At 40.6% G+C, this 72,089-nt stretch overlaps 1 protein-coding gene across 4 annotated transcripts; it reads left to right on the top strand.

The window, feature by feature from the left end:
* Window positions 1–18,584: 18,584 nt before the first annotated feature.
* Window positions 18,585–58,361, top strand: LOC144052543 (aldehyde dehydrogenase, dimeric NADP-preferring-like). Of its 4 annotated transcripts, XM_077566705.1 has the most exons (14): window positions 23,211–23,850; window positions 23,924–24,026; window positions 24,276–24,419; window positions 25,681–25,725; window positions 25,997–26,024; window positions 37,325–37,483; window positions 37,573–37,804; window positions 38,297–38,382; window positions 47,798–48,006; window positions 49,494–49,611; window positions 49,703–49,844; window positions 49,914–50,080; window positions 50,250–50,349; window positions 57,486–58,360. In XM_077566705.1, exons 6-14 carry the CDS (start codon window positions 37,328–37,330, stop codon window positions 57,797–57,799), a joined length of 1,524 nt encoding a protein of 507 aa, XP_077422831.1. In that variant the 5' UTR covers window positions 23,211–23,850; window positions 23,924–24,026; window positions 24,276–24,419; window positions 25,681–25,725; window positions 25,997–26,024; window positions 37,325–37,327; the 3' UTR covers window positions 57,800–58,360. The 4 variants fall into 4 exon arrangements, with proteins under 4 accessions (XP_077422830.1, XP_077422831.1, XP_077422829.1 ...); XM_077566704.1 differs by lacking the exons at window positions 23,211–23,850; window positions 23,924–24,026; window positions 24,276–24,419; window positions 25,681–25,725; window positions 25,997–26,024 and adding an exon at window positions 18,585–18,692 and having other exon boundaries at window positions 57,486–58,359; XM_077566703.1 differs by lacking the exons at window positions 23,211–23,850; window positions 23,924–24,026; window positions 24,276–24,419; window positions 25,681–25,725; window positions 25,997–26,024 and having other exon boundaries at window positions 37,313–37,483; window positions 57,486–58,361.
* Window positions 58,362–72,089: the final 13,728 nt, after the last annotated feature.

The raw sequence follows: 72,089 nt of genomic DNA, 5'->3' as shown, positions 1-72,089 counted from the left end.
TTGATGAATCCTCAGTTAATATGTTTTTTTGATGAAAAGAGAATGTTAAATCATGCTTTATGTGGTATTGATATTGTTGACAGATGACTATGATTTGTTATATATATATATATATATGTTATGCTTTATGATAGGAATATTTTATTTGTATGTTTAACAAATATACATGGTATTGGTATGTTTTGAATAATTGTGGAGGTGATTCTCAGAATTCAAATATGTTGTATAATGTTTTCATTAGCAATAATAATAATTGACAACATGGGTCTGATAGCTGGATATATGTATATTTAAAACAAAAATGATGAAAATTATTACAAATTAACAGAACAATATGATGAGGATGTGGATGACACCAATGTTTTAAGTGAAAGGAACAAATTGATTACACGTTATGATTTTTATCAAGAAATTATTTTGAAGTTTGACAATATGATGTTTAAATGTGCTATTCATTTGATATTTAGGGGGAATGTTGGAAAAATTGTATAATAAGTTATCACATGAAGGAGCCTTTTACTATTTGCTGCAGTTGAAATGTTGCACACACACACACACGAGATGCATGTTTATTTGTTTTTTTTTATCATTGTGAGATTAGTACCGCCTTTTGTTCCGCCTTCTAAACTTGTGAATAAATGCGCAGAGCAGTGAGGTGGAGGCAGGAAGTCGTTTGGTGCTGAGAGCATCCATTTCCTCATTTCTGCAGAAAGACTAACTTGGGTGTGGTCCTTGATTCCTGTCTCACGGAGTTGCATCATTTGAGGTAGATTTAATAATAACCCTGAAAGCCGGCATCATTTCCGAGGACACGACAACGAGACTGACTCTGACAATGAGACGGCGTGTTTAATGGAGAACTTGCCCAGTTGTTTGTTTCTGATACAGAAGATCATGAGGACTATGACTGATTTGTGGATTAGGATTGCTTAATAACATGAGTACATTGTTATAATAATAATAATAATAATAATAATGCATTAGATTTATATAGCGCTTTTCTATCTAATCAGATACTCAAAGACGCTCCACAGTGGTTGCATTATTCGTGCGCTCACACATTCACTGATTCTGATGCTCTGAATTCTTACTTTGACTCCACCTGCTCAAAAGTCCTTGTTACTGTCGCCCCCTTAAAATCAGACCTTGCAAACCCATCACTGAGGCCTGGCTAAATTATACTTCATGCAAGGCCAGAATAGAATGCAGAAGAGCTGAGTTTCGGTAGAAAAAAGGACAAGTTCCAAGTGTCCTATGAAATTTGGAAAAACAATTTGGCGTAGCTATCAGCAAATTGTGAAAACTGTGAAGACAAAATATTTGTCAGAGATCACCCATATGAAAAAAGCCTATGTGATTTATATGTGGAAAGCAACATACATTCCTATGATGTGAGTAGAACTATTCTTATAAGGACTGTATATGTTATATATAATATGTGTGCAATTATGGCCCCTTTCATACCAAAATCAACCATAAATTATATAGGGGATTTTCAAACTCTTATGGGAATATTACAAGTTCTACTTATATTTTATATATGCAATTTAAAATGTTTCATATATGATCCAAATAACTATTTAATACAATTTATTTATGAACCTTATAAGAACATATTCAAGTTTGTATAGAAAATCACTTCCATTTAATATCTAATTCTAATAAATTATTTATAAGTATATTAGGCAATTTTAATAAGTTTTTAATAAGTTAGTAGTAATAAATGCCTCCAAATTCTTTATAAGGAATTAATACTATTACTATATGTATGTTATAGGATTAATGTATTTTACCTTATATGCATAGCATGTGCATTATACAAAGAACATATGCAATTTGAATATGTGCACAATTGTCTCAAAATTTGTATTCAAGGCATTTAATAGTCCACAAGGATAAGACAAAAAAACAACTTTAAGAAATGAAATTACATACTATAAATACTTAATAACTTTCAGACAGACAGATATTGTTTAATCTTGGCATTTGTATGGAAACAATTACCATACTACATACTACAATTACAACAAATTGGGAGAGTTTAAACACATAAACTCGGCTGTAGAATTATAAAATTCTAACACTAGCAGCATTAGCAAACGTTCAGAAATACAGACTTACTCAAATGTAACTTAAAACTCCAAGGAACGATTTGTTACAAGTTTGAAAATGTAACTACCTTGGTGGCAATAATTCAGAGGAGACTTTGGTGTCCATGTTTTCGCTGACTCGCTGGTCAACAACTCTTTTCAGATGGAAAAAGCAGCAAGCAACGCCATCTCTCTTCTGGTCTCCTCTCTCGGAGCTTGGACTCACTTCTGGCTTGTGAAGAAGGTATATTAAAAATCCATACTTTTGCGTGTCCAATAAATCAAATTATGGGATAAGAAATGAACAGAGTTCCTGCGCAGGATGATTTATTCTGGAGATCTCCGTTACATCATTGAATAAAACTCCAACAGTTTCAGATCAATAATGCCACTCCTCTCTCGAAGAGCCCACACTTTATTACAATCAAATTGCAAGAACAGTGTCTCCACTCCGCCCCTCATGAATAAGTAAATGTGTTACATAATGGAAAAATACAGGTTGAAAAACAGAATTCTCAGCACACAGATACAGCTGTATTCGTCTCTAGTCAAAATATACTTTCAAGGCACTTCTCAGTACTTTCTCCCATAACAAAATCTCACAAACAAGTTGAACTCAACAGCTCCTAATGTAACATAGTTATATGAGTGTGCGCTCTCTCTCACAAACAGAAATGTGTTTTCGCACAGAGAAGGAACTTCTAGACCAAACAATGTGTCCCAGCTTAAGGTCAAATTATACTGAGTTCAAAACTACTTTACCTACTTCACGTCTATAAAACATTTCAACATTGTTAATATAAAGAATTAAAATGTTAATAATGTATAACAATGGTTAATATATGAAATAAAGTATTAAAAATGTTAATAATGTATAACAGTCCGCCCTTTGGGCTTTTAAACAAAGCCCAATAACTAAACATTTAAACATTTTTACACAAAGATTCCAGCAGGATCTGCATTGATATTGCAGCAGGCAGGACTGAGGAAGCAACAGACTCCATCATCATATAAGAAGACTTATTTTGTACGTCCTGTTTTTCAATCGCGGCCGAAATAATCGCAAAGTGAACGTATACAGGGTATACAACAACATCCGCATATTGTTAATAGAGCCGTAAATACAGCAACAGATATCAAAATTGTGGAAATTAAGGTTTTGTAGCGGCCAAATACAGTCATCCAATTATCCCATATTGAAGTATCTATACCAGAGTGTTCATTCATCTTTCTATTGAGTGTCCGGAGTCCTTCAATTGCAATAGTTAAACTTCCATCCGGTGCAGTATTATTAGGAATGAAGGTACAACATTGATCTGCAAACATTGAGCAAACTCCTCCCTTTTCTGCCAATAACATATCTAGTGCAATTCGGTTTTGAAAAGCCATCAAAGATGTGGCAGCCAATTGGCCATGTACAGCCTCGAAACCAGATTGAGTCCAATTTCCTAGTCTTTGTACATTGTAATGTACATAATTAATTCTGTCTACGTGTTTGTTAATGGTGCACCACCAACAAATTAGGGATTCAAATCCCGAAGTTATTTGATTAGTCAATTTGTACTCATTTGGCACACCTCTTGGTACTCCAATTGCATCAATGTAGGTGGGGACATTTTGCTGTTGCCAAGAAGATCGTTTGATTCTCTGAAAAGGAGGAGAAGTTTGTGGTTCCCAAGTGTCAATCATTTGTAAAAGGTTATCAACCGAGGTGGGGAAAAGTTGTACTGGCAGAAGGAGGGTAATGAGAGCGCAATATCCTTTCACATCCAACTTTCCAAGGCAACTTGTCAAATATTTGATTATTTCCACACCACCACCAAATGTCAGCTCTTGATTGAGGCTTGAACTTTTGACCCACATTTATTATTGTAGTGCACTGTGAAATGTGATTTAGTTCTCCCAATTGTTCTCCGGTACCTGTCATTTTAATACATGAAAAATTACCATCTGCAATTTCATTTGAAAATATTGGTTTGGTTGTCTGCCAATTCACGAGTGGAAACACCTTGTCCCATTGAGAGCATTTGGTATTTGGGACAGTTTTATTCATAATTTCCATTATACATTGTTTCTCGATTTTAGCAGGGATTACTCACAATAAAGGTCGTGGTCCCACACATACCACACAATCCTTAGCAGAGGCGTGTCCTGCCTCGTTCGCCAGCAGTAGCCAGTTGTTGCTGCTTTTGGACACTCCTGTTGTAACACAAAACCATTCAATTACACCATCAATCGGTACACTTACAGCTTTTACCCCATTCTCTCTCGAGTATTTAGTCATTTTTGGTTGATCTAGCTTACTCATAGTCTTATTTACACAGATTAGAATGGGAAAACGTGGGTCAGCTCCACAGGACCACGCCCATAACAGTAATCTAAAACAGGAGGTGTTATATAGAGTTACATTAGCCGGTCGTATATTCCCGTCGGGAATGGAAAAGGTCAATTCAAGTTGACCTCCCATTTTACGCAGTGTTATCCTTTTAGAAAAGAAGATAGCCTCCTTGCTCTTTCCCGGTGGCCAATATGGTCCGCTCTGGGTGGTTATAAAAGTACTCCAATCTAGTTGCGCAACATTTCCTGTCAAATACCACCAATATTTCACCCATATTCCTCCCGTTGTCTCTCTCCCTCCTCTATATCCCTTCAATGATTTAATGGGAATTTTGACAGAGGTGTTTGTGTTTGGGGCAACTGTCACAGTAACTGAGTCATTATACGTTTTGGATATGACCCAGGGAATGTGTGGAAAGTTAATGTCTCGCTTAACACGAATTCTTGTGGTTACATTCACAGTTGTGGATAGGGGATCCCAAAAACACAAAATTGGCATAACAGTTAGTATAAGAAAGAGTGTCATGATGCAGACGCAATTGAAGACGCATTGTCTCTTCGAAGCAGCCATCTCGTGATGAAGGTCTTTGTTGAATGATCCGTGCAGGTTTTTTATTTTTTATTTATTTTTATTATTTTTTTTAAACAGTTGTCACTTTCTTTATTTTCTTGTGTAAATGGTACGTTCAGGTACCATGAGCAGCATCTAGCAGGCCCCTCTAGCAGGTCGAACAGAGCCCCTTTTTTTTGTGAAGAGGGTCTTTCAGCCTCTCTCCAACTGCCAGAGATGCAAAGATTGATCACCGGGATTTATCTTCCCAAGCTGTGACTCATTCTTTGTGGAATGCACCGGAAAAGGGACACATGCCTCCTATCTCCAATGAGGGATGTCCTCAACGAAACTCAATCTCCATTGAGTGATGTCCTCAGGTCGTCAACTGGACACTGGAAGCAGTCGACTGGTTTCTCTGTTGATTCATCAGGTGGCTCCTGGAAGCAGTTGACTGGTTTTTCAGTTGGCTCGTCAGGTCACTGGTGGGGGTTTTGGCCCAGATCCAGCAGGCCTTGTGGATGAGAGGTGAAACCAGGTGTCTCCCTTGTTATGCAAGCGCACGGCACAAGTTGTTCTCTCTGTCACCTTGTGGGGTCCGGTCCATCTGGGGGCACACCATTTCCGTTCAATGACTTTTAACCACACATATTCACAATTATTCCTTTTTAAAGGAACATCTGGTTGTTCATTTGTTAACTTAAAGAACGTAGATACTATCTCTTTGAGTACTGGAGGTCCTGCAATGTGCGACTCTCCCAGCGGCACATTAGGAGCCGGAAATGGTCTGTTTTTGTGACCTTCAAATGGAGTCCAGCCTTTAGCTGAATTTAATGACATGCGCACATTCATTAATGCAACAGGAAGTGCTTGTAGCCAGTTCAATTTTGATGAGGCGAGTGCTTTAGCCAATTTTTCTTTAATATTTCTAATCATTCGTTCAACTTGTCCTTGCGATTGAGGATGGTATACAGAACCAAATGCATGTTTTAGCCCCAATGCTTTTTCTACTTCCTGCAAATGTACGTTTTTGAAGTGAGATCCGTTATCAGAACGGATTTTCCTGGGAAACCCATGTGATGGTATGTAATGATTAATCAAATGTTTTACCACCTCCTTTGCTGTTTCAGATTTACAGTGATATGCCTCCGGCCAGCAGGAAAAGGAATCCACTATCACCAACAAGTATCGGTATCCTTGCACTGGCTTTATCATGTCGGTGAAGTCCATTGAAATCACTTGTCCCGGACCAGTCACTTCAAGATCGTGAGTGCCGGGAAAAGGTTTCGAAGTAGGCATACTGTTGAATTTATTACAAACAGTGCAGTTTCGCAGTTCATATTTAACCACTTGTCTCATATAAGGATGGTACCAGTTGCACAATCGTCTCATTACTTCTTCTACACCAACATGGCACATTCCATGGGCTTCGGAAATTAGAATTTTTAATTGTTTCTGGGATGGGATATATTTACCTTCTTTTCGCCAAATACCTGCTTCATCTTTTTTTCCCCCTTTCTTCAGCCACACACTCTTTTCTTCTGGACTCGCCTTCTCCTGCTACCGTTTTATTGTTTTTGAAGTTATTTTTGGTCCGTCCTCCAATTCACCTTCACTCACCACCAGTTGTAGTGTTGAGCTGTAGCCTGCAGCTTGTTTTGCGGCCTTGTCGGCATGATCATTTCCTACTGACACAAAATCATCATTTTTCGAATGTCCTTTACATTTAATCACCGCTACGGCCTTAGGTAGTAGTATTGCGTCTTTTAACTCAAGGATGTCTTGATAGTGTTTAATAGGTGTCCCTGAAGCAGTCATGTAGTCATTTCTCTTCCATTCGTTAATAGCCGTGTATATCACTACTATCACATAAGCCGAGTCAGTGTATATGTTCACAGTCTCATCTTTTGCTAATTTCAAGGCGGTTATCACAGCTACCAATTCCGCTCTTTGAGCGGACTGAGGCCCTGTGAGTCTATCTGCCAATTTCAGGTCAAAAGTTGTTCCAGTCATTTGTATTACAGCAAAACCTGATTGGAGTCCTTTATCTCCCTTAAAACAACATCCGTCCGTAAATAACGTCAAGTCTGGGTTATCTAGTGGGATATCGTAAAGGTCATTTCTCAATGTGTTCTCTTCCACAATTCGCTGAGTACAGCAGTGGGATTGGCCCTCCAACATGCCTTCTGCCATGTTAATTCCCTCATGTATAAACAAAATGTGAGGTTGTGTCAGGACTGATTCAATTTTTCTCTGTCGCCCACCAGTCATCGTAAATGCTTGGCTAGTTACGTACTGCACAGTGCTGTGTGACGTGCGAATTGTCAGCGGGTGATGTAATACAATATGAGATGTTTTTTGAATCAAGCGAGCTAGTGCGGAAGCAAAAGCTGCACAAAGAGGGTGTCGCTGTTCATATTTTTCAAGAGGTGTTGAGGCATACAGGCAAACATGCCTATCACTATTCTCCCCCTTTTGAAAAAGAACAGCTGACACACTCGTAGGCTTCTCCGACACATCAAGAAAAAACATCTTTTTATAATCCGGGACAACCTGAGCCGTAGCTGATGACAAAAATTGTTTCAGCAGAACAAAAGAGTTGTCTGCAGCTTGAGTCCAATTAAGAACATGTGACAGGTTTTTCATTCCTTTTTCCCTCACTAATTGTCTAAGAGAATGAGTCAGTTCAGCAAAGTCTGGAACATGGTGCCTGTTCCATGTTTTGATATAAGTCGTCCCAAGAAAGAAACCTGAGTTCGAGTTCAATTTGGAGTTTGTCCTTGGAGCATTTTAGGCCCACCGAAGCCAGGTGGCTCAAAATGAGCTGTATCGGTTGCAAGCAGGTCTCCTCGGACGGTGCAGCTAAAAGTAGATCATCCACATATTGCACCAAAAGGACATCAGTAGGAAGTTGGAGAGGTGACAGCAGCTGTCGAAGGGAAGCATTGAAAACACCAGGAGACAACACAAACCCTTGTGGCAGTCGAGTATAGGAATAACACTCATTATTCCACATAAATGCAAAATACTTTTGCATAGATGTGTGAAGAGGGATGCAAAAAAATGCATTTGCAAGGTCAATGCAAGTAAAATGCGTATGTAATGGAGTAATTTGTGACAGAGCAGAATGGGGATTTGGCACCGGCAATGCAGGTGTCAAAACTTTAGCATTAATAGCTCTGAGATCATGCACCATACGAAATTTACCAGTATTTTTCTTTTCTACTGGGAGAATGGGAGTATTGTAATTTGACCTCTCAATTTTACAGAGAACTCCTGCTTTTAGCAAACCATCAATTGTTGTTGAGATGCCAAGTCGGCCTTCATCTTTCATTCGGTATTGTGGCACCCAAACTGAGTCAGGTTTCATTTCAAAAGTTACTGGAGCAACAGTACACAAACCCACATCAGTCGGGCCGTCAGACCACAGTGCAGCGGGCAGGGTTTTTAATATGTTATCCGCAAAATCGCTGTCAGATGATTCTCTCCCATGGTGTCGGTCCAAAAGTTGATGTTCTAAATTTGACATGGAAGCAAACATATCAGATTTAATCCAATAAGCATCAAGAGTTTTGGAATAAAGTAAATCTGCGTGTATAGTGCTTTGCCAATCAGTAGCTGTTGTGCAAGCCAGAACAAATGGACCCAAGTCTTTCGCTGCCGGGATGACACCATCAGTGATACATGAGGATAACATGCCAGCACGGATTTATCAGCTGGCTCCGCCATTTTGTACCATCGGGATTGCTCTTCAGTCAAATTCACAGAAAAAGCCACACCGGGCCCACCTGCGAACAGATGACCTATACGCAACTCCCAGACGTTATCCACAATTGTACGGAACTCCTCACTGTATACCTCATCACCACATCTGTCATAAAAAAAGAGTACAATGGATGCAGTCAGATACCATATTGTATGAGTGCAGGTTACTAACCCAAGTAGTCCATTTTGTCCAGAACTTTTCAGGTGCCACAGGAAACTGGGTGAAGGCGGAGTTACCCGTGCAGTGATAAGTATGTCCATCTGGGAATTGAAGCGTAAATCCTTTCGACCCACACTGGATTAATGGAGCAGTTTTTACGAGAAGATCCCTTCCCATAAGATTCACGGGACAGTTCGGTGCGTACACAAATGCATGTAGGAATGTTTGAGTGAAACATTGTGTATGTGCTGGAGCTGTTAGATTGAGAGTAGCTTGTTCTCCTTTAAATCCAATCAGCGAAATGCCATCAGTGGTGAGGGATATTCCAGGTGGCAGTGTCATAATGGGAGAGTAACGAGCTCCAGTATCTACCATAAATGATAAGGAAGTCCCACATACTGAAATGTCAATCAATTGGTTCATCCAGACCTGTACATGTGATTTGAGGATCCAGTCATTGCGGAAACTGTCCACCAGGTGGCGCCAGGAACCCATGTTGTTCATCAGATTGGGGTGGGTATTGCTGCTCGACAGGAGGCGGCAGGAACTGTTCTTGTCCGGCAGGTGGCGGCAGATAATGCTGATTAGGGGGAAAAGGCAGATATTGTTGTGACAATGCTCGCGCACGTGAGCCACGCCCCCTCTGACGGTAGTAATTGCCGCGGCCACGGCGTTGATAGAAGTCATGACCATATTGTTGATAGAAGCGGCGACCATCTTGATCTTGATAGGAGCTCCCCCGGCTTCTTTGCTGACCACGGCCTCTGCTCCAATCGTCATGTGGCTGCTTTCGGCAGTCATTTGACCAGTGGCCACATTCACCACATCTGTAGCATTGATCTCGACTCACAAAAGGACCTGACCGAAACACAGCGCACTCTCTCACATAATTAGGCGATGAGACAACAGTGGAGGCCGGAGCAATAAGTGGCTCCTCTTTTTTCTTTAAAGTTTGCAATTGCATAATTGCTAATTGAAATTCAGTACTCTTACGTTTTTCAGTTTTTGAGTCGATATCTTTTGCATACCTTCTCAAATGATGTTTAAGATGAGCCAACCACCTGGCATGGTCTGCCCCGGGCAAGTCTGGATTTGAGTCCAAAGCCTGCACAACAGACTTAGGAATTCCTTTCAGCACAGCTGCTCTGAAAACTTGTGAATGTAATGCAGAGTCAGTTGGCAGGTGTCCAGTTTTTAATGAATATTCAACAAGGGCACGGTCAATGAAGGTAGCAGCTTCCTCATCAGCTTTTGGCGCGAACATCAAATCAGATATGACAATATCCGGGATTGGGAATAATTCGCCTAATGTCTTAAATAGTGTCTCATAATTTTTACGTGTTAATGCTTCATCATCCATCAAAGGTGACATTTCTGAAGCACTCATCAGCGCGTGTAGCTGAGATAAGGGACATGCATTTGTTAAAAGTGCACGCATGTCTCCCGCTGTCAAAATTTGACCTATGACTTGTCTCTGCACAGATCTAAGCCAATTGTCTCCTCCAGACGGCATTGGAGGAAGTTTTTGCAAAAGCACACTTAAATCGGACGGAAGATAGGGTTTGTACACTGTAGCTGAAGACCCTGAAGCAGGATCTACCTTTCTCAACATTGGAGCTTGTATATTACTTTTATTTTTTTTTTATTTGAGCGAGTTGCTTTAGCAATAGCCTCTTGGGGAGTTTCAGTATCATCTGTTTCCCCCGTAGCTTTAACAGCAACCGTCAGCGCAGCCAACTTCCTCTGAAGGTCCCCAATTTGATAGTTATGAGTCCTTATAGCAGTACATTGTTGTTCATGGTATTCCTCTTTGTCAGTCTGTTGTTTACGGTTTAGTTCTGCCAATTCTTCGTTCGCCGCCCTCTCTAAGCAATGATTTACGCACCTTTTGTGGTATTTACGCATGTCTAGTCAGTTCTAATCCAAAAGCTGCCGCTCTATCCACTTTTTCTTGTGCATCCTCTCTCATATTCAATAGTACACTTAATTTTTCACCTAATTGTTTAACGGACGCCATTACGCCTGCCCCCAACGCATTAGCAGCTTGCGAGACTGAGTGACGTTCGGCAGTCGTATCACGATTTTCACCGGTCCAATCCACATCCAAATTACCACTGTTTACCGTCAATATTGGTGCTTGTACATCGTGTAGCATTTGTATAGCAGCAGCATATAGCGAGTTTGTAAACGGGTTTACCGGCGCACCATATGGCGGTGGAGTTAGTAGCTTCGCATTCGTTTCAGCCTCTTTGTTATTAGTCGTTTGCGACACGGCTATACGAGATGTTTTTACAGAACTTCCTAAAGCTAGCATTCTAGCATTACTCATCATCTTGTCAACAAGTTTTCGATCATTTCTGGCCTTTCTCCCACTCGAAGAAATTACAGACGTGTCTCGTACCAGTTCATCTAGCTCATGACGTTTTTTCACACACGCAAGTTCAACGTTCTTCATCAAAGAGATTAGACATATTTCAGATTGTAACGGCGGAAAATAACCTTTTCCACAGCATTTGTGCATCCAGTCGTGCAATTCTTTTTTTATTTCACGTCTTTGTTTTGTAGGTAAAACTCCAATAGCGACTGCGCATGCGTTACCAACTTGTTTGACTAGCGTAATCCCGTCCAAGTTCACTTACCTCAATTAATATGGCGCCAGGAATTCAAACCGTCCGCGAACGCCACAACCGTCAAACGTCTTTGTCGTCAGGTCATCACCATCTGAAGTATAACACTTGTCATTGGCTAACTACACAGCACTTTAAATCAATGTCAATTAATCACGCTCCTCCTAGCTTAATTGTCTCTGAGGTTGTGTCATCTGACTGTGCACAAAAAAAAGTAAATTATATTCGCGTAGCCTATGATGTCATCAAAGCTAAGCTATATTATGCTAACTGTAGCCTGTACACGACGCTGCTATGCTATGCTATGCTATGCTATGCTATGCTATGCTATGCTATGCTATGCTATGCTATGAGTGTGTGCATGAAGTTAATAATACTACTCAGATGTAAAGTCTATGCTACACATAGGCTGTATGCACACATCTATACCGTCCAATATTTTAACATTTGTATCAATAAAACTGTTTTAGGAAAATAAAGAACGCTCAATTGAAACTTAAGCTTGATTTTTTTATCGTGAATTTTCTTCTTTTCTTTTTTGTTTTTTTGTACTTATTTCTACTCCCTTTCGAAATGTAAGCTGTGCTTAATGATGAACATGTATGCACAAAAAAAAATACTTTTCTTTTAAATGTTTTTATTTTTGTTTCAATATTTCTGTTGCTGGTTTATATGTTCAATAAACAAACTGAAATAGAAAATTTAAACCTTCCCGTATTTTAACATCTGTATCATTAAAACTATTTTAGGAAAATGAAGGATGTTCAATTTAATGAGAGTTCTTCACAAAGAACAACTGACAGTGTAAATAGAATACACTTGAAAATTAATGTAATTGGTTATGCAGTGTTAACTAAAGTCATTTTTTCTTTTTCCCCTTTTCCACCAGAGGGGACAAGGCCATCCACATCCACCAATGAGCAGGTATGTCTGTCAATAATAATATAAGTATAATGAAATTTGTGTATCTTTATCTTTTATTTTGCATTTATTTTTTTAGGATTCAAAACTTTTGACATGTCCTCCAGAGCCAGAAGAAATGATTTTATCAGAAACACAGGTATATAAAACATGTGCTTTAATATACAACATGTTTGAACAAATTTCACAATAGAAAAATGCATTGCTTTCATATTTAGGATGTCAACATTTTGTTTTGTACTCCAGAGCCAAAGGAACATTCTTCATAAACAGTACAGGTATAGATGAGGTGTATTACTGTTTAGATCTATTTCTCATCTATTTCAAAATGGAATAGTGACATTTAATTATTTTTAGGAATTTGGGCTTTTGCCACACCTTCCACACCCCTATGAGATGCCCTCATCAGAGGTACTGGTATTAAAATAGTTCAGATGACATATCCTTTTTTTAAACCTGCATCTCATAATGGGATAATGACCATGTATTTTATTTATTCATTTATTTATTTATTTAAAGGATTTAACCCTTGCACATGTTCCAGATACACAAGGGGTGCCTTAAAAAGCAGTACAGGTAAATTAGTATAGTGGTACAGACCTATAGTTCTATTTTAGACTAGGCAGTTCTGTATTGCAACAAATCCAGGCAAAGTTTGGATCTGCTATGTTTCTAATTTAATTATGATGGTATCATGGTACAAAAAAAATATTTTGTGTCAAAGTTTCATAAAGATCAGTTTACCTTGTTGCATGTGAAATGTCACTAACATGACTGCAAACAAAACAGAGATGTTTTTACTGATGTCTATGATGGGAAGTTGTACAAATGTCTGAAATCTGTTAGTGATTTTTTTGTGTCACTGTCCTTCACTTGTGATGGTGTGCCTGTATTTCAGTCATCTAAATTTAATATCTGACCATTACTGTTCTGTATTAATTAATTACCTCCAGAGGAAAGTGATAAAAATATGTTCTATTATGTGCTTTGTGGTTTGGCTCATCTAAGATTGGACTTTCTTGGCATGTTCCAGCAGATAAATCAGCTAAAACTGTAAAGGCATATGCATTGTGCGCCATTTGTGATGCAGTAGCACGACCTTTGTTTGCCACATTTTGACCTCATCAATGGTGTGGAAATGGAAGTTGCACCAGTGATATGTCAAATTGGCTTTGAGACGTGCAACTTACTGGAGAGAGTTGAATCGAGTTAGCCGAGGGAAGATCGATTGGGAAAAAACTGCTCCCAAAAAAGGCAGGGCAAAAAAAAAAAAAAAAAGTTCCACAGTTGGATGAGGTGCGACGTAGCTCGGCTCAAGGTGGATTGCCCTTTTTCAGACGAGGTCGGGGGCTTCAGTCGGAGTTGTACTCTCGGCGCGCGAGAAGATCCGCGTATCAGCTGGCCAAATCACGCTACTGCGGCCGAGATCCGCTGCGTATCTGCGTCCCGAGGGAGACCAGCCGTTCAACCAGCTCTTGCTGCGACGGGACACTCGGAGGATGGAGTAGGTGCTGGTTGATGCACGGGGATTGCGCACTGCCAGTCCAAACTGTGGTTGCTAGGTGACACGGAAAAGTTCGTCGGCGACTTTGTGCCACCGAGGTGGGACAAAACACACAAAAAAAGGGAAAAATTAAAAAGCAAAAAAAAGTCCGTCTGGCATGAGGGCGCGCGCTGGGGTTTGGTGCACGGCGGCGGTTCGGTGCGATCGCCAAGTCCGAGACACTTGGTAGTTCAGGGAACAGAGGTGCTGCGTGGCACGGCACCGGGGAGTCCTTTTGTCTGTTCTGGGCCAGATGGAAGAAGATGGAATAAGCAGGAACAGCAGGCCCCAACTCCAAGACTTTTAAACTCCAAATTATTTCAAGAATTAAGAATTAAGAATTAAATTTGATCAGGCTGGCAAGTCACGTTCTTCCAAGCAAAACATGTCATTGTTACACATACCAACTAATAACACATCATGAGATCATTTCGTTCTTTCCAGAGTAACTAAGTAATCTCTTGATTTACCATCAGCATTCTTGTTAAACTACATATAACATTCTTTTTCAAAAACATACATGATGTGAAACATTCAGTTGTGCGTAAATGCACTTGTATGTGATGAATTTCTTATGTGAAATGTGTAATATTGCTTTGTGGGTTATAGGTGTTTCATGTGAGGGCAATTCCGATCATCACCACTTGAAGGCACTCTGGTCACATGTAACCTCCAAGAAGGCTGGAATGTACTGACCAGGATTCCAACGGACCGTTTGGCCCATGTTGTTTACATACGCATTGACAGTATGCATGTTTCTGGAGTAAACCAACTCCCCACAGATCACAGTGAGATTAAAAATGGACCTTGGACTTGTTTTTGAAATTTTCTTTTAAATAAAATGCACACCATATAAAATATATTAACAGACATTAACTTAATACAGAATGTTTGTTTTTTTACTACTACGTTATAACAACTATATACATTAACATATACTTTAACAAAGAAATGCGCTTAAATCTACAATAAAATAATAATAATAATAATAATAATAATAATAATGCAGCCATTCCCACACCATGTTAATACTTGGGCCCGAGTAAGCTGGCTGCTGCTTAAGAAGTTTTCTAGAAAATTTACCGTGTTTTCAAGACTATAAGGCACACTTAAAAGTCTTAAAATATTCTTATGTGTGCACCGAGTTCTGGAGAGGTTTTCCTTCAAGACCATCCTCGGGGCAAATTTTGCTGTGCCAACGCGCATTTCTGATTGGTGGGCTGGTTCACGCTTGTTGCTAGTTGGCTGCTGGCTTGTATTAAGGTAGAGCGGCGGACGCAGGGGAGAAGGCAGAAGAGAGTTGCAGCTGTATGTACTCGAGTGTGGAGATGGAATGAGAAAGTGAATAAAAAGAGAAAATAAAACACCAAATTGCAGTGTGACCACCTGTCTCCTGTACTTCATTTCGTCCACCGCGTTTGGACCCCACCTTTTTGGCGCCGTGCAGCTGCCGGACGCTATCCGCGGAGACAATTCGAACACCGGCCAAAACAGAGCAGGAACGGATAACAAAATACTGCCGGTATTTGCATTGTGCAAAACAACATCAGTTTGGCTAAGAAATTCCGGAAAATGGCATCAGCTAAGAGACATGCTTAGGCAGCGCCGGCTGGACAAGGTACGCCACGGTATGTGAACGGAGTGTGGACGTCTGGGTTAAAGTGTCTGATGTTTTTCATTGTTTTGCTTTCTTCTCTGTAAGGTAAGCAAAATTAATTTCGGCCAGAATTATCCCATAATATTTTCTTTTTAACCACCGCAAAGCACTTTGTGCACTTTATCCTCGCAGTTTGTGCTTTGGGATTGTGTATTCACGCCCGATCCCTCCTGATCCAGTTTTTTTCACTTATAATCCGATATGACAGCCTTATTTTATTTGTATTATTATTTTAATATAAAATAAGTGCAAAAAATATGGATTCACTGAGTAATGTTACAACAACATTTTTACTCTGAAAATTCACTAGAATGCACGATAGAGCTTTTGTTTGCTGAAAAACAATCTTATGTCCATCATTAGGCTACTTTTTTCTGTGCAAATGCACGCACACACGCCAAACACGTCAGTAAGATACCCAATAGCAGCACAATAGAGACATTATTATTGATATGTCTAATGTGACAATTGGGACTGTGTATGTGACATTCCGGGCTCAGGCCCAAGAAAGCTAGTGTATCATTGTGCTGTGCTTCTCAATGAAGGTTTGTTTAATGTGTATACTGTGTGAATTTTTTGTATAACATGGAATACATTAATGTATTTGCCCCCCCCAAAAATTGAAAATAAAATTTTATAATTGAATAGGATCAAAATGTTCAACTTGCTACAACAGTTGAAAGTTTAACAGTGACATGAATATGAGCTCCCATACTTTCACAGGCCCGAACAATTAAACAACAGCATTTTTGTTTTCAAAGACAATACCCACTTTTATTCTGGAAATCTCATCACGCTCTTGCCTGTGATGGCCTCCTCGCTCCAGCATTATTCTCTCTCTTGCTCTAAATGGCGTCTTTGTTTTTTGCCAACCTACATTATTTTTACATAAACACTTAACTATTTGTATAAAAACAGGCATGCTCAAATGCACTTTGGATGCGGGATTAGCACTTATGATAAACTGCTTTTGTTTTGCTACTGTATTGAATGTTTAGTAACAGGACCACACGATGTAACACCACCCTGTCATACTGGTTACAGGGTGGCATTAAAGGTATATGTACATGGATTGTTTACTTTGGTGATGGTTCTAATGTAGAGGTGGGCATCGAGGGCTGGAGTCCTGCAGGTTTTGCATGTTGCCCTTCTCCAACACAGCTGACATCAGCAAGCTCTGCATAAGCCTGATAACGATCCTGTTGATTGGAATAAGCTTGTGTTGGAAGTGAGAAAACTCCAAAACCTGCAGGACTCCAGTCCTCGAGGACAGAGATTGCCCACCTCTGTTCTAATAAAATAAGGAAAAAAAGCAGAATAAGCAAATTATATATATATATATATATATATATATATATATATATATATATATATATATATATAATGTGCGCTCAACCCCCAGTTTTCTTTCTTTCTTTGAGTAACATAGCAAGTTAAAACAAAATAGTTACAACAAACATACTTAAAGGTGGTACTCAAAAGGAGCAGGTAGAAGTGCAAACCTTTTATTTTCCACTATTTAGTTATGCATATTTCTCATAAGACAGGACCTCAATCTGAGGGCAAAACAAAACGGAACATCAAGACATACACACTCAGTTCAGAACTGCGACGTTCGCAGTATCACACGTATAACGTATGCCAATTTACAGAAAACCAGTCACAATGTCTATTTTAATTATATCAAATTAAAAATGCACTTGTAATCCAAATAGAAGTAGCACAAGAAAACAAGCATCAAGTATATAGTATAAGGATAACGAAAAACAATTGCCACACTGGTGCACTGGTCGTAGAGTATGGACTGTATGCACGGAGGGCTGTGACGTATTTCTGGGGAAAATCTCATAAGGCACCACTTTTTCATTTTGGTTTGAAGCGGTTTTCCTTCAGAAAACCTATATCGATTGTCAACGTTTTGGGGTATCTTTTTTTCAGTGTTTGAGTATGCGCAGTCGCGTGTATATGTCATGATATTAAAAAAAAAAGAGAGAGAACTGTACATCGAGCTATCACTGCTGTGTGCCCAGATACAGGTTCTAACTCTGTTTTGTTTTTTCTCTTACGCTGCGCAGCGGAGACGGTGGGTTGTTAACATTCGCAGGGATACATTTGTAGTTAGAGACAGGCAGCATGTAACTGCCACACCCTTTTTTTGTTGCCAATAATATTTAAATTGCTCTGTGCAATTTATTTATTTATTTATATATATATATATATATATATATATATACACACACACACACAAGAGAGAGAGTTATGCAGTATATGTACTGTAGCAGTTCTGTTAAATTAAGGCATTTACACATATCTTTGTAACTCTGTAAATGAATGGTTGCTGATTAATGATTGAAGTATATTGACCTCATTTCGATAAGTAGTGATAAATGATTAATACATGTAAGGTTCATGATCAGAACAACTATGTAGTGGATATACTTGACTCAAAATAAAATGTGTGCTCTGAACTGAGTATCATGGACACATCTGAGTCAGTATCGGTAAAACAGACAAAGCCAGAGCATTTGCATGTTGTGTTACAAACATCAGTAAGTTTATACTTGAATGGTCATACTACTCTACTGCCTAAGGGACGTTACATTTCACACTTACAACCTAATATATTAATAATTCAGTAGTGAAAGTAGTAATGAGTAATCAGCTTTTATTGTTTTTTAACTCTTTTTAAAAATATATTTTGCCCCTTTAAATATTACCATTGAAAATAATTATATTACCTTTGAATTATTTGAGATACATAAAGTATATTTGACATATTTATTTGGAATGTTGACATTAATTTGGACATTATGACTCCGTCCATACAGAGTTATACGCTACATGGAGAGGTTGTCCTCTGAATAGAGTTTTTTTTTTTACTTGGGGTGTATCTTAAACAGAGGGACGGACCGTAAACAAGCTCAGTCTGTTGCTCAACCAAGCTGCAGCCCATTGGAAATCTGATCTTCTTTCTGATAAGATCTCTTCCACCTGACCCTTTCCACAGTCCATGGAAAGACAATTGATTAGACTTACATTAAGGTAAGTTTAACTTGATTAAATAATTTTGGAATACTTTATATTGAAATTGCATTTTTATTTTGATCTGACATGATGATCTGACATGACAGTTCAGCCATAATATGCTCAACATTATGAAGAAAATTTTGTGCATATGAATATTTAGATAATAGAATATACTTTACATCAAACAACTCATTTTAATGGTCATGCCAGCTATACACAGACTACACCAGGGTAGGCTAATTAATTTTGCAAAGGGGCCAGATGAGAAAATGCTTGCCAAGTCAATATATTAACCTCAACTTAACTCAAGTTTGTGTTTAGAAAATGCATATTTTCCCATTTCAATACATTGCTACTTGTGTTAATATGGTATGTATTATTCTAAGTAGGAAATACAAGTTTTAAACAGAATTCTAAGCATTATTAAAATGAAATCTTTACATTTTCAAAATTTGAATATTCATTTTGTGCACCAACCACCAACTCATTTTAGCCATTCTAATTCAGGAATCCCAAATATATAGATAAGTGGGAAGTATGAAAATATTCACATTAATTAAAAATGATCCAGTGATGACTTATAACACACTCAATATGTACAGAATATGAAGCTAGAGATTTGCATACAGTATAATCAGGCCAAATCCTCTTGGCCCTCTTCCTTCCGCCTTGCAGGAAATAAGAATGCTGCTAGCATTAGGACCTCTGTTGTCATTTTTGCTAGTCTTTTTTTGACAAAATAGTTGTCCGAGGGGTCAGAAAGTTTGCTAAATATAGCAAAAAATTCATAAAGTTGGCAACATAGACATTAGTGGGGTTCCCGTCCAATTATTCAGAATTTTTAAGCAAATTTACTGAAAATGCGCAAAACGGACATGCGACTTATGCCCTTTTCCATCTGTTCTCCTTTTGCGAATATTGAGGGGACTCCGCCGCTGTAGGTGAAAGGAGAAGAAAAAAAACAGGAAGCGAGTTTGCTTTTGTGATTCTTGATATACCGTACTAAAATTGCATTAATATACCAAAAATATTTCAGTTTCGTCAAATATATATATAAATATATATATATATACTTATGTATACTTATATATATACAAGTACGTACTGTATATATATATAAGTATACATAAGTATATATATATATATATATATATATATATATATATATATACAGTATATATATATATATATATATATATATATATATATATATATATATATATATATATATATATATATATATATATATATATATACATATGTATATATATACGGTACTCGAGCAGCCCTCAATGCGCCACACTAGGCCAAAGTCCGGGCTGCAACTGTTAGTGATGGGTCGTTCATGAACGAGCTGGTATAAAGTGAACGATGAGAGCTCTCTCTTCCTGTGTCGCTCTCATTTTTTCATGTGTCTGAAACGAGGTTTGGTTTCTCAGAGAGGGAGAGACTGAAAGAGAAAGGCGAGCGGGCGAGGGTATGCATTGAGTGTACTACACACGGAGCACGTGCTCCGTGTCTCCGCCAGTCAGAGAGAGACAGGAGGAGGAGAAAACAGAGAAGAGAGTTGAAGAGTTAAAACACACATGCATAGAAGAAACTTACAGTTATGGTTTGTTCTAAATAATAGCTAATAATGTAGCTAATAATAGCTTTATGCCTGCTGATTTAGTACAAACTATTTAAAAAAAGATTTTTGAATACAATTAACCTCAAGGAGCAAATCAATATTAAAATGGGACCTTTAAAAGGTGTTTGACTCTCTCTTTCATCTTCATGCATCTTTGATGTCATCCAAGAGAGCAGAGAGATGCTTCCCTTGACTGCTTGCTGTAGCTCCTTGTCTTTTCCCCTTTACAGCCTCTCCTTTCAAGGCATTATGCTACAATTACTAAATAAATAGACCAATTGTAACCAAACAGATTTATGGGATGCGAATGAATAAAACTGACTGTTGTCATTACAAGAAGGCAAAAGGGTATTTTTCACAGGCAATGCAAATGCAACTCAATGCAAATGCTTGTGACTACTAGCATCATACAAACCAGACACAAACAACAGTTCATCACATTTTGAAGTCAAAATAATCCCCACAAATCAAATTACAATGATCTAAAGTCCAATGCTTTTCAGTGCATGGATCACAGAGAGCTTCCTTTCATTGTCATTAGTCTTACTATGTAGTGGTTACATGGACATGCTACTTCACAACAAAATGATTATAGGTAGGGAATAGAGGGCAAACAAACAGTACAATTTCACTGGATTCATAACACAGTTACCTGGCTGGGGTAGAGCAGCATGGGAAGGAGATTCGTGTGTGTGTCTGTCCCACACCGTGACCGTGGGTAATTAGAGTTCATGTGACAAAGGAAGCGAGAGAGCTAGGTCGGGTGTGCGCGCAAACTCAGGGGACGCATATTGGGTATTTTTTCACACGCGATTAATTATGCAACTTTTCTAAAAGGTTGTGTCAACATTGACCTGTCCTCTGTAAAATGTTTATAAAAAAAACAACAACAAAAAACAAACTTTCCAAAGGGCACTTTTTTTGAGAGAGGGCAGAGGGGCAAGGGTGTGAGCACCACTAGGGGCCTACCTGTGCACGCCAGTGGTACCGAAGACGATTCACGTTAAATCAAACGATGCCATGTTCCGAAGCACGTCTTGAGTTGTGACTGTCCGGGATGTGTTGGTAATTTTCTATGGGGCACTTGAACGCAGCAGTGACAGTACACACAGTACACAGTCACCCACTTGCGCTAGATTTAATTCACGCTACGTTAAAATGCATTTCCGGGTTTGGGATTTGGCTTAATAAGGAAGCGACATTTGACCGCCGGCAAGCCAAACGAGAGGGAAGCTTCGCGATTCCCTTTGCTTGAGGGTGGTGCCCCACACCTGCGTGGACTTATTGGTGCTGAGGCCGAGCAGCGGCTAGGAAGTCCCCGCCATCGGCTCGCCATATGCAGGCACCACCGCCGCGACTGCCTCTTCTCAGCGCGGACCACACCGCGGACATACCAGATGTCTGTCTTCACCCACTCATTTGAATCATATTATAAAGTGTGTGGGTTTACCATTGTTACAATATATTGCTTATACCATATTTATAATTTCAAGGTTAACGATAAAACTGCAAAATCTTGTGGCCAACCTTTAGCACTAGCAAACCATACCACATTGGATACAGTCTACATTAAGTTTGCTCCCGAGTCCCAATTATTCTTTTCATTGTCATTCATGTCCTCTTCCAACTGTCATTTTTTGCGAGATTTCACTCCAAGTTGGCATTGAATTCATCGCGCTACGTGCACATGCACGTTCTTGAAAAACAACTGCACAAGGAACCAAAATAACACTAATACAGTTATTTATTGTCTGTTCTTGTATTACTGCTTAATTTTGTTCTTTATTTTGTTCATTGTTAAGTAATAGTAATATTAATTTATGGTATTATTTATACTTTATAACGTTATATCTTGATTCTTTTATTTTTTTATACTCCATCCTCTCTGGCTCATGTGTTTTAAATTTGTTATGTTTTATTATTTATCAGAAAATCTGACATAAAGTAAAATCATGAATCTGAAAAATGGCTGTTAAAGTGAATGCTATTATTATTTTTTAATTATTTTATAGTTAAATAAATTAACATTTATTACCACAAACAACTGAACAAAAGTACCGAAAATTGGTATTGTTCAGTACCGGAATCGATACCCCAGCACCGATAATTGAGACCAAACTGGTTCAAATGCGATAGGTACCCATCCCTACTTGAATGCAGCACATGCTGTTTTTTCAACTTCTATCCACGGTCCGATAAATGTAGCAAAGACATTTGCATTTTTGCAAACAGTTTTTCTTTATGCCATAAAATCTTCAACATTAAAACTCGCCATCCCTTACCAGCCCTACTGTAAATGGGTTAGGGTTAGGGTTAGGGCTAACCCTAACCCTAACCCATTTACAGTCAGTAGAGTGAAATACTTGGTTTACCAAGTCATTTTTCAAAATGTATGCTAAATTTGTTGTAAATATTTAAAAGAAAAGCTAAATTACAAGAGCCGTTTGAGAGCCAAAAAGAGCTGTCTTTTTTCACTGAGGCGATCCAAATGAACCGGATCACCCAAAAGAGCCGAAAATCCCATCACTAGCGACTGTGCATGGTATTTATGTGAGTCCATGTGAGTCAGCGCGACAAATATATAACCCAAAAGACCCTTCGAAATGGCGCTGAGACGACACGTAAGCAAGGATGCGCCGCAGCAACTGTTATGGTATATGCCACCGGCACCACTTTGCGGCAAATCAACCCACATACGGCAACGTTCGTCTCCTTGGCTGTGCGGTGTGCGCCATCAACGCTAACGTCCGGTGGAGCGAGCGACACATTGGGTGAGTTTTTTCCTCAAGTAAGTAACAACGCTATGTCCTGCGTTCCCATCTTTATCCAGAGTTTACGTTGCCATGTAAATTGACGTTTAACAGTTATGTATGACTATATTTTGTGTACTAGTCTATTACTGGGAACATCCTAGACGCAAGCTAAACCTAAGCGAAACAGCTAGTTTAGCCATCAGCATGGAGGGATTGGACGATGTCACCATATCAGTTTTAAGGGGTAATGTATTACATTTAAATATAGGCAGAAATGGGGTGACTTGAATTTTACAAGTCCAGACTAGAGCATTTTACATATTTTTGTTGCTCCGTCATTCATTGACGCCCGGGCCCCCTTCCATTGTCGTCAGCCTTTTTTTTTTTTATAAAGCCGAACCAACCTGTAATTGCAGTTTAAAAAAAAAGGATTTACAAGGGGTACGACATCAATGGAAGATATTTATTTTTTTGAAAACATCTTAATGTCAGTTTCTCACTTTGTGCCTTACAGCTAAATCACCTGCTGCTAGTGCCAATCCGGGTGTGGACAGTCGAGCAACCTTGGCCAAGCACTACAAGGCACTACAGGCTTTGTTTAAAAGAAGAAGAAAAAGAAAACTACCAGGATGTTTCTCAGCTTCTGGACTTGGAATTTCCAGCCAGAAGAACAATTATTGACTGATAACATTCGTGAGGAGTCCAGACCTAAAAAGATTGTTGAAGGTCATCCCTGTTTTAAGGACACTGGACCTGTAAGTCATCGTTGATTGTGCCTAATTGATAGACGGTAATAGACACTCACTGTTTTAGATTTGGATTTTCACCTCTATAGCCATTTACTCATATGTCAATTTTTTAAGCAATATTTTATAGGTGATGGATGAACTACGACGCATTCTGGACATGAGAAGCTGGAACTTCATCAGTGAATTAAAGGAAAGATGGCATGTCTTCTGCCAAAGGGTACAGTTTTTTTTGTGTGTGTCCAAAAGATGTTGAAACCACCAATGGGAATGGACAAAGGTAAAAAATGTTTTGCTCATGATCACAGTGAGAGTGAGTGGTTAAATATGGAGGACCAAAAATGACAAAATAAATACATAAATAAAGTGAAAATAAAAACAGATGTAAAGATACCATTTAAAAATTGAATATAAAAAAATTATATAAATGGAAATAAAAACAAAATAGATAGTGTTTTTTTCTTTTTAGAAAAAAAATGGCATCTTTAGCCGGAGTTGTATTGTCGCCGTGCGAGAGGACTCACGTATCAGATGCCCAAATCCCGCTGCTTAGGCCAAGAGGTCCCGAGGGAGACCAGCCGTTGAACCAGCTCGCGCTCGGAGGATGGAGCAGGTACGGATTGACGCACGGGGGGGTTGCGTGCTGCCAGAGTCTGAACTTTGGTTGCTGGGTGACGCATAGGGTCACGGAAAAATTTGTCGGTGGCTTTGTGCCACCAAGGTGGGATGAAACACAAAAAAAGAAAAATGAAAGGCGAAAAGTCCTTCTGGCAGGAGGGCGCACGCCGGCGGTTTTAAAGTTATGGGGCGTGTCCTTCAAACGGGGTGCGACGTCCCCACTTTTGGCTTAATCCAAGTCAGAGACTTTTAAAACCCCAATTTTTTTAAAAATTAATAATTAAGAATTCAATTTGGTCAGGCTGGCAGGTCAAGTTCTTCCAAGCAAAACATGTTATCGTTACACATATCAACTAATAACGCATCATGAGATCATTTTGTTCTTTCCGGAGTAACTAAATAAGCTCTTGATTTACCATTATCATTCCTGTTCAAATGCATATGGCATTCCTTTTTCAAAACATACATGATGTGAAACATTCAGTTGAGCGTAAGTTCACTTGTATGTGATGAATTTCTTATGTGAAATGTCTAAGATTGTTTTGTGGGTTATATGTGTTTCATGTTAGGGCAGTTCCGATCGTGACCACTTAAGGCGCTCTAGTCACGTGTAACCTCCAAGAAGGCTGGAATGTACTGACCAGGATTCCAACGGACCGTTTGGCCCATGTTGTTTATGACTTTTACAAGAGTTTGCAGACTGCCAGTATGTAATATCAGCAGGGGTGCAGATGAAGCTTTCCGATAAAATACTTTGGTGCCATAAACTCGTGGTTGACTTAAAAAAAAATAATCTCTTTTGGACTGTCTCTGGCTTAGGTAGAAAGGGGGAGAGCGGCGACATCTGACCCCACCCTAGGTTGACTAAGCACATATTTCCAAGAGTGAAATGTTAATTTATTTGTTTGAAAGGAGCAATACACATTAATCAACATTTTATAATGTAAATGTGCCCAAGTTAGCTAAATCAAGCTAATTTCCATTGGCAGTCCCTTGGACGGATGTAAAAGACAACCTAAAATGAGAGTCTTAATCGTCTCACAACTCGATTCTCTATTCTAACTGGGTGAAGAGTCACTGATATTTTAGTATTAGGTTGATGTCATATGCCTAGGCAAGCCAAAGATTGAGACATTTACCTCCGAATGGTGAAGTTTGTTGAAGTGTTTAAATAAACAATTAATCTTTTTTTTTCAACAGTTGCAAGAGGCTGTTGATAATGTTGTTCACTGTTCCCCTCTGTTTTTACTCCTCAGAAGAAAGTGAGAGATCTAAGACAGGCTCTGGTTCATGTTTTTGAGGTGAGCAATGCAAAATATACGGGACCATATTTACTTTATTTTTTTAAATTGTAAACTAACTGAAGGTGTATTTTTTGCTTTCTTCAACTGAGTATTTATATATGTTTTCTTCCTTTTGTTTTGCATTTTGTTTGATTAAAAAGCTAAGATATTGCTTTCTCCATAATGTAACAATTATTTATTTGATTGCAACCAACCTATTTACCTTAAGGTCAAAGTTCCAGAGAACTACAACCATTATTCTGATAGACGGATGTCTTATGTGTTTTAGGGAAAAGAAGACCCCAAATCCTACTTGAGTAAGAGCTCTCTTACTGCCTGGTACTGATTGTTGGTTCAACTAACTGCCTACTAGCGGAAGGAGATGTGCCCGTAACTACATTTCCCCAAACACAAGGTCACTGAAGGTGTTTTATCCCTGATGAAATACTATTTCACCCTACATCTGACATACTCTAAGTGTGTCGCTACTTTGCTGTCACTCATACAAACAGAGGTCCTACTGGACAACATTCATGAGAGAGATCTCATCATCTTACAAAGAGATCTCATCATCTTACAAAAAAAAGCATGGCTGAGTGGAAGGCTTTTATTGGCCAGTAGATGCAAAATGGCACCCCCTTTTTCCCTGAGGTTGCTATCCACATGCAATGGTGGATAAGTTGATCAGATGTTCAGTTTGTGAGACCTCTTCAGTTTTAAGTATTTAAGGCGAATGTTACGGGCAAAGCAATTGTTTATATGGTTTACATACAGTATATTTTTTGCTTTGTATATGTTTTGATTTTTTTTTTTTTGAGTGATATATGTAGAGTTTTCCCTACAAAAATGCATGCCAGTGGCAATATTTATTGACCTGAAAACGGTGTGTTTGAATAAATATTGGATGCAAGACTAATTTCTAACTTCTTTGCCTTATTTGGAGCTGGTAATGTCATATTGAGAACTTACTGTCGTGTACTTGCCTTATTTGAAGCTGATAATGTCTTAAATCGAGAACAGTATTACTTACAATTATGACTCAAAACCCCCTTAATGGTATTTTGTTTTCTCAACTTAAAGATAATAGTGTCTCAAAATGCGTCTTTCTAATCTTACTTCAAGTAGATGACTTTCTTAAATCTAGAACAATTACTAAAATATAAGACTTAAAATAAGTGAAATACACTTGAAATAATAAGAATGGTACCAAAGGTCATACTGGCTTTCAGGAGAAAAATACTATTTTCAAGCATCACAGCCTTATTATGTGATGGAAATATCTGACTACCCAAGTAAAATATAACTAATAATTGAATTATTAAAGCTTATTTTAAGACATGTAAGTCCTATGAGCCTTTGGAATGATGTCTTATTTCAAGAAAGAACATTTTCACTTGTTCCTTTGGCAGATTATTATTATTTTTGCTTAATTCAAGCAAAAAAATATCCATCCATCCATTTTCTTAATCGCTTTTCCTCACAAGGGGGCGCTGGAGCCTATCCTAGCTGGCTTCGGGCAGTAGGCGAGGTACACCCTGAACTGGTTGCCAGCCAATCGCAGGGCACAGAGACAAACAACCATACTCACAATCACGCCTATGGACAATTTGAAGTGTTCAATTAACCTGCTATGCATGTCTTTGGAATGTGGGAGGAAACCGGAGTACCCGGAGAAAACCCACGCAAGCACGGGGAGAACACGCAAACTCCACCCAGGAAGGCCAAAGCCCGGACTCGATCTCACGTCCTCTGCACTGGGAGGTGGACGTGCTAACCAGTCAGCCACCGTGCCGCGCAAAAATATCTTGTTTTATTATTTTTTTTACTCATTTTTAGATCCACATTTTTTCCAGTGTATTTCGAACCATTCAATGGTTTTATTCATAGCCTTAATTTGTAAGGCTATGAATAAATAGCAGGCTGCTTCTTTTATATAGCGCTTTTCCACCAGATTGTGATCTTGAATTAGATTTTGTTGTGTAGGTTATGCTGCTTGTGGATGTAAAGTGCCCACTTTTGTGCCTGACAAACGGATGACAAGCGGATTTAGGACTCAGGTGCAGAGAGAAGCACCCGGCGTGGAGGCTGTCATACTTCAGAAACTGTATTTCTTTGGCCTAGTGCCACAAAAATCTCACTCATTTCCAAAACCTGGAAATGTATTTAGCGTATGAAGTCCTGCGCAAGTAGGTGACGTCAGGTGGACCAAGTGCGTCATGAACAATCTTTGAAAGACGTGCTTCAGAACCAAAATATGGCACCGTTTAATTTTACGTGAATCGGTGCTTGGAAGTACCGAACCAAATCAGTCCATACCACAAAAAGTACCGTCTTCGGTACCCATCCCTAGTGTGAAGGGGTGAGTGGGTACAACCGGACAGTGATTTGGCAATAGTTTGTGGAGAGGGCTTGTCTGCAGCAGGCTGCCTCCGCTTGTGGACACTGGACAGGCACGCACACACACAGTGGCGTGTAAAGCGTCAATACAAAATTTTTTTGCGGTCCATATGGGCGTATTGTCCCGTGCAGGGTGGACTGAACTGTCCGGTCTAAGACCAAGAACCGTTGCATCCCTAGTGTATGGGGTCTTTGGAGATGGTGCTGGTTTTCCTGTGGAGCCTGCCAGCATAGATCTCAGACAGAGGGGGCAGCGTAATGCCATCACACTCTCTGCTGTTTTCAACACCCTCTGGAGAGTTTTCCTTTCCGCTGCTGTGCAGCTCGCATACCACACCGTGACCAATATGACTTTCCACAGTGGCCTTGTAGAACCTGCAGTCTGCTTCTGTGTTCCATCACGTAAGTCGAGTGTGCAGTCAACCTGCTGAGTGGAAAAAAAGAGGACTATTTCCAATCTGTCATCTTTCACAATTTCCCACAGTATGTCTCCTGTTCTCTGGAAGATTTCATCTTTGTTTTTGAAGTCCGAGAATAGTTGTTCTTAAATCTTAATTAGGCGCTTGATGTGAGGTACGCCAGGTTTAAACACATTTGAGTGTCGCACATCGGCGTATGTTTTAAATTAAAAAAGTTAAATAAAATAAAAATACGCATTTTAATTTCTCCCCAAATGCATACAGTACATTAAAAGCCGTTTGAGAACCAAAAAGTGCCCACTTTTTTCACTGAGCCGATCCAAATAAACCGGTCACCCAAAAGAGCCGAAAATCCCATCACTACCTTTCATCTCTCTGTGCTGATCTAGCGGTTCAAATGTATGGTGCTTGTGGAGTCGCGATGTTAATGGTTCTTGGTGGAACAGAATTGTAAACAAATCCCTCCTCACCATTTTTCGGCAAATCTCTACTTTGTTTTGATAAACTTTTTTACCGCCAAAAACGTTTAATGACGTTTAGTGAAATTCAAATGAATGCCGCCAAAAAACTCAAATTTACATTTACTCCGGGGGGGGATTTCACAAAAGACAATGGGCAGTGGAAGTTGTTGTGCAGCGCTGCCTACTCAATGGCCTTTTAAAATCACAAAAAGTAAGTAAGTATGACCAGCATTGTATCTCTTTTCAATGTTTAAATGAAACATGGCGGATCTTAGGAAATAGAACGTTTTCAAGGATGACATGAATGATCAAAGCCTTTGTCACATTTAATCTAATTCACAGAGCGTCACTAAACAAAAAATATTTGTGTCAAAGTCACTGTTGTGCAGAAAATTAATTTTTTTACAAAAAGCTCATTTTCTCCTTTTCTTTTCAATTTTCACTCAATGTCACTCAAATTAACTATTTTCAAATGGTGATTACTAAAGAACGGATTAAGGTTGAAACACTTTTTTTAATGAAAGAATGGAATGCCATCTTTCATTTGGTATGCAGCATGTTTGTGTAGTTAAAGTACATAATATTCTGCTTGCCTTGAGAGATGAGTTAAAATGCTCGAAATCGGCTGGCACTGTCGGGGTTGTTTTTTGGAAAACGTGTGGCAGTAAAAGAGTTAATGTCACTCTAGTCAAAGTTGTCAAACCCGAATGAGTTCTAGGCGAGGGACGCAGATGCTTGTGAAAATGCTATGTTCATTGTGAAGGTCCAGAAGGAATAAATGTCCAAAACAAAAGTCACTACACATTTCCGCTGTCAAGACATCTTTATTGTGACAAGGTCTGACAACAACGTTCAAGGACGCATCTGTCGAGGAAGGAGGCATCTGTACTCGCTCCTGCACTCGCTCGTCACTTCTATTTTGTTGATTTTTACATTTTACATTGGGACTTTTAACTACATTGTTGCAACATGCCTGGCGGAAAAAGAGCTGACGAGATTGAGATAAAATCTTCTCTTGCAAAACTCAAAGAAATGGTCATCGAAATACTTCATCGAGCCACTTCTTCAGGAAATTCAGCAGTTAAAGAGATAGATACAAGAAAAAGATTGACGCATTGTCGCCTTGGAACAAAAAGTGGATAATTTGGAACAGTATCTTTGTATCAACGATGTGATAGTTACAGGAATCAAGATTAAACCGCGCCGCGGCCATCCGGCAAGAGCTGCGACCGGCACGAGCTGCGACCGGCACGAGCTGCGACCGGCACAAGTGCAGTTGATTCTGACCAAACTTCAGCGGACGAGACTGTGGAACAGCAAGTGACAACTCAAATCAGAGATTTGGGATTAATTGTGAATCCAGGGCACATTCAGATGTGCTTTTCGCTTTCAACTGGGGAGACACGACCACCGGCAGTTGTGATTAGGTTTGTTGAAGAAAAAGATTCAAATTAAAAAGTAAACATGTTTACCTCAATGAAAATTTGACTAAACGGAATGCTGACATTGCCAAAAGGGCGCGACAACTGAGAAAGAATGGACTTATTGAAAACATGTGGACAAAAGACTGTAATATCTTTATTTAAACAAAAGAAAACTCATCTGCTCAAAAGAAAATATGGATTGTTAAGAGAGTGGAAGAATTGGCGGAGTTTGAGAGACAGTTGTTACGTTCACACTGCAGGTCTTAATGCTCAATTCCGATTTTTGGGTGAAATCTGATTTTTTTGAATAAGCGTTCACATTACCTATTAAGGCAGCACGGTGGCTGACTGGTTAGCACGTCCGCCTCCCAGTGCAGAGGACGTGAGATCGAGTCCGGGCTTCGGCCTTCCTGGGTGGAGTTTGCATGTTCTCCCCGTGCTTGCGTGGGTTTTCACCGGGTACTCCGGTTTCCTCCCACATTCCAAAAACATGCATGGCAGGTTAATTGAACACTCCAAATTGTCCCTAGGTGTGAATGTGAGTGTGGTTGTTCGTCTCTGTGTGCCCTGCGATTGGCTGGCAACCAGTTCAGGGTGTACCCCGCCTACTGCCCGAAGCCAGCTGGGATAGGCTCCAGCACCCCCGCGACCCTTGTGAGGAAAAGCGGCCAAGAAAATGGATGGATGGATGGATGGATTACCTATTAATTGCGGCCTCAGTCTGTCTGCTGTGTGGACGTAATGCGTAATGCATTTGGTGCCCCATCGACCTCCTTTTGATGTACTTTTTTTGAAGAGTAGATAGACTAACCTTTGCTTCTTTTTTTTTATTCCAGTCGAATTTTGTAACGGCTGAGTCCAACTACGGGAACCAGTTAGACGTAGGTTTGAATGCAGTCATTGAGAAAAAATAATTTATTTTGGGTAAAACTTTCATTTTGATGGTGGTTATTTGTCCTATTAGAGAAATGGGAAGATTATTCCAGCGCTCCAAGTCACTATAAATGCTATCCAGAAGTGAAGTGAAGTTTAAATGAATTAAATCTGTTAATTTAGGTGAGATTTTTATGCCTAAGTATTTAAAATTTCCTATAGAAAATGTGTAGTGTGGGTCCAAGCTTGCAAGGTTCCATGAATTTTCTGTAATAGATAGTAGTGTTGACTTTGTCCAGTTAATAGAATAATCTGATAAATGTGAGAATTTAGTTATTAAGTTGAATACTTCACCTAACAAGATAGCAGGTTTTTCTAAATAAAGTAAAATATCGGCATATAGATTAACTCTTTGACTGCCAAAAACGTTTAATAACGTTTAGTAAAATCCAAATGAGGGCTGCCAAAAACATTAAAAGACGTTAACTATGTTTTTTTGTTTTTGTTTTTGGAAACGGGTGGAGGAAAGCCTTGGCCAGCTGTGCTGAAAGTATCAAGCAGATCGAGTTAGTATAATGACTATTTTTGGGCACTAGATGGCAGCGATGACTCTCTTTGGACAAGATCGGGTAGGCGTCAGTAGAAGACGTGAGGCGTAGCTAGAGTGTTGAGGGGAGAATGGCTGAGGAAGCGAAAATGGCGACCGGTTGCAAGCAGCTCACGCTTGAGCATTTTTTTCAAAGACGAAAAGCATCGACCAATGCTGAAGAGCACATTGATGACGACGATGATGATGATGGTGACTCCGAGGTTGACGCCGAAGTTGGAAGCGTTGACGCGGCGGCTATGATCACGTCGTAAAGCCTCACCGGCTAGCGATGCTAACGCCGGAAAACGCGGTGCACAAACGAGCACTTCTGCACAGGCGGACGTTCAATCGGACAATGAAGAGTACCCCGAGTCCAATGCATATTCATCAGAGGAGTGGGTACAGTCTGATCACGGAGAAGACACTGGTTCTGGACTACGATGCCACCATGAATGGAGTGGATAAGATGGATCAGAACATCTCTTACCACCCGGTATAGGAACTGAAGGACATGAGGAAGCCAGGTCACTGTATCATGATCCTGAGAGTAGACTTGATGGCAACATGGCCAAACACACACTGCAGTATATACCTGCTACTCCCCGGAAAAAAAGGCCGGCAAAAAAGTGTAGGGTCTGCACGCGAATGGGCAATCGCAGTGAAACTAATCTGTTCTGCAAATCCTGCTGCGTCCCCTTGCACGCAGGGGAGTGTTACAGAAAAAGAAAAACTGTAGTTGAAACATCCACACAATTGTTAATAGTGCCACAGTTGCACACATTTGTAAATAGTTTGCCAAATTGTTTTGTCAAATTGTTACACTGTTGAATGTAAATAAACGTATTTTGCTATCAAAAAACACTTTTTCATTGTTGGTGGTAGTGTTTTACAGGAGTAAAGCACTGTTTATGTGTTTGTGGCATCATTCATGGTAAAAAAAAAAGTGTCAAATTCACTAGAGTGCATGAAATAATATCGTTTCACAAAAAGCTTGATTTCTCCGTATTTTGGTCCAAAACAGAGCATTTGGGTGAAACTAACCATTTTCTATTGTTGATTACTGAAAAACGGAATCAGGTAGAAACAAACTTTTTTTTCTGATGAAAGATGAGAGTTCAATCTTTCATTTGATAGTATGTGTGTTTCCATTGTCCAAACACAAAATTTTCTGTGGACCTTGAAAGATCAGTCAAAATGCTTAAATCAGCTGGCACCCACAAGTATCCCTTTTTTGAAAACATTTGGCAGTCAAAGAGTTAATTTTGTGTTCTGTTACCCCGGAGTGAATAATAATAATAATAAAGGGGACAATGGGCATCCCTGGTTAAAGAGCCTCCTATTATTATTAGTAGAGTGACGACCTTTAACAAAGCCTGTTTGGTCGCTTTGAATGATTGTCGAGATTACAAGAGATCAATTCTTGAAAAAGACCGGTGCACCGCGGAAAAGACGGTAAATTCCTTTTTAGTCGGGTTTTCAAGTCTCCAGCTGTCGACGAGGCCAAAATCATCTATATATTCCCCTATTACTTAAGTAGATTGTAATCGCCTTATGAATGTTGTATTAGAACGATCTATTAATGGGTTTAAGTAAAAAGTAATAGTAAAGTAATAGTAAAGTTTGCTGCTAAATCAAACAGCTGAGAGAAAAAATTCATGGAAAAAGGCTGGATCTTTATTATTAGGGGCATATAAATTACCAAATGTATATATTTTATTAAATATAGTCACCTGGATAATAATGTATCGGCCCTCTGGGTTTGTTACTGTATTATTCAGAGTAAAGAATAAATTCTTATGTATGAGTATACAGACTCCTCTTTGTCTACTGTTATAAGGGGCAGAGTACACTTGACTAAAATTCTTGTCAACAAGTAATTTTTCTTCAGATTTTTGTAGGTGGGTATCACATAACAAACAATATAAACTCAGTCCTGTGTATATATCTGTATAGGCTACTTGTTAATATTGGCATGTTATAGAATGGAATCAAAGTGGTTAGGTGGTTTATGTGATTTGTGTGAAATGAGAGGCGATGTGTAAGTGAATATAACAGTGAAAAAACGAGGAGGGAGGTAGATGTGAAGGAAATTGGTGGGGGATTAAACATGTAACAATACACCAGTAAATGGTATCTTAAGCAAGATTTTTTAGTTTTAATAGATTTTAGATATAGTTATGTATTAATGTTATATTTGTAATATAGCCTATACATAATAAGTATTCATATTTTAGGTTTTATAACCACATATATATGTATACATCTAATAATCAAACAAAATTCTGTTCCACAAATGCCAATTAGAACAGCCAGGGAGTGGAGTTGGGGTTCCGGAATAGTTGGCCATCGATGTTTAGCTTATCAACAACCATCGTAGTCCGTTTACCCTCCTGCCTATTTTGTCTCATTATGGGAAACACCCAACTCATTAATCTCTTTCGGGAATTGGTCATTCATACCGAAAGAGGTCCCTTTAAGCTCCCGTCCTTTACTTTAAATAATTATTTTTGTTTAAAATACTCAAACTTAGCGATAATAGGACGGGGTTTGTTGCCCCTACGGGCTCCAAGCCGATGTACACGTTGAAAAGAGATATTATTTACCGTCTCCTGAAGAATTTTTAACGATGTCATAATTTTTTATCTCGGCCTCTGGATTGTCAGAGGTGTTCTCGGATATGCCCCAGAATATTAAATTATCCCGCATGCTACGGGATTGGACATTAAGAACCGTTTCTTTTAGCGTTTTATTCTCCTTTTTTATCTCCAACTCAGCTGAAACAGCCCCAAGTGAAGAGCGTTACTCTGCATTATCTCGTTGGAAGTTACTTACCTGTTGGCCAACGAATTCCAAGAATTTATTTTCAATCACACTTTCAATTGGCACACCATCAATATTTATTTGTAATCCAGGATCCATTTTTCAATTACCAAAAAGCATCACTTTAGTTTTGCTTATATTTAAGCATAATTTATTTATGTACGTCCATTTTTTCAATGAGCATAGTTTGTGGTTTATTGTAGTTATTTTATACTATAAAAAAACATTGGTATCACAAGCAAAAAGAATACATTTTAGTACTTGGGATAGATTAAAGATATCATTAATATACAAATTGTTACGTGCCGTGAGGTAAAAAAAAAAAAAAAGCCAGGACCCAGGATGCAGAGAGACAGGAGAGCACAGTTTATTTGTCGTCAAAAAGTATCAACAGAAAATCACCTCACTCAGGGGCAAAACACTAGAACACAAAGTAGCAACAGAAAACACCTTACTCAGGGAAAAAATAACTACTTAAGTAAGGAGGGAGAGACTGATCTATACAGGTTGTCAAGGCAAAGAGACCGAGGTGGGGAAGGATGTGCAACAGGTTAGGGTAATAAAGGATAGGGATGAAAGTGTGTTGACAGATGCCAGTAGTGTGATGGGAAGATGGAAATAGTACTTTGAAAAGTTGATGAATGAGGAAATGTGAGAGAATGAAGAGTAGAAGAGGTGACTGTTGTGGACCAGGAAGTAGCAAAGATTAGTAAGGATGAAGTGAGAAGGGCATTGAAGAGGATGAAGTGTGGAAAGGCATTTGTGGAGGTATGGAAGTGTCTAGGATAGGTAGCAGTAGAATTTCTGACTGGATTGTTCAACAGGATATTAGATAGTGAGAAGATGCCTGAGGAATGGAGAAGTGTGCTGGTGCCCATTTTTAAAAACAAGGGAGCTGAGCAGAGTTGTGACAACTACAGAGGAATAAAGCTAATGAGCCACACAATGAAGCTATGGGAAAGAGTAGTTGAAACTAGACTGAAGGCAGAGGTAAACATTTGTGAGCAGCAGTATGGTTTCATGTAAAAAAAAGAAAAAAAAAGAGTACCACAGATGTAGTATTTGGATGTTGATAGAAAAGTACAGAGAAGATCAGAAGGAGCTGCATTTTGTCTTTGTAGATCTGGAGAAAGCTTACGACAGGGTGCCCAGAGAGGAACTGTGGTTTTGTATGAGGAAATCTGGAGTAGCGGAGAAGTATGTTCAAGTGGTGCAGGACATGTATGAGGACTGTAAGACAATAGTGAGGTGTGCAGTAGGTGTGACGGAGGAGTTCAAAGTGGATTGACTATATCAGGGATCACCTCTGAGCCCCTTCTTGTTTGCTATGGTAATGGACAGGATGACAGATGAGGTTAGACAGGAATCTCCATGGACTATGATGTTTGCAGATGACATTGTGATCTGTAGTGAGAGCAGGAAACAGGTGGAGGATAAGGTAGAGGCATGGAGGTTTGCCCTGGAAAGGAGGGGAATGAAGGTTATCCGTAGCAAGACAGACTATCTGTGTGTGAATGGGAGGGACCCAAGTGGAAGAGTGAGGTTACAGGGAGAAGAGACCAAGAAGGTGGAGGATTTTAAGTATTTAGGGTCAACAGTCCAGAGCAATGGAGAATGTGGAAAAGAAGTGTTGAAGCGTGTGCAGGCAGGCTGGAAAGGGTGGATGTGTGATAGAAGAGTTTCAGTTAAAATGAAGGGAAAGGTTTATAAACTGTGGTGAGACCAGTGATGTTGTTTGATCTGGAGACAGTGCCACTGAGGAAAATACAGGAGGCAGAGCTGGAGGTGGCAGAGATGAAGATGCTGAGGTTCTCTTTGGGAGTGACCAGGATGGATAGAATCAGGAATGAGTACATCAGAGGGACAGCATATATTAGAGGCTTTGGAGATAAAGTCAGAAAGGCCAGACTGAGATGGTTTGGACATGTCCAGAGGAGAGATAGTCAGTATATTGGCAGAAGGATGCTGAGTTTCCAAATGCCGGGCAGAAGGTCTAGAGGAAGACCAAAAAGGAGGTTTATGGATGTAGTTAAAGAGGACATGAAACTAGTTGGCGTGAGAGCAGAGGATGCAGAGGACAGGGTTAGATGGAGGCAACTGATTCGCCGTGGCGACCCCTGAAGGGAAAAGTCGAAAGGAAAAGAAGAAGAAGATGTAAGTTGATATTTAACGCTGAATTGTGCGAATACTGTAAGTAATGTGGAATCAGACCATATATTCCCAGGAAGGTGTGATTTTTTTTTATGCAAGTTGAAATTTGAAAGGTGTAAATCGGAAGTATTATGCGGGAGATGTTTCTCGGCAAAAAAAGTGAGGAAAATAAAATGCTTCCAGCTTTCCCACGATAAAGGTTAGAAACAACATATGTAAAAATGCTGTTCAGCATTCCCACAATAATTAATTGAATTGATTTACACCACACATTATTAAAAACTTTTTCTTAAAGGAATGAAATAGTTCAAACAAAAACAACAATATTTAATGTCATATATATGGCTTCACTCATCATCCAATGATTCAATTATAAATGGCTGAATCAATCATCAGCTTCTTCTAAGGCTTCCAGATGTATTATTTTCTTGATGTCCACAACATAATTTCATTCTGTATTCTTCACTGGCTATGTTAACTAAGGTTATGGAGAGGCAGGTTGTTCAGCGTACCCGGGAGGCCTTTGTGAGTGGAAGATCTCGTCCTCTTGAGTTCCGGCTGCAGCAGCTTCAGGCCCTGCAAAGGATGATAACCGAAAGGGAGGTTGAAATTACCACAGCTCTCAAACAGGATATCAGCAGGGTGAGTGTAGTTGCAAGACACACTGTCTATCTCTGTCCATGTTTTTCTGGTTCTGTAATGCTGTATGCATTGTGTTGAATGTCCTACAGAGCCGGTATGATTCCTCGCTTTTGGAGTTGATTGGGATAGATAATGAGATTAACCTGGCTCTGAAAAAACTGAGAGAGTGGGCAGCCCCTCGGCTGGTGGAGAAAAATCTCTTCACAATGTCAGATGAGGCTTACATCCAGCCAGAACCCCTGGGAGTGGTGCTCATAATTGGAGCCTGGAATTACCCGTGGGCCGTAACGTTGATGCCTCTTGTAGGTGCTATTGCTGCAGGTACACAGTTGTCACATGCACAATGCACACTGGGAAGTACTGATTTCACCCAACACAAAAATGTAATCAAAATATTTCTACGCTCGCATACTGTGTATGTTATGTACTTGTTCCTTTGTTTTTTGTACTTATTGTGTTATGTAATCGTGTTATGTAATAACATTTGGAAATAAAATAATAATAATAATGATAACAACATGACTATAGGTAATTTAACCAATTGTTTGATTTCCAAAGTATGTTAAACTGGTAGCCTTTTGCTCTAATCAGTAGCCAAGCAGTAGCTCTCAGCTTCGTAAAGGTTGCTTTATACTAACCAAACATGCTAAAACAGAGAGGTGTCCATGAATGAAATGCAAGCAATTGTGAAGCAGAGAGGACATTTAGCTGTGTTTATCTTTCCAGCTATCCAATCACATACTTCCATTTATCTGCTCTTCATCCTCTTGCAATAGCATCCTATTAACTACCTACTATGTCATTACCCTGCAGGCAATGGAGCTGTGGTAAAACCATCAGAGATTAGTGCGTTCTCATCTCTTCTCCTCGAAACACTGCTGCCTCTCTATCTGGATAAGGTCTGAACACTACCTGATATATTTATTTTTCCCATGAATGTAAACAGAGGAGACAAACATGATTATAGCATGTTCTCCATTTAATACATACAGTGCAGGTAATAATAATAATACTAAAACGTTGTACTTATAGGTGCCTTTCTGGACACCTTACAACGTCAATACCAGAAACAATAACAAGGAAACAATGCAAGCAATGCAACAAATAAATATGAATGATAAGAAGTCAAACGGCTGTGGCTTGATCCACTTCTGTTTAGAATGTTACCAAAGGGGGGCCTCAAGGCTCAGTCCTGGCACCTATTCTATTTTCAATTAATATTAACAGTCTGTGTCAAATGCATTTTATCACTATTATGCAGATGACACCATTATTTATAGCTGTACATCCTCACTTACTCAGGCGTTTGAGTTTTTACAAGCTGCTTGTAGTGTCTCATCTGAGTCTGAGGAGTTTGAAATTGGTTTTAAACACAGAAAATACTAAACTCATGGTCTTCTCTAACACAAGCGAGTTACAAGTGAATATCCCAACCCTTGTAACTCAACAAAGAAGTCCAATAGAGCTTGTTTGTAGATATAAGTACAGTGGTCCCTTACTTTCACTTTCCCTCACACCATTCACTTATTGCGGAGTCAATCTATCGCGGATTTTTATTTGGGTCCATTTAAGCTGCTATTTTTGGCCTTTTTTGTAATATTTCAGTAAATATCAGCCCTTTATTTCATTCAACCCAATCTATTACATTTTTATATCCCCAAATATTGAATATTTGGTAAATTAAGAAACGTGTACATGACCATTTTTTTAAAGTTACGTTTTTCTTTTAATTCTTTGAGAGAGCTCAGTATTGTTCATTCGGTAATCTTACCGATTCAACATGTCATCATCATTGTGCTCTCCCTCTCTTTTTTTGTGCGTGAGTGTGGCGTGTGCGTGTTTGTGTGTATGTGTGTGAGTTTGTGCTCATTATTTCACCTGAAACCTATTAAAAATCCTATACCCTTCACCTAAACTGAATACTTCAGAATCCAGCTAGAGTCGTGAAGTTGTCAGGAAACCCAAGGAGGGATCAAAGAAAAGAGAAATCCAGCGCCGACCAGACACCACCTACTACACACAGGGTTACAAACCAGAATCTTTCACCAACCCCAGAAGCATATAAATTCCGACAAATTAGAGAGACCTCAAGAGACCAAAGGAGAGACTGAGGAAAGGAAGGAAGGATAGTGAGATCCACAGACATCAGCTTCCACCGATTCAACGACCAGAAGAAGAAGCAGATTGTGTTTGAATTTCAATAGATGCTGGTGTGGTGGATCTGGCATGCATGAAAAACCTCCACCAAAGAGGGGAGCCATTGTACCTGGCAAGCACAGCCCGCCCAGGTCCCCCCAGGCCTCGGCAGCGCCCAGGCATAACCCTCGGGCCCCGCGGGGGCCATCGGCCACAGAGCAAACCCAGGAGCGCCCCCAACACAGCCCGCGCCCCCAGCCCAGCGCAGCAGAACGGGGCACGGCAGGCCCACCAGGTACCCCACCAGCCCACAGCCCTGTTTCCCCCACCCACACCCGCCACAACTCCAGCCCCCGCCACCCCCAAACCCCCATACCACCGACCACCCCCCAACAAGCCGGCAACCCCGGACCCCACCCTCGCCATCCCCCAAACCCCAACCCATAAAACCCGGGGACCCACTGTACCCAGGAATCGGTGCCGTAGAGGGAGGCACCCGCGCCCACCCCACCTCCAACCGCGTGATGGGACGGAAGGGGGGAAGGAACCACCGAGAGACAGGAGGCGCCCCCGAACCCAGGCCCGGCGGGGAAGGTCCCAGTCGTCATGCCGGCGTGCCTTGTGAAAACTAACCCTGACTGGCGAACTCTACCCCTACACTGTGAATGTGACCCCACCCAGATACATATATATATATGGATATATATATATACAAGTGTGTGCGTGTGGTGCATTAACATTGGGAGCAGGTGAGATGGAGCAGAGGGAAATTCCATCCCCCTGCTCTGATCCACCTGCTTCCCAGAGATGTGTTGGTGAGTGTATGTGGTGCATTAAAAAAAAATAGGGGGCATGGTGGCAAGGCGGGGGAACAGATGGGGAACCACAGCACTGCTTAATACTGCGGTCTACCCGAACCGATGGCTCCCCATCCCGACTCACCCACCCCTCTTTGTTGTGGAGTGCATTAAAGTTGGAGGGGAGTTGCAGGGCGAAGACGATGTCTTTACCCTACCCCACCCCCCAAGGAGTGTGTTATGTGCCCTATATGTCTATTACCAAGTGTATTGTGAAAAACTAGTGCAGTGAGTTAAGAGGAGTGACCAGTGGGGCCTCTCCCAACCCGGCGGGGGCAGGAGGCGCACCCTTTATTTTTAATTTATAACACAGTAGTTAGTCTTTATAATTTCATTTCTTATTAACCTATATGAAATATTTCCATCTTGCCTCAGTCCCATGGCATTTAGGAGTTTCTGATTATTATTATTTTTTTAAAACTATTTCACTGGTTTGCACATCCGCTTCCCAGTGCAGAGGACGTGAGATCAAGTCCGAGCTTTGGAATTCCTGGGTGGAGTTTGCATGTTCTCCCCGTCCTTGCATGGGTTTTCTCCAGATACTCCGGTTTCCTCCCACATTCCAAAGACATGCATGGCAGGTTAATTGAACACTCCAAATTGTACATAGGTGTGATTGTGATAGTGGATGGTTGTTTGTCTCTGTGTGCCCTGCGATTGGCTGGCAGCCGGCTCAGGGTGTACCCCGCCTACTGCCCAAAGTCGACTGGGATAGGGGCTCCAGCGCCCCCCGCGTCCCTTGTGAGGACAAGCGGTTAAAAAAATGGATGGATGGAAAACTGTTTCAGGAGGATAAAACGCTAAAATAAACGGTTTTGGATGTCCAATCCTGTAGCATGCGGGAGAATTTAATGTTCTGAGGCATATCCGATAACACCTCTGACAATCTAGAGGCCAAAATAAATAAAATTTATTATTATGACATTGTTAAAAATTTCTCAGGAGATGGTAAATGTCTCTTTTTACCGTGTACATCGACTTGGAGCCCGTAGGGGCAACAAACCCCGTCCTATTATCGCTAAATTTTAGTATTTTAAACAGAAAGAATTAATTAAAAGTAAAGGACGGGAGCCTAAAGGGACCTCTTTCGGGATGAATGACCAATTCCCGAGAGAGATTTATGAGCGGTGAAAGGTACTGTTTCCCATAATGAGACAAAATAGGCAGGAGGGTAAACGGACTACGATGGTCGTTGATAAGCTATACATCGATGGCCAACTATTCCGGAACCCCAACTCCAACTCCCTCCCCGTTTTTTCACTTTTATATTCACTTACACGTCGCCTCTCATTTCACACAAATCACATAAACCACCTAACCACTTAGATTCCATTCTATAACATGCCATTATTAACAAGTAGCCTATACATATATATACACAGGACTGAGTTTATATTGTTTGTATGCATAAATTTGTTCTGGTTTCCTGGAATATGTGTGGGGCTCACTAACAGGCAGAAAGAATAAACATTTTAGACCATCTCTTAAAATTAAAAGCAGATATTTGTCTCCTACAAGAAACCCACCAACAAAAATTCAAAGAAAATTACTTGTTGACAAGAATTTTAGTCAAGTGTATTCTGCCCCTTATAACAGAGACAAAGAGGAGTTTATATACTTATACATAGGAATGTATTCTTTACTCTAAATAATACAGTAACAGACCCAGAGGGCCGATACATTATAATCCAGGTGACTATATTTAATAAAATATATACATTTGGTAATTTATATGCCCCTAATAATAATGATCCGACCTTTTTCCATGAATTTTTCTCTCAGCTGTTTGATTTAGCAGCAAACTTTACTATTACTATTGGAGACTTTAACTTTAAATCCATTAATAAATTGTTCTAATAATACAACATGTATAAGGTGATTACAATCTACTAAAGTAATAGGGGAATATATGGATGATTTTGGCCTCATCGACAGCTGGAGACTTGAAAACCCGACTAATAAGGAATTTACCTTCTTTTCCGCGGTGCACCAGTCTTTTTCAAGAATTGAATTTTTTCTTACAAATAATTATATTGCTAATAAAATAGGTACAAAATACATCCTATTATTATTAGGGACCATGCACCAGTCTCCCTTATCCTACAAGTTGATTTTACCTTTAGACCACCCCGACATGGCGTTTTAACATCTCACTGCTAAACGACGCAGAGATTGACAAAATTATAAGAAGAGAGTGGGCAGACTTTTGGGAAATAAATGACTTTGACAAGTGGTAAAATTATATCATATTCATCTTATAAAAACAAACAGTGTCAAAAATTATAAAAGACTTGGAAGATAAAATAAAATTAAACAACTGATGGATGAATATGCAATCAACCCAAATACTCAAATATGGACTGACTTACAAAATACAAAAAATACAGTTAAACGATATGTTATTCAAAAAGACAGAGTTTATAATACAACAAATAAGATACAACAACTTTGAACATAATAACTAATCAGGTAAATTTCTTGCAAACCAACTTCAACGCAATCGGGACAAATCTCTTATAACGGTTATTAAAGGGACAACTGGTGAATGCACACAATCACCAGAAGAAATTAATCACATTTTTTATAACTATTATCACAACCTATACTCAGAAACTAACAAGCCTAATCCTGATCATATTGAGGCATTCCTCAGTAGCTCAATTATACCTCAGTTATCTACTGAATATAAAGATATGTTAGATGCGCCACTCACTATAAACAAGCTGTACAGTGCTCTAGATAGTATGCCTAATGGCAGAGCACCTGGCCTGGATGGTTATCCGGCTATATTTTTTTAAGCACTTTTGGTTAATGCTTGCTCCATTTTTCTTAAGAGTAGTAACAGAAATTTAAACTAATGGTTACATACGTCCACACATGAACACAGCAGCAATTCAACTTTTATTAAAGCCAGAAAAAGACCCCACCATTCCATCAAATTACCGTCTGATTTCAATAATTAACACTGATATTAAAATTATCACTAAGGCCTTCGCTTCTAGACTAGAAACAGTAATCTCGACAATCATTCAAAGCGACCAAACAGGCTTTGTTAAAGGTCGTCACTCTACTAATAATAATAGGAGGCTCTTTAACCTTATTAGCATGTCACAGCGGCATGATAAGAAGGCAATTATTATATCGTTGGATGCAGAAAAAGCCTTTGACAAAATTAACTGGTCCTTCCTCTTTGCTGTTTTAAATAAATTTGGCTTTGGGAAGTCATTTATTCACTGGGTGTCAGTATTATATGATTCTCCTAAAGCTACAGTTACTACTAACGTGATTACATCTCAGAGTTGACAGGGATGCCCATTGTCCCCTTTATTATTTGCGATATTTATTGAGCCGTTTGCATTAGCTAGGAAAGAAGGATTTAAGGAATTCACTCCGGGGTAACAGAACAAAAAATTTATCTATATAACGATGATATTTTACTTTATTTTGAAAATCCTGCTATCTTGTCAGGGGAAGTATTTATTAACTTAATAACTAAATTCTCACATGTATCAGATTATTCTATTAACTGGACAAAATCAACACTACTACCTATTACAGAAAATTCATGGAACCCTGCAAGCTAGGACCCACACAATAAATTAACTGATTTAATTCATTTAAACTTTACTCCCCTGCTGGATAGCATTTATAGTGACTTGGGGCACTGAAATAATCTTCCCATTCCTCTAATAGGATGAATAGCCACCATTGAAATGAAAGTTTTACGTTCTACGTCTAACTGGTTCCAGTCGTTGGACTCGGCCGTTACACAATTCTACTGGAATAAAAAAATAAGCAAAAATTAGTCTATCTACTCTTCAAAAAAGTAAATCCAAAGGTCTAGAGGCACCAAATTTTGTGCACTACTATATAGCTAACTATTTACAAAATATCATTCTATGGGCACAACCCAACAGAGATACTAACTGCTAGAACTAGAACAGAAGGATTGTAACAAACGTAGACTTTTAGATTTACTCTTTATTACATAATCGATTAAGCGACACAATTGTTTAAAAAACCTAATGATTTCTGCCATCCTGACCGCCTGGTGGAAGGCACTAGAAATGACAAAAGTCAAATTGGAGCCCTGTGGGCTTTCTCCCATATGGCATAACCCCGACTTTCAACTTAACAACCAATCGTTTTATTTAGGTGTGTGGGAGCTGAAAGGTATTACACATTTCCACCATCTTTTCTCAGATAATATGTTCATATCATATACAAACTTGCTCCAAAAATACCAAATAAATAACGGAATTTTAGGTTTAGGGGTAGAGTTCACCAGTTGGCGAGCTGGCGAACTCAGTCACAGGGTTAGCTTTCACTATGTACGCTGGCGTGACGACCGGGGCATTTCCCCACCGGGACTGGGTTTCGGGGGTGCCGTGCCGCCCATCTCCCGGTGCTCCCATCTCCCCTTCTTCCCACAGTGTTCCACCCCACCACGCGGCTGGAGGTGGGATTGGCACGGGTGCACTCGCCGCTCCGCTGTCTGGCCCCTCTCCGGCACCGGTGACTGGATACGGGGGGGTCCCTGGGGTTTGGGGGTCTGGTGGGGGTGAGGTCGGGGGGTGGTGGCTTGGTAGGGGGGCGGGTTGGGGGTCTGTTGTGTGTTGGCTGGATTGTGGTGGGCGGCTGGGAGGTCATGGGGGGAGCAGGGGCTGTGGGCCAGTAGGGTGCCTGGTGGGCCTGCTGTGCCCCGTTCTGCTGCGTTGGGCTTGGGGCGCGGGCCGTGTTGGGGTGGGGGGCGCTCCAGGCTTCTGGGTTTTCTCTCCGGCCGGTAGCCCCTGCGGGCCCGGCGGTTGTGCCTTGGCGCTACTGCGGCCTAGGGGGCCCTGGGGGGTTGTGCTTGCTCTTTTTCTTTTTATAATATGAAGATTTCTTATTTTAGTTTAATTTGGTTACAAAATTTTGTAATTTACAATATTTTTTCCACCGTGTCATGTCATTCGTCTTAATTACTTCTATTTTAACTGTATCCCTTTGCTTCATCTACTCCTTCAGTTCATGGAGCTGAGACATTTCGCACAGCCCGTTTCCTCATAGGGGGATGTTTAGCCATCACCTTAATTATCAAATTGTTAAAGACCACTACAGCCTTACATGGATCTTGTTCTTGTGTTACCTCTGACCAATCTATGCTTCTATTTTCTGCTATGAAATTATCCTTTTTAAAATTTTTAAAACTCCTCCTACAAATAAAGCGCTGTCCTCGATTAGGTACCTTTGTTTTCCTTGTTACTGCAATCAAATTGTGGTCACTACAACCAACTGGAACAGAAACTGTCTTAGAACATAACTCCTCTACATTAGTAAATATTAAATCAATAAGTGTTGCAGTGTATGTACCATCTTACCTTAAATTTACTCTTGTAAATTCATTAACAAGTTGTGACAAATTACAAGTATTAACAAATAGCTTATTACTCAATGCACAACTTTCAGTTTTCCAATCAATATTTAGATCTCCTAAAAAAATAAAGCTCAATAGCGGTGTCACATACTCTGTCAAGCGTTTCACATTTTTGGTCAAGGTACATTGTAGTAGCATTTGGTGGTCTATAACAACATCCAAAAATAACAAGCTTCACATGGGGTAACTGTAGTTGTAACCAGAGAACTTCAACTCCTGTAATTTGAAGATCTGTTCTTACTTTAACTGGGATATAATTTTGGATATAACAAGCAACACCTCCACCATGTAAATTCCTTTCTAGTCTATAAATATCGTAGCCATCTATTTTTAAAACAGAGTTATTGATGGTTGAATCAAGGTGCGGTTCTGATATTGCAAATACTTGTAAATTATAAACTTGTAGTATATCTTGTATACCATTTACTTTATTTCTTAAACTACACACATTCATATGAGCTATTTTCAAACACTCCTTTTGGAGCAAAATATTTTAACCATCAATGTCGTGTTCTTTTATTAACACTCTTCTACATTGATCCTCAACAACCTACAAAAAAAAAAAAACACATCTACACATTAATCTACACTCAAACTTTTCAACATTGTAATGAAACAAAATATGAGCTATGCCGGCTCCTGATGAATTCATCCTTTCTAATTAAGTTTATGGGCCTAATTCTGGTATCTTAAATAAACAAACAAAAACTGTCTTTCCTAAAATAATAAAGTTGCTGATTTTACCATAAAATCAATCATATTAGTCTCTTCATAATCCGTCCAACTGTCCTTTCCCAGACTCAGTCACAGTTGTATAATACATCTTAGCCTCACTACATTCTGTGAATTTTTTAGTCACACCTTTAAAAGTTAGAATCGGTGTGGCTGGGTGAATAATGCCGGGCTTTACGTCAACACTTTTCAGTTTCGCTCTGATGTCCCAAAAGGTGGCTAATTTCTTGGCCATCTCCGTAGTCAAGTTCGGAAAGATCCTCAGCTTCATCCCACGGAGATAGAGTGCTCGCTCCTTTTTCGCCAGTTTTATGATCTCCTCCTCCGTTGTGAGCTTTCGAAGACGCACAATCATCGCTCCTCCGTTTCCTTTTCCTCTTTATCCAATTTGATGTGCTACTTCCACTTCTGGTTCTGACATCAACTTGTCCACAAATAATTCCTTGAACAGAGAGTCCATGTAGTTAGTCGGATTACCATTTTCAATGCCCTCTGGAACGCCAAAAACACGCAGATTATATTTGCGCTTTGCATTTCGAGTCGCTCAGCCCTTTCCCTCATTTCCACATTGGACTTGCGCAGCGACTCGCACGTCGATTCCAACTTTGTGATACGACTATCCATTGTCATCTGTAATGGCATTGAGTTTTTAAACCACCGCGTTGATCTCCTTTCTGATAATAGAGCGTATCAAGTTTGACAGCTCCCTTGTGTTGTCCGCCATGCCGCTATCGTCCTCCGGTTGAAGCACTCCCACGTCATTGATTTCATCTTGTTTTGAATGCACTCTTGGCTTTTTGGGAGGCATGAAACGACCAATAGTATTTTATGTACTATCAACCAACTTTTTGGTTCACTACAATCACATAAGCTTCACAATTTTTTAAAATGCCAGATCTTGGCGTTCTCATCGCGTGCTCAGTTGCAGCGCATGCGCAACGTCCTTCCTAACTGGTGATCGGTACTGTCCTCCATCGTGGACAGGCAGGTGAAGGAGAAAGTGAGATCTCGAGTGGAAGAGAATCTGAGAATGCAGCAGGGTATGGCAATATGGAGAAGAATGAAATATATGGTGGAGTGGGATTTGGTATAGCTTTGTACATCAGAATAATTACTTTTTAATTAGTAATAAAATACAGGATACTTAAGGTTTTTCATGTCTTTTATTTGCAGGATCTCTACCCGGTGGTGATGGGTGGAGTGCCAGAGACACAGGAATTGTTGAAGCAGAGGTTTGATCACATCTTCTACACTGGAAGTAGTGTGGTAGGCAAATTGGTGATGGAGGCTGCAGCGCGATATATCACCCCTGTGACTTTGGAGTTGGGAGGGAAGAGTCCTTGCTACATTGACAAGAATTGTGACATCAGAGTTGCCTGCCGGTAAATTCCGCGTAAATGATAGCAGTTATGCAAAACCAATGCCAATGTAATTAATGTGTTTGGTTGTTGAAGACAGCGCAAATATGGAAGAGGGATTGACATGTATTTTTTTAAACCTGTCTTTTAAAAATAGAATTGAATAGAAATGTGAGGGTTTTTTTGTGACTTTTTTTTGGTAGGGGCAGTTATAATCATTCCACACTCTTGTAATTTTGATATATGATTACCATATATCTAATGAAGTGAAATGACAGAGCAATTTTTGTTATTCCGGGTTGAAATAGATGATTGTACGTGGATGTTAAGCGAACCCTACTAAACCACACATCAATGCAGGGTTAGGGTGACCCTAACCTGTTAAGTTCGGAAAGAATGCTCTGCATACTTATGAACGGCTTCAAACTGCTTATGGATTAACATGCATAGGCAGAGTATCTTTGTTTTGTTGGCACTAAAAGTTTAAGGACAACAGAAAGTCTGTTAGACACAGTGAGAGAAGTGGGATGCGGAGTGAAGTCAGAACATCGGACCTGGTGGGAACAATTTGTATTTTAAATTTCATTTCAAAATTCCACTTCTTTTTATTTTACATCCTGTCCGTCGTCCGGGGGGATTCATGAAAATGTCAGTTTTTCATTGCGGACAAATGGGAGGCAGAGTACACATGTTAATAACCACTAATATGATCTTTCACTGGTAATGAGCTCTTCTTTTGTTTTTATAGCGCACAATATGATTGGCTAATTGTGAGTCAAAGAGTAGCCTTTTTGAAGTTAATTGGGTTAAATTTACTTTTTACTTTCCTTCTCAAGCAAGCTGGTGCATGGAAGAGGAGAGGGAAGAAAGGACGTGAGGGGAAGGGGGGTGTATGGAAGGAAAAATATTTGTGTGCCAAAAATATTTAACCACGCACAAAAATTGCATCCCCTGCCGTGAGATATTATAACTTTTACCACAGAAAAGTGGAGTTTCTTCAAAAAGTTTCCTTGTAAACAGATATTTAAACTTCAAACATCTGGAACAAAACAGAAAAACAGTAACATTCAGTCATCTGAGTTTTCTCTATATTTATCTAAGATTTCCTGCTGAGTGCGTGGTCATTGAATGCACCTAGAGTGCACTGCACCACGAGTGCTTGCTTTTCTTTTGCTTCTCCGCGATAATTATTTTTTTCATGTTTCAAAACAAAGCCCATGTGTGTTTTCATGTATTTATTGAAAAACATGTGTTGTGCCCGCAGAAGGGGATACCATTTTTTTACAGGGGTAAGTGGCTGCCCGTGTTGTTGCACTCCAGGTGTCAAAAGACAGGACGCTGTGTGTGACGTAGGCCATCCCCAAAGCTGATGTGCCCCACGCACGTGCCCGTCCGCGCTAAATTGTCTATTTGCAATCATGTCGCCTAAACCTTAAGTAGCTGTGTAGCAAAATAATTAAAAATGTACTGAATCTACTCAGTTAATGTGATTATGTTTTTCTTTTCTTTAGTCGTATAACGTGGGGAAAATTTGTCAACTGTGGACAGACGTGTATTGCTCCAGACTACATACTGTGTGAACCTTGTGTGCAAGGCCGTGTGGTGGAATGCATCCGACAAACTCTTTTGGTAATGTACAATGTGAAAAGAGGTCTGACCTCTCTATTATAAGAGTGAATTCAATTTCAGTTCGTTCATGTACAACTTTAATTTGTCACAGGAATTTTATGGCCCTGACCCCAAATCATCACCAGACTATGGTCGTATTATTAACGAAACTCACTTCAACAGAGTTGTGGGTCTGATGGAGGGGTATGCACCAGTACTAGGTGGCCAGTGTGATGCCTCACAGCGCTATATTGGTAGGTGCGCTTTTAAAACACACCTTTGTATGTCTCTAGTTTTTGTTAACTGAATGATTGCTCCAACAGCCCCGACCATACTGAAGGATGTGCCCCCTCATGCCAAGCTGATGCAGGAAGAAATATTTGGTCCTCTGCTTCCCATAGTGACTGTAAGTGGCTTGGATGAAGCCATTGATTTCATCAATGAGAGAGACAAACCTCTGGCCCTCTACATATTCTCCTCTGACAAACAGGTGAGAAAGCTGGGTGAAGCATACTGTAGGGCATCACAACACGCCGACCTACCAAATGCGGGAAAATTTTTATATATGAATGTAGTAGTTTTTAACAGTACACTCTTATCTTTTCTTCTTTCTTTCATTTCATCTTTTAATGTTTGATGATCTCTTCTTTTTATTTAAGATAGCAGAAAAGATGATAAAGGAGACTACAAGTGGAGGAGTGACCGTCAATGATGTTATGATGCACTACACACTCATTTCACTCCCATTTGGTGGTGTAGGTAAGTTCGTATTATCAAGTGTTCATAATCTGAAGTCGCTACAATAGTTAATTATGGAGTTCTTTCCTTTAGTAAGAGAATTAATAATCCCCTCAAAAACACAAATGATTCAAATGGCTTGCAATTTCTAGACAACAAATTTATTTAGTAATCACACACATACAGTATCAGTCACAGCCTAACCTATCAATCAAACGGAAATGAAATGCGAATAAAAGATGAAAAGAAAACATGCAACCTAACGAACTAAGATTAAAAGATATTGTAAAAGGTGAATGGGGAAAAAAATGGAAGCGTTTGACCTGTCAACCCTTTTTATGTTGGGATCAAAACGTTGCACCAGTGGTGTTGTCTGATTGCAATAGAAGCGCATTTACAGGTCGGTTCAGGTGCACGGGAGGGAAGAGAGCCTCAGCAATGCATCTGTCGTCTGTTTGGAGAAAGGTGAGCGCACGCGGCTGGAATGTCGCGGCAGGTCCTCAGATTGAACAATGAGCGCACGTCTGGAATTCCGAGGCAGGTCCTCGGGTGGTTGCCTGGTTCCGTGCCCAAGTTTGTAAGGCACATCGTGGAAGAAGCTGGGTGCAGGGTACCCGCGGGGTCAAAACAATCTTAAAAAGTCTCAAATTCATAAACTAAAATTTGAGGCCTTAAATGTCTTTAAAAAAAACACCCATATTTTCATCCCAGGTCTAAAATTTTATTTACCAAAGTCTTAAAATTTACATCCACTCTGTCCATTCTGGAAAATGGCTCACCTATCAAGGCCAGTCAGGAGGGCGTCTCGGACGCCAGACGAGGGGAGCCCGGCGATGCCGGTCAGGAGGGCGTCCCGGATTTCACACTGGAGCAGAAGACGGCCGCAGGGCGTGCGCCGCCGGACGAGGAGCAGATGACGGCCGCAGGGCTTGCGCCGCCGGACGGGGAGCAGAGGACGGACGCAGGACGTGCGCCGCTGGACGAGGAGCAGACGACTGCCGCAGGGCTTGCGCCACCAGACGAGGAGCAGAGGACGGCCGCAGGGCTTGCGCCGCCGGACGAGGAGCAGATGGCGGCAGCGGGACGTGCGCCGCCTGTCCACGATCATGGGCTTGATACATGGCAGAGGCGAAGAGACTTGGCACGACAGCGGCCGAGGCAAAGAGGCCCGGGGCGGCAGCGACAGGCAAGGATGCCCAGGGCGGCAGCGGCACTCCACGTCAACGTGATCGGCCTGGCTGAGTTCTGTGTCTCTCTCTGGACAGCAGGTCTGCCACGACCAGGGTTTTCCCTGGTGCATACACAGCCTCTTGGTTGAACCTTATCAACCGCATTAAAAGTTTCTGGATTCGGCTGCATTGGAGGAGGGATACATGGAAAAACAGGCTGGATAGGGGCTCTTGTGGACTAAACTTGGGCACCTATTCCCTACACACTCTACCACTTGGTCCAGCCCGGAACATATTAGCAGTGTCTGATCGCCTAGGGACTCTTTTGACCTGACACTGCACCCTGGACAGAAGAAGAGCATGCAAGTAAAACATGCAAAACACACCACACTCTCACCAACACCCAATACGCAAATCATTCACTGCACGCACACAATGCCCCAAAAAATAGCCAGTTTAAAACATACAGTAGCACAAATATTGCACGTTACTCAATAACATCTACTCCACAGGCTGGCCGCCCTTTACGGATGCCACCACGACCAGGCCTGTGCGCAACCAGTTTAATAAATATTTTTAAAACCTCAACTATTTGCAATATCTCTTTCTTGGTCAAATTAGCATTCTTCAGGGGACTTCCGGTGACGTCATGAGGCAAGTAGCAGCATAAACACTGAGCTCCGCCGGATGAGATCATAAAAAGCAGTGACAACAATCTTCTCCGACCATATTCGACTAAGATATGATGAATTTGTTTACGAGACATAGAGGATCTAGCAAACAAAGGGCTTCAAAAGAAAAAGACGATAAACAGCGGAGACCGCTGAGTCCAGCTAGCATTAGCTCGACTGCTTCTAACAAGGCTAACATCGAAAGCCAGCCGGAACAAGTGAGGCCGCTAATGGAGGAGATAAGGAAACTCCGGAAAGAGAACCAAGAAGGCCACAGCCAAAATAAAATGTCCCTGGAAAGGCTGGAACAAGTAATGGCGGATGTGAAACAACAAATAGGAGAACACGAAGAGAGGATTCACACCTTGGAGGAAAGGATGAGCATGATTGAGGACGCAACAAACCGCCAACAGAGGGCTCTCCGGTACATACTTCACTGCGACATTGAACTCTCAGCTGCATGTGACGACCTCCAAAATAGAATGAGACGAAATAATATCAGGATCTTTCAGATACCTGAGGGAAATGAGGGGTTCGTGAAAGATCTACTATACAAAGTGCTGAAATTACCACCCGAGTTGGAGGTCCAGATTGAGAGGGCACACCACTCACTGCAACCTAAACCTAAAGATCCAGCCGCACCTCCCAGGTCGATCATAGTGAGATTTTTGGATGCAAGGGTTAAAGATTTTGTTATAAGGCAAGCATGGAGCCAGGGACAAACTTTCTTTCAAGACAAGAGAATCTTTTTTGATCAAGATTACTCTCTGGAGCTTCAAAAGAGACGTGCAAAGGTTCGTGACGTTATCAAGGAACTCAAGAAGAAAGATTTACAAGCAAACTGCTTGTATCCAGCAAGGCTGAAACTCAAGTTAAGCACAGGAGAGAAGATCTTTGACACATTGTCAAGTGCTACAGCGACGTTGAAGGACCTGGGCATCGCGAGATGCGGGGCGGAGAGCGGGACAGGTCGAGGAGGAGTTGATGGAAGGGTGGTGGAGCAACACAAAGAAGAAGAAGAATTGGGCGATGTCATCAGCAGACCTCAAGGCATTTCGACAAGGGGAAGATTAAACTACTTCTGAGTCCCAAGGTAGACTGAAACTTGTTTAAAAGTAAAGGTCGGAACAGATTTGTGATACAATATGTCATTATTATGATTTTTTTTTATTTATTATTAAGTGATGTTATGTCATTGTTGTCACTGAAAATTAATGTAGCTTTGGTTAAGTCCGGATGGATATTGGTTGTGAATGCAGCTTTTGATTTTATTTTCCTTGCTATGAGTGGTTTACATTCATTTAGACCTTTTTTACATTTAAGTGTAATATTGGTGCTTCTTGCACATGTTGTACATATTCCCACAGAGAGGATTGGTCACACTTTTATGCCCCACCGAGGGTGGGGACCGAACACAGTTTGGATGGTGTCTGAGGTGTGTTCGGTTGGTAGGTTGGAAGTTCAACTTATGTTTGTTCAAGTTTTTTGCTTTATTTTTAGATTCCCCTTGACACATTTTGTTGATTATAGATTTTTCAAATGCGTACCAAGTTGTGGCAAAATATTGCCTTTCAAATATATGTTCCTCTACATTCAGACACAGATTTTGACACAATTTGGAAATGATGACACACCTTAACTTTGTTAATTATAATATAAAAGGAATAAACAGCCTAATAAAAAGGAAGAAGATCTTAAGCCAGTTGAAATCAATGCAATGTGCTGTGGCTTTGATACAAGAAAAACATTTGTCCAAACCAGAACACATAAATTTAAAAAGGGAATGGGTGGACCAAGTTTACAGTGCATCATATGGAAGGAAGAAGAAAAGAGGAGTGGCTATCCTTTTTAACAAATCTGTATGTTATAATAATGAAAAAAACATTTCAAGATACAGAGGGCCGGATTGCAGGACAGAAAATAACTATCCTTAATATATATGCACCAAATGAAGTTTGCCCACAATTTATCAAAAAAATTGGAGCTTTTCTGGCAGAGGAGAGAGATGGCATCATCGTTATTGGGGGAGATTTCAATTGTACATTAAATAATAAATTTACCCACAATCTAGAATGTAAAAAACTTTATTTAATAATATGAGAGAGTTGGGTTTGGTGGATATCTGGCGGCATTTCCACCCAAGAGAGAACAATTTCACATTCATGTCACAGGTACATGGAAGCTATTCAAGAATAGACAATTTTCTAATTTCAAAACCCCACATATACAGGGTGAAAAGCAATACAATAGGATCAATAACAATTTCAGATCATAGCCCAGTTACTACGGAAATTAACTTGAGAGCCGATAGCACTTTTAAACATTGGGGACTTATGTTTCTCTACTAACAGATGTTCATATAAAACAAGAAATTCAATCAGCCCTGGCTGAATATATTGCCCTAAATGACAATGATACTGTTTCTCCTTCAGTGTTATGAATATGCAGGAAAGGCTATGATGAGGGGGAAGATTATATCTCTGGGATCCCGACTCAAGAAGCAGAGGCTAGCTAAACAACTTGAATTGGCGAATGAAATTGAACAATTGGAGAAGGAACATAAAATAAATAACAAAGAGGAGATACTCAAAAAGCTGAAAGAGGCTAGGTTGAAGTTAGATGAGATTTTGACATATAAAGCAGAAGGGGCCCTGAGGTTCTTGAATAGAAAATATTACGAAATGGGAAATAAGGCAAGTAGATTGCTGGCCTTCCAACTTCGTAAGGCACAATCCAACCGGATAGTTCCTAAAATTAGACACCCAGAAACTTATCAGATTGAGTCACACCCTAAAGAAATATCACAAGCTTTTGCAGAAAATTATGAACAATTGTATAAAGGTGTGGCTCAAGAATCTTAGAAAGATGACATAAATAGATTTTTAAAACCCCTGAAAATGACTAGATTGACAGAGGAGAAAGCAACAGAATTAGTAGAACCAATTAGAGAAGGGGAGATCAAGGATGCAATAGCAACATTTCAGCAATTTCATACAATATTAGAAATGGGTTTTGGAGAAGAATTTGCCAAGTGAATTGATGCACAATATAAAGACCCCAAATCGAAAGTAAAGGTTAATGGTCAATGCTCAGACTTTTTCAATGTAGAAAGAGGTGTGAGATAGGGGGATTCGTTATCACCGATCCTTTTTGCAATCAGCATTGAACCCCTGGCATAGGCAATACGCCAAAAAGATGAGATACAGGGGATAACCAATAAGGGGGGAACAGTCCATAAGGTAGCACTTTTTGCAGATAATATTTAAATTTTCATTAAGAATCCACTGACTTCTGTACCGGCACTTATGCAGTGCTTGGATGAATACGGAGTAATTTCGGGATATAAAATTCATCAAAAATAAATCTGAAGCGATGATGCTTTCAGGAAATTGGCCAGTACAATTAAGTACAGACTTTTCATTTCGCTGGTCCAAACAGGGTTTTCGTTATTTGGGGATAGTCCTTACTCACCGTCCAAAATAATTGTTTAAGGCTAACTATGTTAAATTAACAACACAAATAAGGAATGACTTGACACGATGGGAGGTCCTCCCTTTGTCTTTGTTTGGCAGAGTAGCAACAGTAAAAATTAATATACTTCCGAGACTCCTCTTCTTGTTTCAAGGTTTACCTACGAGAGTTCAAGTTTCCTTTTTTAAGACATTGAATAATTTAATTTCTAAATTTATCCGGCAAAACAAAAGACCTAGAACAAGAGTCAAAATCTTGACCATGGCAAAAGATCGTGGAGAGGTGGTCTTACCTGACCTAAAACACTATTATTGGGCTGCCCAACTGACTGTAATAATGTATTGGATTGCCAAAGATGAAAAAACAGGGTGGTTTAAAATAGAACAAAGTACAACGAAGAGGATTGCATTGGCCGAACTACCTTGTATGGGTATCAAAGCAGTCGATAGGCTTAAAATTGAGAATGAGTGGGTTAAACACACTCTTAAAGTGTGGGAAATGGTTAAGAAAAAAATAGGGATGCCAGAAACATTCTCAAGATGCATGCTGATCTCGGGCAACCCAGAATTCCCCCCGTCATTATGGGATGGGAGATTTCGTAAATGGGCCAATAGGGGCCTTATCATTATCAATCAAATGTTTGATGGGACAATGGTCAGATCATTTGAACAACTTAATACAACAATTTGGGCTTGAACCTAACAATTTGTACGGATACCTTCAAATAAGACACTATCTTATGAGCCATAAAGATATATTATAATATTTCATTTCTGTGGCGCAGTCAGGTAGTCCAAATAAGAAACATCTTTCTCATTTATATAAAAGGATATGTTATGTTACTTCATTAAATACACTAGATATCAAGGAAAAGTGGGAAATGGAACTGAATACTATAATTCAAGACAATATATGGAAAGAGTTGTGTAGGGACAGTCATAAAGGATTGAGAAGTCAATTATGGAATGAATTCGATTTGAAATTAAAAATGAGGTATTTTAATACTCCTCTTAAGATTTCTAAGTTTGTAAATGCACCCTTATGAGATAGGTGCTGGAGTAATTGTGGGGGAATTGGTGACTATCTACACATCTTTTGGGACTGTCCTATAATTGAAGGATGTTGGAAAATTGTAAGGAAGAAATGGAAAAAATTGTAAAAGTAAATGTTCCGTTAGATCCGGTGGTGTACGTACTTGGAGATGTGACAAATGGTCAATATGATTCAAGACAAAGGTATATTTTACGGATTCTGTTATTGTTGGCTAAGAAAATTATAACGGTGAATTGGAGGACTATTTCTGTACCAATTATAGCACATTGTAGACAGAGACTGAAGCAGATTTACACCATGGAACAAATGACTGCAAGACTGCAAATGACAATGGATCTTTTTACTCGTGGATGGAAAGATGTGGTGTCTTAGCTGGACTCTCTTTAGAAAAGCAGAATAATGTGTCTTGGAATATTTAATTCTGATGTTTGAATTGTTGTTACAATGTGCGCATTTTATTTTATTTTATTTTATTTTTCTCTCAAAGTCAGTTTTATTCTTTTGATTAAGGGGTTTGTTTTGTTGTTTGTTATCGGTTAAGCATAATGTTGTGTTAATTGTGAAAATGGAAAATAAAAAGTTCTGAAAATAAATAAATAATTAACATTCTTCTAAGTGACATGGGCAAAAAGTGCTGCATGACTATTAAAGTGCTCAGTGCAAAGTGCAGAGTAGACGTAACGAAAAGTGTATTCGTTCCAATTACTTCTGTTTGCAGGGTTGCAGGAAGGGATCATTTTTTGCACCATTATTCGTGCTTTTGGTGATTTCATACTACTGCTTCATTTTCTAGGTCAGAGTGGTATGGGCTTCTATCATGGCAAACACACCTTTGACCGGTTGAGCCACCAGAGGGCATGTCTACTCCGTTCACTTGGCATGGAAAGTATCAACCTACCTCGGTACCCACCTCAGGACCGCCAGCGTGCAAGAAGGGCACGGTTGGCCCTCATGTCACCCTTAATTGACTTTTCCAAGAAGACTTATATCTGGGCCATCAGTATGACCATCATTGCATTTGGCCTACTCATTACTTTGCTAGTCATTTTGCTCATTGGCGCCGGCTTGAATTGTACCTGCTGGTATTGGAGAGGTTTTTTTAATTAAACCAGGCAAAGGACTGCCTTAGCTATTATGGTTGCCAATTGAAAAGAATAGGTGGATTTCGCTTTGATGTACCATAAATCACCATTACTAACAAAAATATAAGATCGTGCCCTGTATGCTACAGTTTCAATAAATATATTCAGATTAATTTACATTGAGTGTGTATATATATATATACAGTATATATATATATATATATATATATATATATATAAAGTAAACTGATTTATAATGACAACTAACTAAATAAATAAATAGATAAGTAAATAAATATAAGTTTGTGTATAAAAACATTTTGGGTAATGTTTTTTATTTCAAAATAACACACTTACAGTATGTTTGCTTTGAATAATAGTTTTTTTGTTTTTTTTTACTAGAATTTGAACGATTCAAAGGATGTTCATGGCGATTCCATTCTTTACAGCAGTGCCAAGTAAAAAAAAAAAATGGTAATAAATTTGAAAATGTGTTTTTAATGCACATATAATAAAACAATTTAAGAAATGTGTTTTGCTACCATATCTATCTAACCTGACCACATAACCCAGATAGAGACGTCATGTGCATGACACATGACCAATTGGTATTGATAATGCCTACGGAAATGTTTCAACTGTTGATCCTGAAGGCATTAGGCTGCATTATTGGACAGCAACATGACCAAAGGTCTAGAACAGGGGTGGGCAAACTCAGTCCTCGAGGGCCAGAGTCCAGCAGGTTTTGGAGGTTTTCCTCTTCCAACACAAGCTGATTCCAATCAACAGGATTGTTATCAGGCTTATGCAGAGCTTGCTGGATGAGCTGAGCATATACCAGCTGCGTTGGAGAAGGTAAACATCCAAAACCTGCAGGATCCCGGCCCTCGAGGGCCGAGTTTGCCTACCACTGGCCTGGAGAGCAATGTCCTCCTTTGGATGAGGAAGATGCAGCGCCACATGGCGTATTTTCAGGTATGAAATAAGTCAGTCAAGCCAGTCACCAGAATAATTGTTCACAACATGCACTTCTAACAATGTAAGGAAGGCCAACTTCAAAATAAAAGCCCAACTGATAATGACACGGACATCAATGCTTTGTTAGGCTTTTATAATGCTGCATTCGAGGATGGTCGGAAGTCGGATATATCCAAGTTGCTTTTTCCCAGTTCTGACCTGAAAGTGTTTGAGGCGACCAAAATGGCAGATAGTGATAAATTGTTTTGTATTTTGGTCCTCAAAACTAATTTTGACCTCGAGCAAACTTACGTTCACGCAATTTTGCTTCATTTATTTTTTTATCTTATTTCATAAGCATTCCATACAGTTCAGTAGTTCACCGTATAATTTCATGCAGAGAGATAGCGGCCTACGTACGTTGTGTTACGTGAAGTTATGTAGAATATTTATGAATGACGAAAGCAATCTAGTTTTATACTCGTAAATTGTGTTTAACCACGGTCTGTGTTTCCAAAGGGGTCGCCATTGTAGAGTGACGTCACTTGTAGTTTGTTGATGAAGTTGGGGCCCTTTTTTTTTCCGGCTTCGCAAGTGGAATTTCTGAGTTCAAGGGGGCTTTCCTGTCCGTACACACTTTCTGGTTTGAACTCGGGAAAAGTTCGACTTCCGACCATTCTCAAATGCAGTATTAGAGCTCCACTGCAATGCAAAGAAATAATAATCGTTGTGGTGGATAGCTTGACTGCTTCTTTTCGAATAAAATTGCTCAATTAAATTAATCCTATATGCTGCGTAATTGTTTTTTTCCTTTATATATATATATATATATATATATATATTTTTTATTTTATTTATTTTTTTTTTTCTGCTCACAATTCAACAAAACAAACATTTTATCCTGTACCAAGTTACCCGGAAACATAATACATATCTACATACACCTCGACACCTCCACACACACACACTCACACATACACAACGGAAATAACCCTGCACATTGGGACAAGCACTAAGCCCCAAACCAGTTGTTCACCAGCACAGATTCAGCACCATCCCACCAATAACAGGGCAGGGACAGAGTGCAGATATATACAGGTAGTCCTCAAATTATGAACACAATGGGTTCCGAGAGGTTGTTTGTAAATCGAATCACATTAAATTATTTCAAAATTAAATTTTAGCAATTTTTTTTTAAATTATTGTTTTAAAAATAAAATGATAAAAATATGTAAAAGTACATAAATTTAATTTAAAAAAACATGCATTAAATTACCTTATCCATTATCTGCACCACTTTTCCTCACAGTACATTACATTTTTACACAGTACAATGCAATAAAAACAAATTAAATATGCTTACTGCACATCGATGGTGCAAGAGAAGTTATTGGGTTGAGTTCATGTGAGGCTGCTCAAGTGGAAAGCATTGTTTGGTCAAACTTTCTCATGAAAAGTATGTTTTCCAACTGTCTGTGAAATACACGTCACATGGTTGTAATTGGCGCGTTTGATGTCATGATGGCGATCGCCGAGTCAGATTCCAGTGATTTCGAAGCTGAAGAGACATTCTACATTTTGCTACTATGCCAATAAAGAAGACGACTGAGGGCTGCTTTTCATGAATATTCTCCAGGAGTGCCTCTGAAATGTACTTACAATGTTGGGTGCATGAAGAGTGCGTGCACCGTGTCCACTGGCCGTGGCTCCTGTGCCGTTCATCATCGGACAGAGAGGTAGTTGAAATGTGCAAATTGCGCGGTGCTGCTCGGCGGGGTTGTGGCAGAGAGGGGAACTACAGTGCAATACTGTACCATAATGTATGGTTTGGCGCACATTTAAATATTAACTTGCACGCAAAATACAGCTTTTGTGGACATCAGTTAGCCTTTGTTCATATCTGCGAATGTTAGTAACTCGGATTTTCGTAACTCGAGGACTACCTTTATGTAACACGTGTTCATAATTGTGTTACAATATTAGAAAGCCACGCTGATTAACATTTCAATCTTCAATTCATATCTTCATAATTCTGCTGATGAAACATTCACTTAGATTAATGAAACCTTTGTCATGGTCTGAGGGGTCTGTATTATTTGTACTGGCACTAAATGGTGTGAACTCTGCCACACACACAAAAACCACAAACGTGCAGACTGCTTTACGGCATACGTCGCATCCCCCTTTCGCCAGTCCTTCCAGAGACGTGTCGAACGTCTACCGCGATTACAATTTTCATGGAGGAGCGCCAAAAGAACCCAAGATCGAAGATTATTATCTGAGGAGACAAAATGAAAAAGAAGCCTACCTGGATAAAAGCTGGATTGGCCCTACTTTCACTCGCTGGCGTGCAGTCAAAGACGAGGGGGGTTTCCAACTGATGCTGCCTTGCTGGTGGTGGTCAAATCAGAAATTGACAAGGTAGTAATAAATAGTCATCAGCTTAGTAGTTTGCCTTTCCACACTGGCCCGACCAGGCATGCAACACAAAAAAAAAAGTACTGTAACGAACTAGGTTGTGTTGTGTGCTCTGTTCTTTATGAAATGTTTGTGAATGCATCGCGGGAAGGGAGGGGGAGAGCGCAGCCATTTGCGTTGACATTAAAGAAGTAAAACCAACGTCTGCTGTGAACATACTTGAAAAACGTTACAGTTCTGCAGGGCCGTATTTAGGCAGCCCCAATAGGGAGTGCATGCAGAATGTTAGGGGGGCGAAAGGAAATGTTCAAGGTGTAAAATCCGCTCATACCCCATAGAAAACCATACTAATTATGCTATCATCATATCATAGGCTATATCTATCTTCTCCTTTGATCCATTTGATTTGTCTTGCTGCAGGCTATATAGGTTTTATGTTGGATGCCATTGACACTACCTTCTGCAATTACCCGGGCTTGAGGCCGGCACAAAAAGGACACTGGATGGCTACTCGCCTGTTGAGGCTGCATTTATTTTATTTTATTTTATTTTTTTTACTGCCTCCCTCCTTAAATGTCCATCCTGTTTTCCATTTGCCGCTCCTCAAGCCTGTTTCCTCTAGCCCTATGCGCCCTCCGGCCGAGCCCCCGCATCCCTCCTCGTTTGGTCAACGGCCACCCTACCTTCACTGTCCGGCGTCTGTTGGATGTGTGACAGTGGGGTAGGGCCTTCCAGTTCTTAGTGGATTGGGAGGGGTATGAGCCAGAGGAACGTTCATGGGTTTCTCGTTCCCTTATTTTGGATCCTGCTCTGCTGAGGGACTTCTATGCTCGCCACCCTGACAAGCCTGGTGGACGGCAGGGGGCGTCCCTTGGGTGGTAAGTACTGTCATTATTGCCTTTTGTGCATGGCAGGTCTGTTTTCTCCTGGCAGGTCAGGCAGGTGATTGTGGCTGGCAGCTGGTGGGACACACCTGGCCTCAATTGGATCATCAGCCTTTCTCAATAGGAAGGCTGGTCTGCACCCAGGATGGCACCAGAGAATTCCATCCCATGCGTTGGTGCCACACAGCATATCATCTAGCGTTATTAGTTTTTGCATTTTGCCTGATGTAACCACAAAGTTTTTGTAACCTGTTTGCCCTGGATCTTTGTTTTTTGTTATAGTTTTCTTCGTCAAGATTCTACAGCCAGCCCACCACCCTCTTCCTGCCTCCTGAGTCTTTTTTTGTTTTTGCCTGACCTCAGCAAAATAAATTCTGTTACCTTTTTTTTTTTTTACCACTTGTTGCCAATCCGGGGTCCGACAGACAAACCGCAACAGAAATAACTCAAATCCTACAATAAAACAGTCAAACAGGAGAACATCATATTTCTCAGATCTAAACGCAGTTAATTCAAAAAACCTAAAATTTATTTTCTCCACCTTCGATCTTTTAACCAATCCTGATTTGAAAAAGCCAACAAAGACTCCAACAAACGCTCTCTGTGAGGGCTTTTCAGACCACTTCTGAAGTAAAATTGATGACATTAGGTCCAGTCTTTTAGCTTATCAAAATACAAGTTTTAATAAACCTGGACAGTCACTTCGCCTGCAACTTCAGAGAGAAGTTCAGCAGGGATCTTCGCGTGATCACCATGGATGTCAATCGCCGAGTGTGTAGCCAATAGCACGCCGCGGATGAAGTCAATAATGGCCGCCTGGTTTGCCGAGAGGACAGCCAGCAGGAGTGCATCGGTGACGCGTCATGGAGTGGTGATGTACCAGGACACATATAAACAGAAGGTCTGTCTGATGATGACAACATGAATAGGCAATGTAAGACATTATATGCTCAAGCAACCACACAACCACGCAGGTGTGGTTCCTGTACGGACGAGGTGAAGATTGCATTGATTAAATCATATTGCACACCACTTTATACAGCTCACCTTTGGTCGAATTATAAGAAAGGAAGTTTGCAAAGGCTGCAGGTGGCTTACAATGACGCTTTGTGGGTGCTCCTTAGGAGGCCAAGATAGACCAGCACAAGTGAGCTGTTTGTCACTGCTGGAATAAATGTATTACAAGCCACTTTGCAAAAGCTTATATACAGTTTTATTTGTCGCTTCAATAGGACAGTGAATTAAGTTGTGTTGTCTCTGATTATATTAAGTGTCGTGCTGTATGGTATCAGTCTAGGATGTGGAGACATTGGTATGACTGTCTGATAACTGTATAACCGTCCCCTGTTTTTATTGTTTTATTGTGTGTCTCTGTTTTATGTTTGTTTACATTGGACCAAGAGTCCGTAATAAAATTGAATTTAATTGAAATGTACCACTTTGTTCAGAAGACATAAATGGGACCAAACATTAGTGGAATGTATGTTATCTATTGAATTTTGTCCTAAACTGTTAGATTGACAACTTGTATAAAATAGGCAATATGTGACAAAATATGTTATTTTTAAATAAAACAAAACTGTTGACATATCTTCATATTTTGCCTGTGTTTACTTTCAGAGGTTTGAAGTGACATTACAGCATATTACCCCACCGGTCGCAATTGTGACCTATCATAAAACCTATGTGTCCATTTATTTTTATTTTTATTACTGATTACTTGAAAAAGCTATCAATGCCACCTGGTTTTGACTTTTATATGTCTGGGAAAGAATTTAAAATTAAATGGGTTAAAATATATATATTTTTTTTTAAAGGAATCTCATAGTTATGTTAGTAACAACCAAATAAATAATATAGAGCAAAATTGTCATTACAGTCGGGGTTTCTTTTAATGACCGACCAAGTTTCATTTCTAAATAATCAACGTTTTTGTTTACTTAAATTTTAAACTCTTTTACTGCTAAACTACCCCAACTTTGGTTTCGAGCATTTTAATCCTTCTTTCAAGAGAATGTATACACACACACATATATACATGAATACACATACATATATGTATATATGTATGTATATATACACATACATATTTATATATATGTATATATGTATGTATATATACACATACATATTTATATATATGTTTATATATATATACACACACACACACACACATATAAATATATGTATATATACATACATATACATATACACATAGCCTCCTATATACACATATATATGCATGTATATATACACACATAGCCTCCTATATACACATATATATGCATGTATATATACATACTGACACAACGAGGCTGTTTTTAGACTCAGACGCAGAGGAAGAGGTGGAGGGTAAAGCAGCTTTTAATTAACAAAACAAAAGCTCTTTGATGAGAGGGAGAAAATAAAGACTATACAAACATTAACTGAAAGCGCTCCAAAAGGGAGGAAGTTCAAAACTACATTCAAAAACAAAAATCACTCTATGACTAAACAAAACTAAGCTATACAAAATTACAAACAAAGGTTCTCTCACGAGACAAGGCAATAAGGGCAACAAGGCAATTGGGTATCAAGGCTGTGGTCTATGGCAGGCTTCAGTGGCTCAAACGAAAACACTTCGGCACAAGACAGGGAAAACGCAGACTATTTAACACATGAGGGTAATGGGGAACAGGTGGAAACAATCAGGGATCAGGGTTGACACAGACACCACACGAGGAAGGGCAAGTGACCTGAAACGAGAGGAGTCAGACTTTTCACAATAAAACAGGAAATGACAAGACACCCTCATCGCGGTGTGACAGTACCCCTCCTCCTAGGACCGACTCCTGACGGCCCAGGCTGGTCAGGATGATCCCTAAAAAAGTCTTCAATTAGAGAGTCATCCATGATGAAGCGGGAAAGTATCCACTGTCTTTCCTCGGGCCCATACCCCTCCCAGTCCACCAAGAACTGCCTGCCCCGGCCCCGCTTGCGGACGGCCAGCAATCGCTTGACTTTGTAGACGGGCCCCCCATCCACAATCACAGGAGGCGGCGGGGGCGTAGGAGCCGGAACCAGAGAACTCTCCTTGACTGGCTTGACTTGGCTTGGCTTACGTGGAACGTTGGGTGAACACGCAGGGACCGAGGCAGGCGAAGACAAACCGCGGCTGGGTTGATCACCTTGGAGATGGGGTATGGGCCCACAAACCGAGGCGCCAACTTTTGGCATGGCACCTTTAAATGCAGATGTTTGGCTGACAACCACACTTTGTTCCCTGGCTGGTATACTGGAGCAGGTCTCCTTTTCCGATCCGCTGCTCGCTTGCCTCTGTCCCTCTGGCGCTCCAGAACCTGCCGAGCGGCTGCCCAGACGCGATGGCAACGACGGACCAAGGCATGGGCTGAGGGAACAGAGGCCTCAGACTCTAGGTTAGAAAAAAAAGGAGGGTCGTATCCAAAAACGCATTTGAAGGGGGTGAGTCCAGTGGCAGAGGTGGGCAGGGAGTTATGGGCAAACTCAACCCAGACCAGGTGTTTGCTCCACGATGCCGGGTTCTGAGATACAAGGCACCGTAAACCGGTTTCCAGCTGCTGGTTGAGACGTTCCGACTGACCGTTAGCCTCAGGGTGGTACCCTGAGGTTAGGCTGGCTTTGGCGCCTATTAGGCGGCAAAATTCCTTCCAAAAGCGTGACACAAACTGGGGCCCCCGATCCGACACAATGTCTCTAGGGAACCCGTAAACTCGAAAAACGTGTTTAATCATGACCTCAGCCGTTTCCTTGGCTGAGGGAAGCTTTGACAAGGCTAAGAATCGGACCATCTTAGAAAATCGGTCAACTACTGTGAGAACGGTGGTCTTTCCTTTGGAGAGAGGAAGTCCCGTGACAAAATCCAGGGAAATTTCTGCCCATGGTCTAGAAGGAATGGGAAGAGGCTGTAGCAGACCCATGCGTGATCTGGTGGATGTCTTGTTTCGAGCACATACCGAGCAGGCCTCGATGTACTCCCGGACCTCCGGCTCCATGGAAGGCCACCAGAAACGCCGGGAGATGGCGTAAATTGTCCGTCGAACTCCCGGATGACAGGATAGAAGCGAGGTGTGACCCCAATGGATCACCTGTGGGCGCAGCTGCTCTGGAACAAATAGTCTATTCGCCGGGCACCCTTTTGGTGGGGTTGCCTCCCCGTTGGCTTGTTTCACTTCCCTCTCGATTGGCCATGTCACGGCTCCAATCACACAGTCTGGCGAAAGGATGGTCTCTGGTTCCTTAGTTACAGGCTAAGGATCGTAGAGACGGGACAGGGCGTCGGGTTTGACGTTTTGAGACCCCGGCCTGTAAGTGAGAGAGAAAGAAAACCGGTTGAAGAACAGTGCCCATCTGGCCTGGCGTGAGTTGAGTCTCTTGGCTTTGCGTATATATTCCAGGTTCTTGTGATCGGTCCAGACCACGAATGGATGCTTTGCCCCCTCAAGCCAGTGCCTCCACTCTTCCAGAGCAAGCTTGACGGCCAGAAGCTCTTTGTCCCCAACGTCATAGTTCCGCTCGGCCTTGGATAATCGTCGTGAAAAGAATGCGCAGGGGTGCATCTTTCCATCCTTCTCTGCGCGTTGAGACAGGACAGCTCCGATCCCCTCATTGGACGCATCCACTTCCACCATGAATTGCCGCTGTGGATCTAGTACTATGAGGATCGGAGCTGTGACAAATCGTTTCTTGAGTGCTTCAAAAGCGGCTTCAGCCGCCGGTGACCAACTGAACCTCACCAGAGTGGAGGTGAGGGCATGCAGAGGGGCAGCTATTGCGCTGAACCCTCTGATGAAGCGTCTGTAGAAGTTTGCGAACCCGAGGAACTGCTGAACCTTCTTGTGGCTAACAGGAGTGGGCCACTCCGTCACGGCCCTAGTTTTAGCCGGGTCCATCTGAACCCTCCCCGGAGCTATGACGAAACCCAAAAAAGAGACGGTTTCAGCATGAAAGACGCATTTCTTGGCCTTAACATACAGTTTGTGCTCCAGCAGTCTTTGAAGAACCTTGGAAACATGGATCTGATGAGTGGCTAGATCTGTCGAGTATATGAGTATGTCGTCTAAATAAACATATACAAACTGGTCCAGAAAGTCTCTCAACAAGTCATTGATCATGGCCTGGAAAACTGCAGGAGCGTTAGTGAGTCCGAAGGGCATGACCAGGTATTCATAATGGCCACTAGGTGTATTGAACCCTGTCTTCCACTCATCCCCCTCTCGGATCCTAATGAGGTGGTAGGCGTTGCGCAAGTCCAATTTAGTAAAGATCGTGGCTTGTTGGAGATTTTCAAAGACGGAGGACATGAGAGGAAGAGGGTAGCGGTTCTTTATCGTAATGTCATTAAGGGGGCTATAGTCTATACATGGCCGTAAGGAACCATCTTTCTTCCCCACAAAAAAGAAACCTGCTCCCGCTGGTGATGAGGAAGGACGAATCAGTCCAACCTTCAGGGAAGTTTCGATGTAATCCCTAAGGGCCGCCTTCTCTGGTCCTGAAACAGAATATAGGCGTCCCTTGGGAATGGTGGAACCAGGAATCAGTTCTATGGCACAGTCATAGGCACGATGGGGTGGGAGCGACATGGCCTTGGTCTTGCTGAAGATCTCCTGGAGGTGATGGTAGCATGGAGGCACGGTGCTCAAATTCGGGTATTCTGCGTCTGTGAAGGATTTGACAGAAATGTGATTAACCGTGGTGATGTCTACTTCTCGGTTTGGTGAACCAATCCCATGGCTCACACAATTCTTTCCCCATCCCAGAACTTCGCCAGTTACCCAGTCTACATGGGGATTGTGTTCACACAACCAGGGGTGTCCTAGGACCAGGGTCCGTGAAGGAGACTGAAAAACGTGAAAAACTAGGTGCTCCTTATGTTTGCCAACTTGGAGCTGGATGGGTTCTGTGATGTGCGTAATAATGAATAGTTCACTTCCATTCAGTGCCCTAGCCTTAATGGGCTTGATTAACGGCTCAGTCTTGGCTCCTAAATGTCTCACCAGCCCCCAGTCAATTAGGCTCTCGTCGGCCCCAGAATCTATCAGGGCATAGAGGTCTGTGGGAGTGGTGTGATGATTGATCGTCACTCACGTGAGTCTTCGTGCAACCGCCGCCGGAGTCGTGACTTGACTCACCTCTTGGGTCCTTTTGGCTGGGCAGGCGACCACGAGGTGATCTCGGTGCCCGCAGTAGAAACACAGCCCTTCCCGCTGTCGACGCCGTCTCTCCTCCAGCGAGATCCGCACTCTGCCCAGTTGCATGGGCTCTTCCTCTGGTTGCGCGGGAGCTGGTTGGCGCTGAGCTGACAGGGATCCGAGAGGAGCTGACCCCCCTGATGTTGGGAAGCGCGGGAAGCCCTCCATTGTCCTGGTCCGGCGAGCGCGGCTCTGCGTCACCTCCTGCAGCCGATGATCCGTCCGTATGGCCAGGGCGATGAGGGAGTCCAAATCCGGTGGAAGATCGACTGCGATGAGAAGCTCCTGGATGGACGTTGCCAGGCCCTTGAGAAAAACGTCGTAGAGCGCCGTGGTGTTCCAGCCACTCTCTGCCGCAAGAGTGCGGAAGCGTATGGCATAGTCACTCACGGAGTCCCTTGACTGCTTAGCTGCCGGGCCTTTTCCCGGTCGGAACAGGCTGGGTCAAAGACTCCCTGAAGAGCGGCTCGGAATTTCGGGGCGGAGCTGCAAAGTGGGGAACAGCGGGCCCACTCTGCCGTGGCCCAGGCTCTGGCTCTTCCAGTCAGGTGAGAAATCATGAAAGGCACCCGTGAACGATCTGTGGGAAAAGCCTGGGGGGAGTACTCAAAATGAATGTCACAGTCTGTTAAAAAGGCCTTGCATTGTCCTGGCTCTCCAGAGAATCGCTCAGGAGAGGCTAACTTGATCCCTGATCCGGTATATGGCACGGGTGGGATCGGCAAGGTAGCTTGAGTCTCTGGCTCGGACGGAGGGCTATTGGTGCGACTTCGAGCACCCGGAATCTGAGCTGAAAGCTCGGTCATTTGCGTTGCCATGGCGGTCTGAAACTCCTCCTGTCGGCGTAGACGGGCATCCTGAGCCCGCAAAGCTGCGATCAATTGCTCTCTCTCTGCTGAGTCCATGCTGGCCGAAGTGTTCTGACACAACGAGGCTGTTTTTGGACTCAGACGCAGAGGAAGAGGTGGAGGGTAAAGCAGCTTTTAATTAACAAAACAAAAGCTCTTCGATGAGAGGGAGAAAATAAAGACTATACAAACATTAACTGAAAGCGCTCCAAAAGGGAGGAAGTTCAAAACTACATTCAAAAACAAAAATCACTCTATGACTAAACAAAACTAAGCTATACAAAATTACAAACAAAGGTTCTCTCACGAGACAAGGCAATAAGGGCGACAAGGCAACAAGGCAATTGGGTATCAAGGCTGTGGTCTATTGCAGGCTTCAGTGGCTCAAACGAAAACACTTCGGCACAAGACAGGGAAAACGCAGACTATTTAACACTGAGGGTAATGGGGAACAGGTGGAAACAATCAGGGATCAGGGTTGACACAGACACCACACGAGGAAGGGCAAGTGACCTGAAACGAGAGGAGTCCGACTTTTCACAATAAAACAGGAAATGGCAAGACACCCTCACCGCGGTGTGACACATACATGTTTATATACATATATATATATATATACACACATACATATATATATACATACATACATACATATACATATATACATACATGCATACATACATGCATACATACATATATATATATATATATATATATATATATATATATATATATATATATATATACATACATATATATACATATATATATTGTTGTAAATGGCGAATTCTTACCACATACATACATGAGATCAGTGAATTCAGGCATTTTCTTAACATTTATTCACGACATCGCCGGACAGGAGAAAAATAGTCGCCACCGCGCCATCTTGTATCTCTCAACTGTCCAGTTCCTCCCCCCGCTTGCTGGCAATATCCCTTGTCCTCCAAAATGTTACCTCCCAAAGTCACATGACTACGCCCCCATTGGTCACTATGATGTCTCAATACATTTGCGAGCAGGAATTTTAAGTGACAGAGAATTGTCATACAAAACTATACTGAGTAAATCAAAGCAATTTTGTCCAATTCTAGTTATAACAAATTAAAACAGTTATAATTATATTGAAAGAAATATTCTGTTTCAATTCCCTTATTTGGGCTCTTAAAAAAGAGTCCAGCACACAAGATAAACATTAAAAAACACTTCAGAGAGAAAGTCCAGCGCGGATCTTGATCGTCGCAAAATTAAGCAATGTTTGTGTGTGGAGTTTAGAAATAAGAATAGCAGGAGAGAGAGAGAGAGAGAGAGAGAGAGAGAGAGAGAGAGAGAGAGAGAGAGTAGTTTAGCAGTCATATGGCATTAAAGAACAATGTGATTCATTAAGAAAGTTTCAGTGGAAGGGGCATATCATATATAAGGCATAACCCGATGTGACGTGGTTATGTTCAACAAAAAGTGTCACGACGCAATAGCAGATGTGTTTGTGCAGCGAAGTCATCTCCTGATGAAGGTCTTTTTATGGAACAGTGCCTCGGAAAGCACTTGACATCATCCTGGAACAGACAGCCGGGGCATCTGGGTCAGCAGCTTGGTTAACCCCCCGGTCGGGGGTCAGGTGATGTGATTGATGAGCCTGGGACCACATGTGGACCACATGTGGGACGATGTGCTCCCCCCTTTATGAGCAGCAAACCAGATCGACCTCTCCTTTACCAATCTGTATGCAAAACCATTTTCATTTAATCACTTATAACATACATATTCTCCATTCTTTACTTTGGAAAGAGCACCTGGTAGTTTTTGGTAGTTGGGAGTTAGTAAATGATAATTGTTCAAGTTGTAGGACTTGGAACATGCTCTTGGACCCGGGAAAAGTTCTTTTTGTTGTGGCATTCAAACAGAATCCGTTTAATGACATTTGCACATCCAATGATACAACAATGAAAATCTTGTAGCCAATTAAAATTTTTATGAGGCCAATTGTTTAATATTTCTATTTTTCTTTAATCTGTCCTTGAGATCAGAGATAATATACTATAGCAAATATGTTTTAATCTCAATGCCTTTTCTATATCTTATAAAGTTTTGTTTTGTCTGATCTTATTTTCCTAGGAAACCCTTATGATGGTAGATAATGATTAACCAAATATTTTACCATGATATTTACTGTTGTAGATTTAGCATAAATGTGCTTCTTGTCGTACATCAAAGACCCAGCAAATGTCTGTATTTTTGACACTGGTTTTTATTATCAGTGTAAACCATCTAAATAAACAACATCATCACTCACCGCGATCACGCCCGGCCGGATCGTGAACACTTCTGAGGAGAGATTTATATATATATGTATATGCTTATACCTTTAATAAACACTGCAGTCCATTTTTAACAACTTGTCTGATGAAATAATGTCACCCAGGTGTGTCTCAATGTTCCTTCCACACCTAAATGGCATATTCCACGGGCTCTAGAAATTTGACTTTTCAATTGTTTCTGAAATGGAATATACTTCCCTTATTTTCACCATGAGTGTCGTCTTTGCCAAAACTTACTTTCCTCAATGGTAAAAGTCCGATCACCTCAATTCTCCTATTGTGAATTCATTCATTCTCACAGACTGTAGAATTATCACATTCAGACTAACTTATAGTTCTACATTTATTTAATTCAACATGAACTGTTTGTGAGCATACCTTCCTTCGTGACGATACACACAGACAGACCAGTAATTCCCCCATCTGATAAAGATCAACTCAGATCATTTTCAGACCTGTATGTGAAAACTGTAGCAGCGAACAAATTGCTGCTTCAAAGAGGGGGAAAAACAGACACCTTGTGTCCTGTTGATAAGAAAAGCAGAAAAACTCTTCTGGATGTCCAATCCCGAAGCATGCAGTACAAATTTAATATTCTCAGGCATATCCGAGAACACCTCTGACAATCCAGAGGCTGAGATAAAAAAAAAAATTATGACGACATCGTTCAAAAATTCGTCA

The sequence above is a fragment of the Vanacampus margaritifer genome, chromosome 5, assembly GCF_051991255.1.
Source record: "Vanacampus margaritifer isolate UIUO_Vmar chromosome 5, RoL_Vmar_1.0, whole genome shotgun sequence".
NCBI lineage: Eukaryota > Metazoa > Chordata > Actinopteri > Syngnathiformes > Syngnathidae > Vanacampus > Vanacampus margaritifer.
Note: the sequence above shows the minus strand (reverse complement) of the source record. Positions and strands in the feature narration are given on the sequence as shown.

What these genes read in the sequence shown, in the direction of transcription:
- LOC144052543 (XM_077566703.1), top strand. Translation starts at nt 37,313, where the DNA reads ATGTTAACTAAGGTTATGGAGAGGCAGGTTGTTCAGCGTACCCGGGAG. An exon ending in TCAAACAGGATATCAGCAGG is followed by an intron (nt 37,484 to 37,572) that starts GTGAGTGTAGTT and finishes AATGTCCTACAG; the next exon opens with AGCCGGTATGATTCCTCGCT. An exon ending in TGTAGGTGCTATTGCTGCAG is followed by an intron (nt 37,805 to 38,296) that starts GTACACAGTTGT and finishes ATTACCCTGCAG; the next exon opens with GCAATGGAGCTGTGGTAAAA.